Genomic DNA, 71,602 nt, shown 5'->3' with positions numbered 1-71,602 from the left:
CCATTCTACAAGACAGTCTTCCGTAAATTCCCTTGGACCCTTAATACCAAGCATGTCAAACTCAAAGGCTAACATGGGCCAAATAAACAAGGTTTAAGTTTATGTGGGCCCCCCAAAACCAAAAGCTTCAATTTTCATAGAAACATAGGAATATTTCGATAGAATACAAAGGGCTGAAATAAACAAGTAACTGTTAACATAAAATAATAGAACATTTTAATAAAAATTAATATGTATTTTTAAACATTAACTTACCAGACACTGAAAAACTGCACAAATTAGTAAGTGTAATGCAAATAAACCCATTTTTCTTGTTCCCCGAAAGCAAAATATTTCCTGTTGCGCACACCAAACAAGTCAGTCCAAGACTAGACGTGGCAATTGGTTGCTAAAATATTCGCTGCTAGTATTAGTGGAGAGAAATGGTGCGCCTGCATGTAAGACGTAAGGGAAATGAATGCAACACTATTATAGTAACCAGTCATTAGCAAACGTTGTAGTTCGTTATTAATAATTATGTATAACAGGATATTGTAAAAATTAAGTGACAAAATTTTTATTAAAATGTTTCTTATATACCATTATATTGGGTGGGCCACAAAAATATTTGTTGTGGGCTGCATGCGGCCCGTGGGCCACGAGTTTGACATGCTTGCTTTATACCGTAATGATTTGGAGTCTGAGAGGACAGCAACGTTATATTCCACAGAGGCCTAGCATAATCAACACAGAGATAACAGCATTTCCCATTAGAATCCCGGTAGTAATTCACCCACATAAATAAATGTTAAATATCTACAACTATAGTCCACATATCTAAATCCAAGAGTCACCACTTGTAAACAATGTTCAGCGAATGATTTGCTCACGATCGCACTGCATCGCACGTAGTAATTGTTCTGTTGTCGAGCGGTGTGACTTTCTGCAGCGGATGTAACAGCTGCCAGCTGATGCTCCGATGTGTGCTAAGCCACGCTCCAGCTGTGCACATTTGTTTACTGTCAGTGACTGGTGAATGTATGCATTTACTAGACCTATTCAGTATACGTTTAAAATTACAGTAATATATATAGAAACTTTTCTGTGAAACAACTTTTCATACATACTTAACTTTAATTACATAAACATGTCTAAATGAGTAAAAACGGGTAAATTAACTAATTTGTCAATTGTTTAACATACACATTCGGAAAACCTACTTTATTATATAACAAACTTTTGGCTTTAACGGACACCCCTTGCCTGAATGAGTCCATTATATCGAGCTTTTACTATAATTCAAATCATCGCAAAGGGCCTGACCTTAGACAGTGTTTGGTCTGATGTGTTCTGCACCACCAGCCGACGAGGGGTATTGGAAGCAACCAAGGAATTATCTTCAAGTTAATATTTTGTCTCTCCCCATGGGTTCCAATGAGCCCAAACCATCTGGGGGGAACTTGCCATACCCAAGGTACCCGTAGGTGACTGGTCCCTGGCCCTAGGTCGTGTGGAGCTGTCAGTAAGATGGCATTATGTGGCCTCAGTAGCAGAGTCCATTCAGCAGTTGAGCTCTCCAGCTGCATCCCCATCGCTGTCAGCGGTCTGCTGGTTGAGAGACGATGTGCACTACGCTTGTCTGGCGTAGCTGTTGAGCCCATCAGAGCTTCTTGCAACCTATGTGTCCACCCCTTAGAAGAGTGGGTTTCTCTTCACAGATCCTGTTTCAACAGTCCGTTCATCCACTTTATCAATCGAGCAGCTTTAGGGTTGTAGGGCAGATGGAAGTGCCACATTATAACGCTCTCATTGGCCCATTCTGCACCTGGTGACCCATGAAGTGAGTCTTCTGGTCACTGTTGATATCTGTGGGTTGTCTGTATGTAACACAGAGTTGCCGAAGTCTCTGTATGGTCCTTCTCGGTTGCTTTCTTAGTAGGATACGCTTGCAACAGCAGTATCACGCATGCCAATGCACAGCTGCAGTTTTGATACAGTGGCAAGGGTCTGATGTAGTCTACCTGCCACCTCATGGCTGGCGTTCCTGCCCTTGCTATCTGTCCAAGATGCCATGGCAGCTGTCTCTTGCATTCAAGAGAACAAAGAGTACACTCCTGGAATGCCTCCTTAATATGGGCATGGGTGAGGTTCATGCCCATTTGTTTGGCATTTTCCCAAAGCCTATGTACCCACTGTGCCCAGTCTTTCTATGTGGCCAGCAGGGTCACAGTTTGAGGGGCACTGCTTACCTCTGTGTGTTGGACCTGGGCCAGCTGATCTGCCTTCTGGTTCCCCAGAAGGGACGTACGTTGTGGGCCGGTGCACGGTACACTGTGACCTCAAGCTTCTTGTCCTTTCCCAGACCTCGTCCCACCTTTCAGGTCCCCATAGTGGGAGGGGCTGGCCTTCCTGGTTGTCTTTTTCTGTTGTCCTAGCCACAAAGTGAGGCCTAGCGATAGGACTTGGTTCACGCATCAGTATGATCCAAGCTGCTCACAACTCAGCCCATTGACTGCTGACTTCCTCCATCCAGCCATCTAGCGTCTGTATGTGGCTGTGTGGCCAATGCAGTCCAGCGGGGCGGGTTGTCCTTAGCATATCCATCGGTGTGCTAGGTCTAGTACCTAGCCAGGCACAGGGATTGGTGCCTGACCTTCTGTAATATGCGATTCTTATGGTGGGTGTGTCCACAAATCCATGGCAGTGCCTGCAGGCATTTCACTAATATACGTGACTAGGCATAGGATGGCATGCTGCTCAGCACTATGTGGACTAGCTGATGGAGCACATTGTTGATGCAGGTAGGCACACCATAGTGCACTGAGCCGTCCCCAATGGGGTTTGGCAAATTCCTTATCCATCCAGCGGTGGGGAATTGTGTCTTTGATGTCCCTGGCAGGGCTTTCATGATGCTCTCCACATGCCGTATACTAAGGTACGCTGCAGCAGTTGCTTCTCCACAGGACTATACTTTGTTCAGCTCCCTTCCGTAACCGGGACCAGAAACCTAGGGGTGCCTTCCACCCATCCTGCTTTTGCCATAAGCCCCGCCCAAAGCCCTCTGGGTAGACCGAAACATCTAATTCATAAAGGTTGGCTGCATCCACTACCCCTAATTCTTGAATTAGTTTTACTGCCACCTTTGCACTGGTAAAGGCATTAACACCCTCTGGTCTCCAATCCCAAACGGCTCCTTTCTTTACTAATCCATACAAGTGACATAACAGTTGAGCTATATGGGGAGTGAAAGATTTCCAATATCCAAGCAAGCCCAAGAACCTTTGCAGTTGTTCAACTGCTTCTGACATAGGATACTGTTGAATCTTATCCAGCACAGAAGCTGGGATGACTTTTGTCTTACCGGACCAGACAACTCCCAAGAACCTTATACCTTGTTGCGGTTTACGACCCATCCCCCTCCTTCTAGGTGCTCCAGCAGACTCTCCAACACCTTATCTAAAATAGCAAGGTCATTACCAGTTAGCATAATGCTATCAATATAATGATGCAATGCTACCCCCTCCCCACCTTTCCATATCGATAATATTTTGCTACTAAACCATAACAGGTTGAAGGGCTATGCAGATAGCCTTGTTGCAACAACCGAAGCATCCAGTGTTCTCATTCCAGTGGAGGCGAATCGATCCTTGCTTTGAGGGTCTATAAGAATACTAAAGAAGGCATCAGCAAGATCAGGTACAAACGAATATGTTCCCAGAGACCCACTGACTTTTCAGAAACCCAACATTTTTTTCTTTTGTGGATTGAAGCCCCTATGGGTCTGCATATAGTAATAATCAATGAAAACCAGCTGCTGCAATTGCACCAGTAAAAAGATATAGTTTAAAATAATAACTTCAATGAAAAATCACCTTCTTGGTGCTTAAAGTAAAAATAACACCTTGCTTGATATTTGGGAATTACAGCAGCATATTGTGTAATTATCCCAGGCAAACTGAAAAATCTAATTCCTTAGATGCCTGGCAGCAATTTAAAGAAAGAATTTGCTCCTTTTGCCTTTTAGCATAACCACTATTACCTGTCTCATTCTTGTTCTTACTTCTTTAATTTCAGTCTGCAGATGCAGAATAAAAATCTTAAAAGAATTGAAACTCTGCCAGCGACATATCAACCTCTATTAATAATTTAAAGACAGGGGAAATGTTGGAAACCAAGATCAACAGTAATTGGTATAAATGTGAGGAGAATGGCAGAAGGCTAGCCGGTACTCCTTTTGATATTCACAGGGTGAATATTTACATTTTATTACTTGCTGCTGACTCAATGGCCTAACGCAAACTCCCCCCAAACCTGGCAATCTTACTGTTTACTAAACATTGCCATTGATACGTCTGTTTGCATTCCTAAAGGCAATTGTGTATTCTAGTAAATAAAAGCAGCTGGGAACGGAGACTCAGAGAGAACTTGACTGCTATGGTCGAGTTTTCCTCTGGTTTCCCCCAGTATCAAAATTAATATTTCGCCTTGTGTGTCATTTGTGCGTCAGCTCTTCCTCCAAGCCTTTGAACCCCGAAAGCCACGCTGGCCGTGGACTTTCACACGAACCTTCTTTCCACAGTCAGACACTGTGCCTGTCCATACAGTAATCAGTATCCTCTAGCCCAGTGGTCGGCAAACTGATTAGTCAACACAGCCAGATATCAACAGTACAACGATTGAAATTTCTTTTGAGAGCCAAATTTTTAAAACTTAAACTCTATGGGTAGGTACATTGTTATTAACTTAAGTAGGGTACTCCTTTGCTAAAAACGTCCTCAATCTGACTGAGGTACGTACGCTGAGGTCGACCCCTTCCAACTCTCCCATCCACACTCGTCTTGTATACTTGTTTCGTCTATCTCCTTTCATTCATCCTCTCTATACGTCCAAACGATCTCACCATACCTTTCTCAATCCTCGACACTACATCTTCTTCCACTCCACAACGTTTCCTAAAATTAACTTAATAAACTTTACTTAAAGTTTTAAGTCTTAGTTAAACTATAGGTACGCTGAATAAAACTTGATATCATACTCAATAACGATATTACTTATTGATAAAATTAAATTCCATACAATTTACCTTACAATGTCCATAAAATTAAATCATGACAATGACTGACAAACACTAATGTGAACAATGGCCTTGCATCTCCTTGGAAAGTTTGGGTAAATCAGGTTTGTATGTTGTTGTTTTTAATTTTAGGCACGATTCCAGGTTCTCATCAATAAGACGACTTCTCAATTTACTCTTGATAAGGTTCATGCTTGAAAATGATTGTTTGCATAAACATGTAGAACCGAATAAGGAAAGAACAGCAAACGCTAGTTTTTTCACTTGATGATATGAGTCAGGAATACTATTCCAGTTGTTAAAAATCAACATATCTTCCTTCTCCAGGTCTTTCAAAGCAGACCACTTGTGCTGTGAACTAAGTTCACATTTGGTTTTCTCCAATATTTCTATATCAGCACGAAGATGTTCAAATTTCGAGCTCCACAGTTCTTTCTTTTTTAAATCCAGCAATTGCATTTCAAAGTTGCCAATGTCAATATTAAAGGGAGAACAATTTAATTCTGTTATAGTAGCATTGAGAGGGTTTTTAACAAAGGCTAACATTGCTTTGCTGTTTCTGAATTCCTGTTGAGAAAAGCTTCCCTCATATTTAAAAGTGTTGTTTTGAAATAGCAAATGTCAATATCAGAATTATTTTCTTGGCAATGTTTCAACAGGCTTGGAAAGTGAATCAAAGTTTCTCTTTCATAATCTTGAGCAAAAAGAGATAATTTGTTTTCGAATGAAACAACTTCTAACATAGAAAAAACTGTGTTTCATTTCCCCTGTAGTTTAGGATTAAGCTGATTTAGATGAGACGTAATGTCTACCATGAAATAAAATTTTTGGATCCACTGATGGTTTGTTAGTTCTGGATAGTGAACACCCTTCTCAAGGAGAAATGCTTTAATTTCTGTTAATAAGGAAGCGAAACATTTCAAAACGTTTCCTCTTGATAACCAACGTACCTTGTTATGCAGCAGAACATCTGCGTACTCACTCTCTATTTCAACTAAAATTTCTTTAAATTGGCGATGATTAAGAGCTTTAGCTACAGTGGAGTTGATAATCTTAATCACCAATTCCATAACTTTGCAAATTTCTTCTGGAAATGTCTGGGCACAAAGCACTTCTTGATGAATGATGCAATGGTAAGTAAGTATCTCGTGATTAATTTTTTCTTTCAAAATAGCAACAAACCCGTTTCTCACGCTGGTCATACTTTTCGACCCGTCTGTTGAAATTGAGACAATTTTATCGAGTGGAATATGATGTTTTTCAATGCACTCAGTTACAGCATTTGCTATATCCTCTCCACGTGTTTGACCTTTGAGTGGCAATAATCCTAAAAGTTCTTCTTTAGGAACTGTAGATGAAATAAATCATACAGAAAGTGAAACTTGCGCTGTATCATTTATGTCACGACTCGTCAACTGCTATTGATAAAGCTGAAACCAATTTAAGATCTTCGACTTGCTGGTTGGTTATATTCGAAGACATTTTGACTGTTCTATGTTTCACAGCTTTAGCAGACAATGGTAACTCTTTAATTTTTTTTAGAATATCTGCTTTGTTCTTAAAATCCCAAAATATCTCTTCGGATGCATTTATAACACAACTTTTTATGTATTCACCGTCTGTATATGGTTTTCCTCTCTTAGCAATCTCTTGACTAACCTCAAAACTTGCAATATTAACATTGTTGGAAGATTGCATCCAGTAATTAAATACAGAACTTGGAGACACAGCTGATTCTCACAGCCAATTGACCTGGAGGCCAATCCCTCCCAGTGTTACTTACAACAATTAAGGCTTAACTACAACAAGACTGTGCACAAAGACCACAAGGGGGAGCACCAAGAGTGTCCTCCTCAGGAAACTGGGGAGGCTGAACCACTGGGCCCCAGAGGACACTTAGCACAGAAAACCACTTTATCAACACAGGGAAGCATAAAAAATGCGGAGACAAAGAAACAAGACACAAATGACAGAAATGGGGGAAAGCAAACTGCTGGATATAGAGTTCAAAACCACACTTTTAAGGTTTTTCAAGAATTTTCTAGAAACCACCGATAAATGTAGTGAGATCCTCAAGAAATCTAGTGAGACCCTCGATGTTGTGATGAAGGACCAACTAAAATTAAGCACACACTGACTGAAATAAAGAATACTATACACACTCCCAACAGCAGACCAGAGGATCGCAAGAATCAAGTCAAAGATGTGAAATATGAAGAAGCAAAAAACACCCAACCGGAAAAGCAAAATGAAAAAAGAATCCAAAAATATGAAGATAGTGTAAGGAGCCTCTGGGACAGCTTCAAGCGTATCAACATCCGAATTATAGGGGTGCCAGAAGAAGAGAGACAGCAAGATATTGAAAACCTATTTGAAGAAATAATGACAGAAAACTTCCCCTACCTGGTGAAAGAAATAGACTTACAAGTCCAGGAAGCACAGAGACCCCCAAACAAAAGGAATCCAAAGAGGACCACACCAAGACACATCATAATTAAAATGCCAAGAGCAAAAGACAAAGAGAGACCCTTAAAAACAGCAAGAGAAAGAAAGTCAGTTACCTACAAGGGAGTACCCATTCGACTGTCAGCTGATTTCTCAACAGAAACTTTGCAGGCCAGGAGGGAGTGGCAAGAAATATTCAAAGTGATGAATACCAAGAACCTACAACCAAGATTACTTTATCCAGCAAAGCTATCATTCAGAATTGAAGGTCAGATAAAGAGCTTCACAGATAAGAAAAAGCTAAAGGAGTTCATCATCACCTAACTAGTACTATATGAAATGCTAAAAGGTATCCTTTAAGAAGAGGAAGAAGAAGAAAAAGGTAAAGATACAAATTATGAACAATAAATACACATCTATCAACAAGTGAATCTAAAAATCAAGTGAATAAATAATCTGATGAACAGAATGAACTGGTGATTATAATAGAATCAGGGGCATAGAAAGGGAATGGACTGACTATTCTTGGGGGGGAAAAGGGTGTGGGGGATGGGGGAAGAGACTGGACAAAAATCGAGCATCTATGAATGAGGACAGTGGGTGGGGAATGAGGGCGGAGGGTGGTGTGGGAACTGGGTGGAGGGGAGTTATGGGGGGAAAAAGAGGAACAAATGTAATAATCTTGTTGTGTCCAGATTTCAAGATTCCCAAGAACCCACAGGGAGCCAGCGAGTCCGATGCAAAAGCAAAGAGTCATTCATTTCAAACCTAGGTTTGGCTCCCCTGCCACACTCACCGATGCAACGGTAAGCTCCAGTGGCTGAGAGAGGGAAAACTCTGTGTGGAGAAAGGTTTTATAGGGGGTTGGGGTAAGGGGAGGAGAAAGGACTGTGGGCCCTGCCGATTGGCCAGGCGCGAGTTGGTGTCTCATTACACAGGATGTGGTCATAGTGATGGCGTGCACTTCCCTTGACTATCATTGGCCAATCCAGAGAAATCCTGGGCGTGGCCAGCAGCGGCTTGGCTTCCGGGAAGAAGCCTTGCTGAGCACATGGCCAAGGTAAGATGGAGGGCATAGCCCTTACCCTGGGGCAAGGTGGAGGACGTAGTCCTCGCCCTTTCAATCTGAACAATAAAGATGTAATTAAAAAAAAAAAAATACAGAACTTGGTTTTTCTTGACTCTTCTGAAGTTCCTCAACTGCTTTCTTCCTTGCATCACTGACAGGATATTTAGTACTAAATGACACGTGTTTAGTTGTAAAGTGTCTCTCCAAATTTGATTTCTAGTTATGCGCCAATTTTTCCTGACAAATAAGACAGGTAGGGAGGCCATTTAAGTTTTGAATAAACGCGAAAGTCTCGGTCCATTCAACTTTAAATTCACGGTTTTCATCTTCCATTTTTCTCTGCTTCTTCTTTGTAGCCATGTCAAACAGGGCACCTAAAAAAGTTTCATTTTATAATAATAAAGCCACCAACACAAAATAATTACAATTCTTAAATTGATGACAAAAATACCTGTAGGATTTGCTGCTGGTTAGAAAAATACAGGTAACTTTATGCTTCGAGTAGGTACTTTTGTCACCCGCGTGCGATTTGCAGACACGACTAGCAGTAACCACTGCACAATGAGACTGCTGACTGACTGGCTCACTCAACTCATGCATGAATTGCAAGCACCTCCCCCGCGCTGCGTATCCATGGCTGCCTGCGCCTCGTCACCTGTCACCTGACCAACCAACACCCCCCACTTCTTCTAACGCCACTTCTGCAAAATAGACTCGCCCAGGCCGAAAACCGACTTCTGCGCATGGGCCACGAAGTTTCAATCGCACTGTACGTGCGCGCCCGCACATGGTATTTTGTGGAAGAGCCACACTCAAGGGGCCAAAGAGCTGCATGTGGCTCGCGAGCCGCGGTTTGCTGACCACTGTCCCAGAGGAAGAATGGGAGACAGGATTCAGGAGGTTAATGGAGGGGGTGTTGGAAGCAATCAAGGCAGCACACAGCAAGGCAGCACATAGGAAGGGTCAGGTATGACTTGGGACAGATCCTACTGCAGCCTGACCATGGGGTTCTGGAGCACACACTGCAACCCAGAGTCATCTCACTTTGTGCCACTCCAGAGCCATGTGCCAGGCAGTCCCTGGCTGCTGGCTGCTCTCAGGAGTGGGTGTGGGGCAACCACCTGGGGAAAAGACACTGGCTCACTGAAGGAAACTATGCTGCAGAAGTATCTGTGGGGATGAATGAGCAGCTTGGCGTATAGGAGCTGCACAGGGAACCAAAAGCATTCACTATGTTGTGTAAGTACTTTAAAGACAACTATCAGGTACTTTGGGGCGTGAGGGGGGCGGGGAAATCAGCTACTTTGGAAATCAGAAGTGGCAGTGAGTGGTGATAAGGAAGGATAAGGTTCTGGGCAGAGGCGAGATGGGAGGTTGTGAGGGCACCAACGCATGATCAGGTTTAAAGGGAGTTAGTAAGAAAAAGGAATAACAGAGAGAAAAGAGAGAGAAAAGAGAGAAAAACATTGATGTGAGAGAGATACATTGACTGTTTGCCTCCCACACACATCAAAGCCCAGAGGGAAGTGTCTTTGATGGAATGTATCAAGAGCTCAGCGGAGGAGCCCTCTGGGCTGTGTGTGTGTATGTGATTGTGTGTGTGATTATGTTGGTGGCGAAATGGCACCATGTTTTAGATCAGTGGAGTCAGACCAAACCTTGGTACTTGAGTTCTGGCTAAGAAAGAATTCAGAGCCAAGACTCAAACTATAAGAGAACGTTTATTTAGAGAAAGTCACAGGTAGAAGTGATCCTGATCTGTAGAAGAAATGGGCTCAGAAAACAGGTGACAGAGGCAAAGAAGGGCCTGTGGGTGGAATTTAGGAGAAAGAGATGCAAGGGGAAAACGTGCCTGGGGGGAGCAGGGGAGGAGGAAAGGCGTGGGCATGCTCCCCATACAGAGAGCTGTGTTAGGTCCTCCCTTCTCAGGGTGTTTAAGGGAGGAGATTATAGGGGAGATCCCATGGGCGGATCTCAATAGAAAATTCATTAGCTTTTCAGGAGTGCCCTTTCATGGCCGTGGTCTCTACTGATTGGTCAGTGCCAGGGTCATTAGACAATGCACTGATCCTAATGCCTGCCATGGTATTGCTTGCCTGGTTTTGCTGCTTTTCTGGGCCTAGAGCTGAAACACAACTGAGGCCTAGATATATTTCATGTAAATCAGAACCTCATTGTCCTGGGGGCTTATTGCTTAAGGGCTCTTCTCTGGCTCCTTGTTCGTTCCCCTCTAGGGGGTCTACAGCCTGACCAGCAATATGGTAGGGGAGGAAAGGTTACCCTGGGGGCAAGATCGTTTTTTTCCCAGTTTTTCTTGTTGCCAGGCACCCAGGGATTTCTTCCCAGGTGACCTTCCATACCTGACCTATTGTCCTTGCTCTGCTCATGTCTAAGTGCCTACCACAATTATATGTATGTATGTGTAATTGTGAGTGTCTATATGTCTGTGTATATGTGTGTCGGTGTACACATGTGTATGTGTGTGATTATTTACATGTATGTGTAACTGTGTTTGTGCCTGAATATGTCTGTATATGTCAAATTACACGAAGGGACACAGGCACAAATTTCAGGGGCACAGGACCCGGCAGGTTGAGGAGTAGGGCTCATTGGACAGGCTGACAGGGGACAAGGGGACAGGGAATAAAGTGAAGAGGGAGATTCAATTGTAGCTGGGGCTAGAAATCCAGAGTGAGCAGGAATAGGGAAATGACATCAGGACTCTATGGAGAGGGAAGTTCTGAACTGAGGGTGTTGGTCAATTCAAAACAGGAAGGGAGTTGTGCGGAAACAAGGGTATTGTGCAGAAGTGCGTTGCTGAATCTTGGGGGAAGGGCAGCCAATAAGGTTGGGGTGAGCACAAGGAACGTCCCACACAGTTTCCAGAGCCAGAGAAGGGTTTCCATGTCCGGCTGCCACAAGACTGAGAGGTGCGCAGTTGATCTCAAAGCCAGGTACAGGTTGGGCAGTTGTGGCATCTCCGGTGTGTATAGGAAAGCGAATGTGAACCTCCAAGCTTCAAGATGTCCTTCAGCCCCGCTTTCAAGTTAGCAAGATGCCAAGATCTGTAAGTGAAACTAACTGAGGCCTGTATGGAGGCTGAAAAGGAGCCTGGAAGAGGTAAGGGGGCAGGGTGAGGGATGGAGGGTGGGAAGGCCTTGGAGTGTTCTGAAGGCAGAAGAATGTAGAAAACATTCAGAAGACGGGGTGTGGTGGAGGGGGATAGAGGACCAGGGAGACCTGGAGTGTGGGGAGCCCAGAAAAGTCTAGAAAATGGAGAGGTGGAAAGGGGGTGGTGTGGAGGCCCAAGATGGGCAGAGCCTAGAGGAATATAAAAAAGAGGGGGAGAGGACAAGAAGAAAGGAGGGAAGAGGATGAAGAAAGGGCCACCACTATGGAGAAGGGTGGTAAATCTCGAGCTGAGGAATTATCTTACCGGGGTTGGACTACTTGTCCACACTTTTATTTCTTAATACAAACAGAGGCCTCAACCATATCCCATGCTGTTTAAACTGTAGGACTAACAGGCTCCTTTAGATGGCATAGGGGTTTGTTCAAGTTCACACCCTTCCCCAACCAAGGTCTGTCTTTAAACGTCTGAGGGATCCTCTGCAGCATGGAGCTTCACCTTCCCTCTGTCTCTACCATAATTTGTCCCTGCCCTCCCTTTTTTTGTTAATTCTCACCTGAGGATATTTCTTCCATTACTTTTTCTGAGACAATGGAAAGGAAGGAGGGAGGGAGATAGATATATAGAGAGAAACATTGATGTGAGAGAGACACATTGACTATCTCCCTCACACCTAACCGGGGGCGGGAGTAAACCCTTGACTGGGAATCAAACCCACGACCCTTGGTGCACCGGCAGAGGCACTAACCACTGAGTAGGCCAGCAAGGCCTTGAAGACTTCCTGCCCCAAAGGCCGCTCGCTGGGGCTGATTCACTGCGTTGATTTCCTTTGGCTGCCATTTTGTTGAATCTTCCCCTCAAATCCGGAAATGCCCTCGATCAGCCCCTGTGATCTGTACTTACAGCGCCCTCTCCTGTTCTTCATGCTAAGGCAAGAAGTTTTCAAAGTCTCCTCCGGATTCCACTCCAGAATTTCAGCTCTAAAACCTCTCCATCCCCTAAACCAGTGGTTCTCAACCTTCCTAATGCCGCGACCCTTTAATATAGTTCGTCATGTTGTGGTGACCCTCAACCATATAATTATTTTCGTTGCTACTTCATATAACTGTAATTTTGCTACTGTGAACAATATGTAATTATATATGTGTTTTCCGATGGTCTTAGGCGATCCCTGTGAAAGGGTCATTTGACCCCCAAAGGGGTCGCGACCCACAGGTTGAGAACCGCTGCCCTAAACCCCCCTGCCCCATGGAGGTGTCCTCCCGGCTCCTCATAGTTTCCCTCTAAATGGGGACCCTTCCCCAGCTCAGAGCCCAGGCCAGAGACTCACCTCAAAATGAGAAGGAAGTCACCACAGAACCAGCCGGGAGACCACATTCTTGATGGGCAATCCTTTATCCTCTCAGCCTTAAGGTGGAGTTAATATGAAGATGAAAACATAGTCCAGAATGAAAATTTCACGTCAGTTGTTTTTGTAACTGCAGTTGAGGAATTGGTCCAGGCAGCCAAGACAGGAATCTGTTTGTCTTTCTAAGATGATTAGTGTAATGTATGGGAATTATATTTAGTAATGAAGCAGCAGTCTCCTCTGTTAATGCCGCACAAAAGCTCATAAAAAAATGCCAGCTTAACTTTTAAGAATTCACAAGGATTGTGTAGGCACAAGCAGGATTCATAAACAGAAATTAAGGCACAATTACTTTTTCTAGTTGGCGAAGTATTATCTTCTAAAGAAATATGATGTTTTCTAAAGATTTCACGATCTACAGGTTAAATGCAGCTGAGATTATCTTGCCAAGCACAAATCTCAGAATACTCTCAATTACACCTGGTGCCCATGGGTCTAAGATGTTCACGGCTTGCTCAGTTCCTCTTGCTATTAATTCAGCTCTTACCAGAGTCCATATGTGCCTAGAGAGAGCAGCAGGAGTAGTAGTAGCCACAGCTTCTTCTATGTGCCTGGCGAGAGCAGTAGCCGCAGTTTCCGCTATGCGCCTGGCGAGAGCAGTAGCCGCAGTTTCCGCTATGCGCCTAAGGAGAGTAGTAGCCACAGCTTCTATGCCCCTGGCGAGAGTAGGAGCCACAGTTCCCTCTACGCGCCTTAGGAGGGTAGTAGCCACAAATTCCAGTAGATGGTCCATGGCCTTGTCCTTGCGGATTCAATCCCAAATACGATTGCACTGACTTTTATATTCCTATTGCTCCTCCCGCCTTAAGGAAGCCTTGGCCAATGAGAACCCCTTGTGGTCCACAGTTCCGTGAAGAACGTACTAGGTCATTTCCGTCAAGTGGGTCCGGGCGCCATAATGGCTAGCATTGCAAGTGCCGGAGGGAGTGAGAGGCAATGAGAACCCCCAATGCAAACAATGCAGGGAGAGCATATAGCAGTTCAACTACAGGACCAGCATTGCTTATACAGGAAGACTGACCATTTGGAAGTTGTTTTAATGGTGGGTTAAATAAGGGTCCCCAAAGTGCCAACCTTCGTCCGCACAAGCGGAAGCCTGCTGAAGTTGCAGAGGCCGGGAAGGACAGCACTGAAGCAGCACTAACCACTAACACTGTTGTAATTCCATGTACACTTTCACTTCACTTTGAGGAACAGGATGGCACAGTCTGACAGCCTGTTTATTGTAACGATCCCTTAAAAAGCCATCAGCCATCACTCTCCGGTGCAGTAAGGATCCTGGCTGCTGTCAGCTGCCCCACGGCCTCACTGCAGGCTCACTCCCCATGTTCACCTGGGTTTCCACCTCTGGGCTGATATTTGTGTTCTCAAGTATGTGCTTTCTTAGTTTATTCACAAACTCAACGTGCCTATCTGAAACAGAGGGCAAAAACAGGACTCAGAAGAAGAGAAATAGCTTCTACCATATGGGCTGTCTTGCTTTTTGCTCATGATAGCTGGTGAACATTGGGTTGAATATCCTAGAGAATCTGCCCCAGAGATGGGTAGTTGAAACCTGAAATGGGCAGCAGGTAAAGGCATGGAGGGATGAGCTTCTATGCTGAACTGTAAAGCCTGGGAGAGGTGTGGGATGTTGGATAGATTTGGGATTAAGTGGATCAACTGGTGCCATGGAAGAGGGCTTTGGGGAGAGGGGCTTAAGGATAAAGATGAGGACCCTGAGTGGGGGATGGACGTATCATTTGAGGGGGTAGCAACTGAAATTGCTTTTTAAAAATTTTATTTCAGCCGAAACTGGATTGGCTCAGTGGATAGAGCGTCGGCCTGCGTACTGAAGGGTCCCGGGTTTGATTCCGGCCAAGGGCATGTGCCTGGGTTGCGGGCACATCCCCAGTGGGAGATGTGCAGGAGGCAGCTGATCGGTGTGTCTCTCTCATCGATGTTTCTGACTCTTTATCTCTCTCCCTTCCTCTCTGTAAAAGATCAATAAAATATATTTTTAAAAAAATTTATTTCAAGAAAAACGATTTTTATGAAAAATATATTTTTACTAGAGGCCCGGTGCACAAAAATTTGTGCACTGGGTGGGGGGGAAGGGAGGGGTCCCTCAGCCTGGCCTGTGCCCTCTCGCAGTCTGGGACCCCTCGGGAGATAACACCCTGCTTGCTTAGGCCTGCTCCCAGGTGGCAGAGAGCAGGCCCAATCCCTAGGTGCAGCCCCTGGTCTGGCTCAGAGCAGGGCTGATTGGGGAGTTGGGGCGCCACCCCCTGTCATGCACAGAGCAGGGTGGATTGGGAGGTTGTGATGCCACCCTCAGTCACACTCAGGGTAGGGCCGATTGGGGGGTTGGGGCACCGCTCCCTGTCACACTCAAGGCAGGGTCCCTGGGGAGGTTGCGGCGCCACCCCATGTCAAGCACAGAGCAGGGCCAATCAGGGGGTTGGGGCGCTGCCCCCTGTCACGCACAGAGTAGGGCCCATAGGGGAGTTGGGGCACCGCCCCCTGTCACACACAGAGCAGGGCGGATCAGGGGGTTGGGGTGCCGCCCTCTATCACCCACAGAGCAGGGCCGATCAGGGGGTTGGGGTGCCGCCCTCTATCACCCACAGAGCAGGGCCGATCAGGGGGTTGGGACGCCGCCACTCTCACACTCAGGGCAGGGCCGATGGGGAGGTTATGGCTCTACCCTGTCACACACAGAGCAGGGCCCTTGGGGGGGAGGTTGGGGCGCTGCAACCTGTCACACACAGAGCCGCAGGGCGATCAGGGGGTTGGGGAGCTCCCCCGTATCAGGCACAGAGCAGGGCTGATCAGGAGGTTGGGGCACCTTCCCCTGTCACGAACAGAGCAGGGCAGATTGGGAGGTTGTGGCCCCGTCCCCTGTCACACACAGAGCGCAGGGCGATCAGAGGGTTTGGGCGCTGCCCCCTGTCACGCTGATCCCGGTGCTGGGAGGCATATTACCCTTTTACTATATAGGATAGAGGCCTGGTGTACGTATCGGGGCCGGCTGGTTTGCCCTGAAGGGTGTCCTGGATCAGGGTGGGGGTCCCCACTGGGGTGCCTGGCCAGCCTGGGTGAGGGGATGATGGCTGTTTGCAGCTGGTCACACACGGTTCAGGGTGGGGGTCCCCACTGGGGTGCCTGGCCAGTCTGGGTGAGGGGCTGAGGGCTGTTTTCAGGCTGGCGGGTGACGGAAGCTCCCAACTGCTCCTTTTTTTCTTTCTTTTTTTTTTATTCTGGGCCAGCTTAAGCTCTGAGGCTCCAGCTCTGAGGCTTCCGCTGCTGAAAGCAGGTATCTGGTTTGTTTCGGTTCTATAATCGAAACAATGTATAACTCCAGCTCTGAGATCCTGACTCGCTGAAAGCAGGTTTCTGGGGTTTTGTTTAGCTTCTATATTTGTTACAATGTTTCTTAAACTGCAGGCTCAGAGGCCGGCAAGGCAGGTGGGGAACGCTGGAGTCCTCCATCACTGAAGCAAGCAAACCTCATGTTAGTTTCAAGCTGCCTGGCTGCCAGCCGCTATCTTGGCTGGCAGTTAATTTGCATATCTTGCTGATTAGCCAATGGGAAGGGTAGTGGTCGTACACTAATTACCATGTTTCTCTTTTATTAGATAGGATTGATTTCAGAGAGGAAGGGAGAGGGATAGAGAGATAGAAACATCAATGATGAGAATCATTGATTGGCTGCCTCCTGCACACCTCCTATTGAGGGGGATCAAGCCCACAATCCAGGCATGTGCCCTTGGTCAGAATCGAACCTGGGACCCTTTAGTCTGCAGGCCGACAATCTATCCACTGAGCCAAACCTGCTAGGGCAAGAAAAAGGATTTTTTTAAAAAAATATATTTTATTGATTTTTTACAGAGAGGAAGGGAGAGAGATAGAGAGTTAGAAACACCGATGAGAGAGAAACATCGATCAGCTGCCTCCTGCACATCTCCCACTGGGGATATGCCCGCAACCCAGGTACACGCCCTTGACCGGAATCGAACCTGGGACCTTTCAGTCCGCAGGCCGACGCTCTATCCACTGAGCCAAACCGGTTTTGGCAGAAAAAGGATTTTAAGCATTCACCCATTCTCTCTCCTAGCAGCCACAGGGGCCCAAGCACGGGCCTGGGTATGGCATGCATTGCTGGCCAGAGCACTGCTGGGAACAGACTAAGCTAGCCAGATGGGGACAGAGACTGGGCTGGACTAAGTTTTGGCATGGAATGAACCGAACTACACCCTGCCAGTGCCAGGCCAACAGCACAACATTTCTGGACTCCGGCCCTTCTTCTGGGCTTGGTGACGACAAGGCTGGACTTCTTGCGTAACAGGACAGAGTTGGAGAACCTGGCAGTGGATGAGTCACAGTCTCTGGGCACCTGGCAACAGTCCTTTGTGTTTGCTTCTGCTTCAATAAATCTTACCACTACCCCTCATCCTCCCTTGCTTTTATGTTGACTGTGTGGAAGAGTCCTATTTCCACTGGCAGCATAAAGAACAGTTGGAAAATCAGAACTAGCATTTGAATCCAGAGTTGATCCGAAAGTTTTGATTCTTAGTACAAAGGGAAGAATTAACTCAGCAACAATTCTGAAGTTCTTTTCCAGGTTGACTTGGATAACAGTGATACTTGCTATTAATTAAAATGTAGAAAAAATGCATAAATGAAGGATTAAAGCAGGTAAAAAGGGAAATAGGTAGGAAAATATGAAAAATCAGAAGAGCTAAGCCGAAGAAGGCCAAGTTAAAGACTAACCCACTACAAGCTGGGAGAGAAGGAAGTAAGACTAGAAGGTGAGGATCAGAGAGGGAGGAAGGGAAGAAAGGGTAGAGAGGAGCAAAATAGTAAAAGCAAGAGAGAAAGCAGTTGGTCAGCAAACATCCACAACAACACATTTATGTAGTTAATTTATTATAAAAAAGATCTCAAAAATAACTTTAATAAGAGTGTCTACCCCACATAGAGAATAACTACAGCACTGGATTGAGCAAGACTAAATCAAGGATATTTGGCTACACCAGTCCTGGAGAAATAGCATCCATTTCAGATTCTGGCAAGATAATAACTTACTAGTAGAAGTAGGAAGGTTCAGAAATAATGCCTTAAAATAGCCCCCCACCAGGCATTCCCCTCCTATAGTAAACATACCAAGGTCAATGGGGGTTTTCCCTAAAATAGCACAAATATTATTTTATTATGATTCTATTACTTTCTAGCTATATAGTTATAATGATTACAAAGCCAACAATGAAGTTCAATATTCTATTAGTAGAAAAAGAAAAAAAAAAGGATTTTAAGTATAATAGTGTTACATGCAATAAACATTAATGTTTCAAGAAAAATAGTTTTAAATATAATAATATTACATGCAATAAAAATTAATATTTCAAGAAGAAAAATATTTTTTGAAAAATATATTTTTATTGATTTCAGAGAGGAAGGGAGAGGGAGAGAGAGACAGAAACATCAATGATGAGAGAAAATCACCACACGCCCCCCACCAGGGATCGAGCCTGCAACCTGGGCATGTGCCCTTGACCAGAATTGAACCCGGGACCTTTCAGTCCACAGGCTGATGCTCTATCCACTGAGCAAAACTGGCTAGGGCAAGAAAAAAAGATTTTAAATATAACAATATTGCCAAAACTGTACTAACATAGTATAATATCACAAAATTTGTAGGATATATTAAAAATCTGCAAATAATAAGATTACTACTATTATATTCTAATTTTTTTTTCCTCTGGGTCATCAGTTTATGTTGTTCATTATATTCCACAAATGAGTGAGATCATGTGATATTTATCTTTCTCTGACATGCTTATTTCATTTAGCATAATACTCTCCAGGTCCATCCATGCCGTTGCAAATGGTAAGAGGTCTTTTTTTTTTCTTTCTTTTTTTTTTTTCAGCAGTGTAGTATTCCATTGTGTAGATGTACCAGTTTTCTAATTCACTCATCTGCTGATGGGCACTTAGGCTGTTTCCAAATCTTAGCTATTGTAAATTATGTTGCTATGACCATAGGGGTGCATATATCCTTTCTGATTGGTGTTTCTGATTTCTTGGGATATATTCCTAGAAGTGGGATTACTAGGTCAAATGGGAGCTCCATCTTTAACTTTTTGAGGGAACTCCATACTGTCTTTCACAGTGGCTGCACCAGTCTGCATTCCCACCAGCAGTGCAAGAGGATTCCTTTTTCTCTGCATCATCGCCAGCACTTGTCGTTTGTTGATTTGTTGATGATAGCCATTCTGAAAGGTGTGAGATGGTACCTCATTGTTGTTTTGATTTGCATCTCTCGGATGATTAGTGACTTTGAGCATGTTTTTAGATGTTTCTTGGCCGTCTGAATGTCCTCTTTCGGGAAGTGTCTATGTAGGTCCTTTGCCCATTTTTTGATTGGATCATGTATCTTCCTTTTGTTAAGTTGTATGAATTCCCTGTAAACTTTGGAGATTAAACCCTTATTGGAGATAGCATTGGCAAATATGTTCTCCCATGCAGTGGGCTTTCTGGTTGTTTTGTTGATGGTTTCTTTTGCTGTGCAGAAGCCTTTTATTTTGATGTAGTCCCATTTGTCTATTTTCTCCTTAGTTTCCATTGCCTTAGGAGCAGTATCAGTAAAGATATTGCTATGACATATGTCTGATATTTTGCTGCCTATGAATTCTTTAAGATTTTATGTTTTCCCATCTTATGTTTAATTCCTTTATCCATTTTGAGTTTATTTTTGTGTATGGTGGTCTAGTTTCATTTTTTTGCATGTATCTGTCCAATTTTCCCAACACCATTTATTGAAGAGACTATCTTGGCTCCATTGTATGCTCTTGCCTCCTTTGTCAAATATTAATTGAACAAAATGGCTTGGGTCAACTTCTGGGTTCTCTGTTCTGTTCCATTGGTCTATATGTCTGTTCTTGTGCCAGTACCAGGCAGTTTTGAGGACAGTGGCTTTGTAATACAGCTTGGTGTCTGGTATTGTGATCTCTCCAACATTGTTCTTCTTTCTCAGGATTGCTGCAGCTATTTGAGGTCTTTTTTTAATTTCATATGAATTTTTGGAAAATTTGTTTTAGGTCTGTGAAATATTCCGTTGGTAACTTTTTAAAAAAAATATATTTTATTGATTTTTTTACAGAGAGGAAGGGAGAGAGATAGAGAGTTAGAAACATCGATGAGAGAGAAACATCGATCAGCTGCCTCCTGCACATCTCCCACTGGGGATATGCCCGCAACCCAGGTACATGCCCTTGACCGGAATCGAACCTGGGACCTTTCAGTCCACAGGCTGACGCTCTATCCACTGAGCCAAACCGGTTTGGGCCCGTTGGTATCTTAATGGGGATTGCATTGAATCTATAAACTGCTTTGGGTAGAATGGACATTTTAATGATGTTGATTCTACCAATCCATGAACACGGAGTATTCTTCCATTTGTTTATGTTTTCCTCAATCTCTTTTTTCAGCGTTCTGTAATTTTCTGAGTACAGGTCCTTTACCTCCTTGGTTAAATTTATTCCTAGGCACCTTAATTTTTTCTTGCAATGGTAAATGGGATTGTTTTTTTAGTTTCTCTTTCTGTGAGTTCATTATTAGTGTATAAAAAAGCCATTGAGCCCTAGCTAGTTTGGCTCACTGGCTAGACTCAGCATTGACTTGGGGACTGAAGGGTCCCAGGTTCGATTCTGGTCAAGGGCATGTACCTTGGTTGCAGGCACATCCCCAGTGGGGAGTGTGAAGGAGGCAGCTGATCGATGCTTCTCTATCATCAATGTTTCTAACTCTCTATCCCTCTCCCTTCCTTCTTTAAAAAAAATCAATAAAATATATTTTTAAAAAGCAATAGATTTCTGTGTTAATTTTGTATCCGGCTACATTGCTGAGTTCATTTATTAAGTCTAGCAGTATTTTGATGGAGTCTTTGGGGTTTTCTATATACTATATCATGTCATCTGTGAATAAAGACAATTTTATGTCTTCTTTTCCTTCCAGCTTATTGGCATATAGTTGTTCATAGTATTTTCTTTTTCTTTTATTTTTTTAAAAATATATATTTTATTGATTTTTTTACAGAGAGGAAGGGAGAGGGATAGAGTTAGAACTGGTCAGGGCAGTATTTTCTTACAATCCTTTGTATTTCTGTGGTGTTGGTGGTTACTCTCCATTTTTGTTTCTGATTTTATTTATTTGGGTCCTCTCACTTTGTTTCTTGATGACTTTGGCTAACGGCTTATCAATTCTGTTTATCCTTTCAAAGAACCAGCTCTTGGTTTCGTTGATTTTTTGTATTATTATTACTATTTTTAATTGTTTTATTGCTTAAAGTATTACAAAGAGTATTACATATGTCTCCCTTTTTCCCTGCCCTTAACAATCCCCCGGGCTCCCCTACACCACAGTGTCTTATGTCCATTGGTTATGCTTATATGCATGCATACAAGTCCTTTGATTGATCTCTTATCCCCAGCCCCCCACACCCCTCAACCCTCCCCGGCTTTCCCGCTGTAGTTTGACAGTCTGTTCAAGGCAGCTCTGCCTCTGTATCTATTTTTGTTCATAAGTTTAAATGATCTTTATTATCCATGAGTGAGTGAGATCATGTGGTGTTTTTCCTTCATTGACTGGCTTATTTCACTTAGCATAATGCTCTCCAGTTCCATCCATGCCGTTGCAAATGGTAAGAGTTCCTTCTTTTTTACAGCAGCATAGTATTCCATTGTGTAGATGTACCATAGTTTTCTAATTCATTCATCTACTGATGGGCATTTAGGCTGTTTCCAGATCTTAGCTATGGTGAATTGTGCTGCTATGAACATATGGGTGCATATATCCTTTCTGATTGGTGTTTCTGGTTTCTTGGGATATAGTCCTAGAAGTGAGATCACAGGGTCAAATGGGAGTTCCATTTTTAGTTTCTTGAGGAAACTCCATACTGTCTACCATAGTGGGTGCACCAGTCTGCAATCCCACCAGCAGTGCACGAGTGTTCCTTTTTCTCCACATCCTATCCAGCACTTGTTGTTTGTTGATTTGTTGATGATAGCCAGTCTGACAGGTGTGAGATGGTACCTCATTGTTGTTTTGATTTGCATCTCTCGGATGATTAGTGACTTTGAGCATGTTTTCATATGTCTCTTGGCTTTCTGAATGTCCTCTTTTGAAAGGTGTCTATTTAGATCCTTTGCCCATTTTTTGATTGGATTGTTTATCTTCCTTTTGTTAAGTTGTATGAGTTCCCTATAAATTTTGGGGATTAGGCCCTTATCAGATATAACATTGGCAAATATGTTCTCCCACGCAGTGGGCTTTCTTGTTGTTTTGTTGATGGTTTCTTTTGCTGTGCAGAAGCTTTTTATTTTGATGTAGTCCCATTTGTTTATTTTCTCTTTAGTTTCCAATGCCCTAGGAGCTGTATCGGTGAAGAAATTGCTTCGGCATATGTCTGAGATTTTGTTGCCTTTGGATTCTTCTAGTATTTTTATGGTTTCCCGTCGTACATTTAAGTCCTTTATCCATTTTGAGTTTGTTTTTGTGTATGGTGTAAGTTGGTGGTCTAGCTTCATTTTCTTGCATGTATCCGTCCAATTTTCCCAACACCATTTATTGAAGAGACTATCTTGGCTCCATTGTATGTTCTTGCCTCCTTTGTCAAATATTAATTGAGCATATTGGTTCGGGTCGATTTCTGGGCTCTCTATTCTATTCCATTGATCTATATGTCTGTTCTTGTGCCAGTACCAGGCAGTTTTGAAAGCAGTGGCTTTGTAATACAGCTTGATATCTGGTATTGAGATCCCACCTACTTTGTTCTTTCTCAGGATCCCTGCAGCTATTTGGGGTCTTTTTTTTAATTCCAAATGAATTTTTGGAGAGTTCATTCTAGGCCTGTGAAATATGCCATTGGTATTTTAATGGGAAGTGCGTTGAATTTATAGATTGCTTTGGGTAGTATGGATATTTTAATGATGTTGATTCTACCAATCCAAGAACATGGTATGTTCTTCCATTTGTTTATGTCTTCCTCTATCTCTTTTTTTCAACGTCCTGTAGTTTTCTGAGTAGAGGTCTTTTACTTCTTTTTTTTTTTAAATATATTTTATTGATTTTTTACAGAGAGGAAGGGAGATAGATAGAGAGTTAGAAACATTGATGAGAGAGAAACATCGATCAGCTGCCTCCTGCACATCTCCTACTGGGGATGTGCCCACAACCCAGGTACATGCCCTTGACCGGAATCGAACCTGGGACCATTCAGTCCGCAGGCCGACACTCTATCCACTGAGCCAAACCGGTTTCGGCCTTTTACTTCTTTAGTTAGGTAGCTTAATTTTTTTGGTGCGATGGTAAATGGGATTGTTTTTTTAGTCTCTCTTAAGTTCATTATTGGTGTATAGAAATGCCATAGATTTCTTGGCTGACCATCTATTTTGAATGATATCCTTGCTGGATATAGTAATCTTGGTCTCAGATCCTTGCTTTCCATTACCTTGAGTAATTTATGCCATTCCCTTCTGGCCTGTAGAGTTTGTGGTGAGAAATCAGGTGTCAGCATTTATGGGAACTCCTTTGTAGGTAAAAGTTTTCTTTTTTCTTGTTGCTTTTAAGATTCTCTCTTTGTCTTTAATTTTTGGCATTTTAATTATGATGTGTCTGGGCTTGGGTCTGTTTGGGTTCTTCTTGTTTGAGGTTCTCTGTGCCTCTTGAACTTGTGTGACTTTTTCCTTTACCAGGTTAGGGAAGTTTTCTGCCATTATTTCTTCAAACACCTTCTCTATGCCTTTCTTCCTTTATGCCTCCTCTGGTACAAGTGCTATTCTAATATTGTTATGTTTCATGCTGTCCCACTGCTCCCTTAAGCTGTCCTCCTGTTTTTTAATTGTTCTTTTTTTCTTTTTGGTTTTCTGATTGAGTGATATTTTCAACTCTGTCTTCTAATTCACTGATCTGATCCTATCCTCAGCTTCCCCTAATCTGCTGTGTATTCCTTCCAATGTGTCTTTATTTGTATTATGTTATTCTTTATCTCATACTTATTTTTTCATAGTTACTATATCTTTTTTCATGCTGTTGAGCATCTTTTCCATCATTACTCTGAACTCTGTTTCAGATAATTTTTTTTAAATCTCTGCTTCATTTATCTCTTCTTCTGGAGAATTTTCTAGTTCTTTCATTTAGGGGTTGTTTCTTTGTCATTCTGGCTTTCTGCTTGGGTTTGTGACTATGTATTACACCTCTACACCTCTCAATCTCTAGTGCAGGACAGTGTTACAACCTATTTCTGACTAATTAGATCAGGCAGAGACTCAAAGCTTCCAGAAATAGCCTCTATCTACAGACTGATAGGATTTTGACTTAATTTCCCCCCAGGCAATCATCCTCAGGTGTGGTGAGAGTTTTTTTTTCAACATGGTGGGGCAGTTGCTACTGCATGGAGGCTAATGCTTATTTTTAATTTCTTAAGTGGCCTCAGGGCAAGGTGTTTTCCAATAGTGTGTGTCAACTGTCTTCCCCACAGGCAAGGTAGATGTCTATGTGGAAAGATGTCCTCTGCTGTGTAAGGGAATGACTCAGCCCTGGAAACTAGGGGTGTCTGCCTTCTGAGTTCTATCCCTCGAGTCCCCATTCCTGGCTTCTGCTCTCACAACTCCAGTCCACTTCACCCTCCCTCTGCCAGAGCACAAGGTGGGTGGCTCCACATGGAATTTTGTGAGTTGGCCCTTTAAGAGGGTGCCTGAATTTTCAGCTGTTACTCTCTGGCAGATAATGCCCCACTGCTTTTCACAGCCAGATGTTATGTGGGTACCCTCCTCAGTTTTGGTGCTCTCTGCTGGGGGGCCAGGCTTGGGATTAGAACCCAGAGTTCTTTTTTTTTTAAATTAAATCTTTATTGTTCAGATTATTACATTTGTTCCTCTTTTTTCCCCCTATAACTCCCCTCCTCCCAGTTCCCACCCCACCCTCCACCCTCACTCCCCACCCACTGTCCTCATCCATAGGTGCACGATTTTTGTCCAGTCTCTTCCCGCATCTCCCACACCCCTTTCCCCCCCAAGAATAGTCAGTCCATTCCCTTTCTATGTCCCTGATTCTATTATGATCACCAGATTATTTGTTCACTTGATTCTTAGATTCACTTGTTGATAGATGCATGTTTGTTGTTCATAATTTGTATCTTTACCTTTTTCTTCTTTTTCCTCTTCTTAAAGGATACCTTTCAGCATTTCATATAATGCTGGTTTGGTGGTGATGAACTCCTTTAGCTTTTCCTTATCTGTGAAGCTCTTTATCTGACCTTCCGTTCTGAATGATAGCTTTGCTGGATAAAGTAATCTTGGTTGTAGGTTCTTGGTATTCATCACTTTGAATATTTCTTGCCATTCCCTTCTGGCCTGCAAAGTTTCTGTTGAGAAATCAGCTGACAGTCGTATGGGTACTCCCTTGTAGGTAACTGAGTTTCTTTCTCTTGCTGCTTTTAGGATTTTCTCTTTGTCTTTTGCTCTTGGCATTTTAATTATGATGTGTCTTGGTGTGGTCCTCTTTGGATTCCTTTTGTTTGGGGTTCTCTGCACTTCCTGGACCTGTAAGTCTATTTCTTTCACCGGGTGGGGGAAGTTTTCTGTCATTATTTCTTCAAATAGGTTTTCAATATCTTGGTCTCTCTCATCTTCTGGCACCCCTATAATTCTGATGTTGGTACGCTTGAAGCTGTCCCAGAGGCTCCTTACACTATCTTCGTATTTTCGGATTCTTTTTTTTAATATATTTTTTTAATTGATTTTTTTACAGAGAGGAAGGGAGAGAGACAGAGAATCAGAAACATCGATGAGAGAGAAACATCAACCAGCCGCCTCCTGCACATCCCCCACCAGGGATATGCCCGCATCCCAGGTACATGCCCTTGACCGGAATCGAACCCGGGACCCTTGAGTCCGCAGGCCGACGCTCTATCCACTGAGCCAAACCGGTTTCGGCTCGGATTCTTTTTTCATTTTGCTTTTCCAGTTGGGTGTTTTTTGCTTCTTCGCATTTCAAATCTTTGACTTGATTCTTGCGCTCCTCTGGTCTGTTGTTGGGAGTCTGTATAGTATTCTTTATTTCAGTCAGTGTATGCTTAATTTCTAGTTGGTTCTTTATCATAACATCGAGGGTCTCATTAGATTTCTTGTAGATCTCATTAAGTTTATCGGCAGCTTCTAGACAGTTCTTGAGAGACCTTAAAAGTGTGGTTCTGAGCTCTATATCTTCCATTGACAATTTTGTCCTGTTTCTTTGTCTCCGCATTTTTTTTATGCTTTCTTGGTGCACCCCCTAGTGGTCTTTGTGCACAGTCTTGTTGTAGTTAAGCCTTGATTGTTGTAGTTAATTCTTGTGGGATTTGACCCTCAGGCCAACTGGCTATGAGAGTCCGCTGTGTCTGCAGTGGGAGAGCTTCTGTGCTGGATCTCTAGGGCGGTGCTAATCTAGCGTTTGCCTGAGGCTATCTGGCAAATGGCTCTGTGCAGGGCTTGGGCGGGGCGGGTCTCACGGGATCAAACAGGGCGGGCTGAGCGAGCAGTTATGGCTGCTCTCAGTTCCATCCCTAGGGGCTCTGCCTCACAGAGTCCCAGCAACCGCTGCAAACCTCGGAGAGAAAGCTGCCTTCGAGTTCCGACTGAAGCCAGACAGTCCCGCTTCTCCCGTTTGAGTCTGGGTCCCTAGAGACTCGCCCGGATCTGGAGCTCAGAGTCTGAAACTCCCTCCCAATTGAAAACAACAACCGCGCCCTCTGCCGCCTTCCCGCTCCGCGTGCGCACTCCGCACCTGAGTATTTCACTTCAGCTCTGCGCCTCCTCTGAGTCTGGGTATGATATTCTCTTTCCTCCTAGTTGTAGAATTTCCACTCAGCCAGCCTTCCTGTGGTTCTGGATGATGTCTGTTCCGTCTTTTAGGTGCACCCTTGAATTGGTTGTTTGAGGCAGCAATCTCCGGCGTTAACCTATGCCGCCATCTTGGTTTCTCCAGAGTTCTTAGTGGCAATCTCCCACAGCTGAGATACCTCTCTAGGACTCAAGGTGCTGTCTGTGGGTGCCCAGCCAGCCCTTTTGCACCTCTGCCCCTCATGCCAGTCTCTATGCGGTCTCCACTTTCTGTCCCCAGATGTCAGGGTTCTCTCCTGCAAGTTTTGTTGAGTATTCAGGAAGTTTTTCTGTATTTTAGTTGTAATACCAGTTTGTTTCTGGGAGCATGTCCTGCATTGCATCCACTTACACTGCCACCATTTTTAATCTCTCAAAATTGCTTTGATGAAGTCCAGAGTACTATTCTTCCAGACTGAGATGGGTTTAGGGTTGCAATATAGAGAATGAAGGAAAGGATAAGGACTTGAAAAGTCACATCAGTACCCTGACATTAGGGACAAGAGGGATCCCCCAATGTACAGGACAACAGGGGGCAAGGGAAAGAAGCCAAGTGGGAGAGGGAGATGAGTATCTAGTGGGGTATCTATGAGGCTGGAGCGCAATGAGGGATTGAAGGAATGAGGATACCATGAACACAGAAGACTTGAGCTGAGGGTGTTTGGTGACTTGAATCAGGAAGGGAGTTTGAGTGGGAGGTAGTCAGACTAGAAAAGAGATTAGGATAGCAGTCTGGGAGAAGGTGGTGAATGGAGAGCAAGGAACAAATATACAGCAAGCAGAGTGAGTGCCAAAGTTTTACAGTGTCTACCTGTGACCAGGTTGATGTGTGCAGCTTGCTTTAAAGTGTGGTCTGGAGTTAGAAATATCAGCATCTCTTTGGGTGCTCTATAGAAAAGCAAAATGTTGCCCTCTTTTCAAAGTCCTTCTTTATTCAAGTGAGCTGAGGATTTGTATGTGAGTGAATAAAGCTGAATAGCAATTTGGACAGGTCGGGGAATTGTACATATGCCAGGATTGAAGTAAAGAATCATTTGGAGTATGGGCCGCCTTTTCCTTCTTTGTTGACTCATCAGAGTGAACAAAAACGTGTGTCAGGTCACAGTGCTGGTGTCAGGTCACAGTGCTGGAGTAGTAGGTTTCAACTGTCTAGGACACCTGTCCTTGTCTAATACAAGTTGTAACACTTCTACTTGTTATGGATGCTGTTCTCCCCACCTGACCTTACTAGTATGTTGGTGGATGTGATAGGACGTGATGAGGAGTTCTGGATACCTGGACATGTTACATTCAGATACTTCATGTCTTCTGAAACCTAGAGGTAGGTCAGGAATGTTGTTCTATTGCTGTAGAACACATGGCCTTGCTCCAAACCCTAGGGGTCTGCATGTAATTTTCTTATGTCCCACCAGAAGCTTCAAAAGTCATTTTTCATCCTTCTAACATGAATTAGATGGAGGTACAAGTACAGTATCTTGACCTTTACTCCGAAAAGTACGTCCAGCACGGCCCAGACTATTGGAGCCATATAAGCCTCATAGATGTAGCAGATCCTTGAATGGACACAAATGTGGATGTCCCTATGTTACTGGTGAGATGACAAGACCTTGATTCTTGTTTTCTTGAAGGAAAGATTTCAATCAATAGACATAGTGTAGCAAAGCAGGCAAGATTTTATTGGCCACAGCAAAAACACACTTAGGACAGTGAAACAAGGAAGGGCATAGAAGAAGCAATAAGAGAGTCTAGGCTGGGCTGCTTTAGCTCACTGGAAAGTCAGAGAAAAGAGGGCCTTTGAGACATGTTCAGGGGGTTAGCATGGGAGGAGCTGCTGCTGCCCATTGCTCCTTCCCCTGGGTTGCAAGTCTCCTGGTGTCCCTTGGAGTTTAGAAGATACATGCATGTGGGGGTAGGAGAGGGGAAAGAAATGCATGGGCATTCTCCCTTGTGGGAGAGCACACCCTGGGTCCTTTCTGTTGAGGGTACTTATCTCTCTCTTGCGGGTGAAAATCCTATGGGAGATCTCAGGCAAGAGTCTCAATAGAATATTTATCAGCTTTCTAGGTCTTCTCATTCAGGATTATGGTCTCCACTGATTGGTTGGAGACAAGGCAGGGGGTCAATGCAGCTGGTCCTGGGGCAGCCATGGTGTCACTTGTCTGATTTTGCTGTTTTTCTGGTTTGTGGAGCTAAAATACAACTTAACGGCCAGGAGGTCTAAATTGCAGGACTAGCAATGGAAAGGTCAGGGATCCAAACTGCATGACCAGTGATATGCTAAGGGAGGAGAGGTTACCCTGGGTTGAGGTTCTTGTTTTCCCCCTTGCTAGGTACCTGGGGCTTTCTGCCCTGGTGAGATTCTGTACTTGGCCTATCATCCTTGCTGTACTCATGTCTGTCTCAGCGGTTCTCAACCTGTGGGTCGCGAACAATGAAAATACATCCTGCATATCAGATATTTACATTACGATTCATCACAGTAGCAAAATTACAGTTATGAAGTAGCAATGAAAATAATTTTATGGTTGGGGGTCACCACAACATGAAAAACTGTATTAAAGCAAGGTTGAGAACCACTGACTGCCTATTACATCTACAGCTCATGCAGCTCTCACACTTTGCTTAAATTGCTGATCAGTAGAGCTGTATCTGAGAGTGGCATTATTCTTTTATTTAAAAAAAATCTTTATTGTTTAGAGTATTACAGATGTCTCCTACTTTTTCCCCTACTGCCCCATTCCACCCAATTCCTGCCCCACTTCAGGCCTTCACCACCCTATTGTCTATGTCCATAGGAAATCGTATCTATATCCTATCTAATAAAAGAGAAACATGGTAATTAGTGTACGACCACTACCCTTCCCATTGGCTAATCAGCGAGATATGCAAATTAACTGCCATCCAAGATGGCGGCCGGCAGCCAGGCAGCTGGAAGCTAACATGAGGCTTGCTTGCTTCAGTGACGGAGGACTCCAATGTTCCCCGCCTGCCTTGCCGGCCTCTGAGCTTGCAGTTTGAAACATTGTAACAAATATAGAAGCTAAACAAAACCCCAGAAACCTGCTTTTCAGCGAGCCGGGATCTCAGAGCTGGAGTTATACATTATTTCAATTATAGAACCCAAACAAACCAGATACCTGCTTTCAGCAGCAGAGGCCTCAGAGCTGGAGCCAGAGCTGAAGCTGGCCCAGAATAAAAAAGAAAAGAAAAAAAGGAGCAGTTGGGAGCTTCAGTCACCCGCCAGCCTGAAAATAGCCCTCAGCCCCTCACCCAGACTGGCCAGGCACCCCAGTGGGGACCCCCACCCTGATCCAGGACACCCTTCAGGGCAAACCAGCTGGCCCCGATACGTACACCAGGCCTCTATCCTATATAGTAAAAGGGTAATATGCCTCCCAGCACCAGGATCAGCGGAGCCGAGAGGCCTCCCGGCACCGGGATCAGCGTGACAGGGGGCAGCTGCTCTGTGTGTGACAGGGGGTGGGGCCACAACCTCCCTATCCGCCCTGCTCTGTTCGTGACAGGGGAAGGCGCCCCAACCCCCTGATCAGCCCTGCTCTGTGCCTGATACAGGGGAGCTCCCCAACCCCCTGATCGCCCTGTAGCTCTGTGTGTGACAGGGTGCGGTGCCCCAACCCCCTGATCGGCCCTGCTCTGTGTGTGACAGGGTGTGGCGCCCCAACCCCCCACCCCCCCATGGGCCCTGCTCTGTGTATGACGGGGTAGAGCCATAACCTCCCCATCGGCCCTGCCCTGAGTGTGACAGTGGCGGCGCCCCAACCCCCTGATCCGCCCTGCTCTGTGTGTGACAGGGGGTGGCGCCCCAAGTCCCCAATCGGCCCTGCTCTGAGCCCGACCAGGGACTGCACCTAGGGATTGGGCCTGTCCTCTGCCACCCAGGAGCAGGCCTAAGCCAGCAGGGCGTTATCTCCGGAGGGGTCCCAGACTGCGAGAGGGAACAGGCTGGGCTGAGGGACCCCCTCTCCCCGCCAAGTGCACAAATTTTTGTGCACTGGGCCTCTAGTCTATATATAAAGAGGTAATATGCAAATTAGGCCGGGATGCTGTAACGGATTGCGACAGTGAAGCCCTGAGCAGAGTTGGAGACAGAGACAGGGGGGCCGGCCCAAGCCACCATGGCTAAGCCCAGGCTGGAAGAGGAGAGGTGAGGGAGAGCCTGCCAGCAGCCTCCCTGATCGCAGGCCCTGAGAGGAAAGGATGGGCCTGCCTGCAGCCTCGCTGACTGATTGGAGGCCCTGAGAGGAAAGGGCGGGTCTGCCTGCAGCCTCCCTGGCTGATTGGAGGCCCTGAGAGGAAAGGGCGGGTCTGCCTGCAGCCTCCCTGGCTGATTGCAGACCCTGAGAGGAAAGGGTGGGTCGGCCTGCAGCCTTGTGTCCTGACATAGGCCCTGACAGGAAAGGGTGGGTCGGCCTGCAGCCTTGTGTCCTGACATAGGCCCTGGCAGGAAAGAGCGGGTCTGCCTGCAGCCTTGTGTCCTGACATAGGCCCTGGCAGGAAAGGGCGGGTCTGCCTGCAGCCTTGTGTCCTGACATAGGCCCTGGCAGGAAAGGGTGGGTCAGCCTGCAGCTTTGTGTCCTGACATTGGCCCTGGCAGGAAAGGGTGGGTCGGCCTGCAGCTTTGTGTCCTGACATAGGCCCTGGCAGGAAAGGGTGGGTCTGCCTGCAGCCTTGTGTCCTGACATAGGCCCTGGCAGGAAAGGGTGGGTCTGCCTGCAGCCTTGTGTCCTGACATTGGCCCTGGCAGGAAAGGGCGGGTCGGCCTGCAGCCTTGTGTCCTGACATAGGCCCTGGCAGGAAAGGGCGGGTCTGCCTGCAGCCTTGTGTCCTGACATAGGCCCTGGCAGGAAAGGGCGGGTCTGCCTGCAGCCTTGTGTCCTGACATAGGCCCTGGCAGGAAAGGGTGGGTCTGCCTGCAGCCTTGTGTCCTGACATAGGCCCTGGCAGGAAAGGGCGGGTCTGCCTGCAGCCTTGTGTCCTGACATAGGCCCTGGCAGGAAAGGGTGGGTCGGCCTGCAGCTTTGTGTCCTGACATAGGCCCTGGCAGGAAAGGGTGGGTGGGCCTGCAGCCTTGTGTCCTGACATAGGCCCTGGCAGGAAAGGGTGGGTGGGCCTGCAGCCTTGTGTCCTAGCTTAGGCCCTGGCAGGAAAGGGTGGGTGGGCCTGCAGCCTTGTGTCCTAGCTTAGGCCCTGGCAGGAAAGGGTGGGTCGGCCTGAAGCTTTGTGTCCTGACATAGGCCCTGGCAGGAAAGGGTGGGTGGGCCTGCAGCTCTGTGTCCTGACATAGGCCCTGGCAGGAAAGGGTGGGTCAGCCTGCAGCCTTGTGTCCTGACATTGGCCCTGGCAGGAAAGGGTGGGTGGGCCTGCAGCTTTGTGTCCTGACATTGGCCCTGGCAGGAAAGGGTGGGTCGGCCTGCAGCTTTGTGTCCTGACATAGGCCCTGGCAGGAAAGGGTGGGTTGGCCTGCAGCTTTGTGTCCTGACATAGGCCCTGGCAGGAAAGGGTGGGTCAGCCTGCAGCTTTGTGTCCTGACATTGGCCCTGGCAGGAAAGAGTGGGTCGGCCTGCAGCTTTGTGTCCTGACATAGGCCCTGGCAGGAAAGGGTGGGTCTGCCTGCAGCCTTGTGTCCTGACATAGGCCCTGGCAGGAAAGGGTGGGTCTGCCTGCAGCCTTGTGTCCTGACATTGGCCCTGGCAGGAAAGGGTGGGTCGGCCTGCAGCCTTGTGTCCTGACATAGGCCCTGGCAGGAAAGGGCGGGTCTGCCTGCAGCCTTGTGTCCTGACATAGGCCCTGGCAGGAAAGGGTGGGTCTGCCTGCAGCCTTGTGTCCTGACATAGGCCCTGGCAGGAAAGGGTGGGTTGGCCTGCAGCTTTGTGTCCTGACATAGGCCCTGGCAGGAAAGGGTGGGTCAGCCTGCAGCTTTGTGTCCTGACATTGGCCCTGTCAGGAAAGGGTGGGTCGGCCTGCAGCTTTGTGTCCTGACATAGGCCCTGGCAGGAAAGGGTGGGTCTGCCTGCAGCCTTGTGTCCTGACATAGGCCCTGGCAGGAAAGGGTGGGTCGGCCTGCAGCCTTGTGTCCTGACATAGGCCCTGGCAGGAAAGGGCGGGTCTGCCTGCAGCCTTGTGTCCTGACATAGGCCCTGGCAGGAAAGGGTGGGTCTGCCTGCAGCCTTGTGTCCTGACATAGGCCCTGGCAGGAAAGGGTGGGTCTGCCTGCAGCCTTGTGTCCTGACATAGGCCCTGGCAGGAAAGGGCGGGTTGGCCTGCAGCCTTGTGTCCTAGCTTAGGCCCTGGCAGGAAAGGGTGGGTCGGCCTGAAGCTTTCTGTTCTGACATAGGCCCTGGCAGGAAAGGGTGGGTGGGCCTGCAGCCTTGTGTCCTGACATTGGCCCTGGCAGGAAAGGGTGGGTCGGCCTGCAGCTCTGTGTCCTGACATAGGCCCTGGCAGGAAAGGGTGGGTCGGCCTGCAGCCTTGTGTCCTGACATTGGCCCTGGCAGGAAAGGGTGGGTCGGCCTGCAGCTTTGTGTCCTGACATAGGCCCTGGCAGGAAAGGGTGGGTCAGCCTGCAGCCTTGTGTCCTGACATAGGCCCTGGCAGGAAAGGGTGGGTCTGCCTGCAGCCTTGTGTACTGACATTGGCCCTGGCAGGAAAGGGTGGGTCGGCCTGCAGCCTTGTGTCCTGACATAGGCCCTGGCAGGAAAGGGCGGGTCTGCCTGCAGCCTTGTGTCCTGACATAGGCCCTGGCAGGAAAGGGCGGGTCTGCCTGCAGCCTTGTGTCCTGACATAGGCCCTGGCAGGAAAGGGTGGGTTGGCCTGCAGCTTTGTGTCCTGACATAGGCCCTGGCAGGAAAGGGTGGGTCAGCCTGCAGCTTTGTGTCCTGACATAGGCCCTGGCAGGAAAGGGTGGGTGGGCCTGCAGCATTGTGTCCTAGCTTAGGCCCTGGCAGGAAAGGGTGGGTGGGCCTGCAGCTTTGTGTCCTGACATAGGCCCTGGCAGGAAAGGGTGGGTGGGCCTGCAGCCTTGTGTCCTAGCTTAGGCCCTGGCAGGAAAGGGTGGGTCGGCCTGAAGCTTTGTGTCCTGACATAGGCCCTGGCAGGAAAGGGTGGGTGGGCCTGCAGCTCTGTGTCCTGACATAGGCCCTGGCAGGAAAGGGTGGGTCAGCCTGCAGCCTTGTGTCCTGACATTGGCCCTGGCAGGAAAGGGTGGGTCGGCCTGCAGCTTTGTGTCCTGACATAGGCCCTGGCAGGAAAGGGTGGGTCTGCCTGCAGCCTTGTGTCCTGACATAGGCCCTGGCAGGAAAGGGTGGGTCTGCCTGCAGCCTTGTGTCCTGACATTGGCCCTGGCAGGAAAGGGTGGGTCGGCCTGCAGCCTTGTGTCCTGACATAGGCCCTGGCAGGAAAGGGCGGGTCTGCCTGCAGCCTTGTGTCCTGACATAGGCCCTGGCAGGAAAGGGTGGGTCTGCCTGCAGCCTTGTGTCCTGACATAGGCCCTGGCAGGAAAGGGTAGGTCTGCATGCAGCCTTGTGTCCTGACATAGGCCCTGGCAGGAAAGGGCGGGTTGGCCTGCAGCCTTGTGTCCTGACATAGGCCCTGGCAGGAAAGGGCGGGTCTGCCTGCAGCCTTGTGTCCTGACATAGGCCCTGGCAGGAAAGGGTGGGTCGGCCTGCAGCTTTGTGTCCTGACATAGGCCCTGGCAGGAAAGGGTGGGTGGGCCTGCAGCCTTGTGTCCTGACATAGGCCCTGGTAGGAAAGGGTGGGTGGGCCTGCAGCCTTGTGTCCTAGCTTAGGCCCTGGCAGGAAAGGGTGGGTCGGCCTGAAGCTTTGTGTCCTGACATAGGCCCTGGCACGAAAGGGTGGGTCTGCCTGCAGCCTTGTGTCCTGACATAGGCCCTGGCAGGAAAGGGTGGGTCTGCCTGCAGCCTTGTGTCCTGACATAGGCCCTGGCAGGAAAGGGCGGGTTGGCCTGCAGCCTTGTGTCCTGATATAGGCCCTGGCAGGAAAGGGCGGGTCTGCCTGCAGCCTTGTGTCCTGACATAGGCCCTGGCAGGAAAGGGTGGGTCGGCCTGCAGCTTTGTGTCCTGACATAGGCCCTGGCAGGAAAGGGTGGGTGGGCCTGCAGCCTTGTGTCCTGACATAGGCCCTGGTAGGAAAGGGTGGGTGGGCCTGCAGCCTTGTGTCCTTGCTTTGGCCCTGGCAGGAAAGGGTGGGTCGGCCTGAAGCTTTGTGTCCTGACATAGGCCCTGGCAGGAAAGGGTGGGTCGGCCTGCAGCCTTGTGTCCTGACATTGGCCCTGGCAGGAAAGGGTGGGTCGGCCTGCAGCCTTGTGTCCTGACATAGGCCCTGGCAGGAAAGGGTGCGTGGGCCTGCAGCCTTGTACCTGACATAGGCCCTGGCAGGAAAGAGTGGGTGGGCCTGCAGCCTTGTGTCCTAGCTTAGGCCCTGGCAGGAAAGGGTGGGTCGGCCTGCAGCCTTGTGTCCTGACATTGGCCCTGGCAGGAAAGGGCGGGTCTGCCTGCAGCCTTGTGTCCTGACATAGGCCCTGGCAGGAAAGGGCGGGTCTGCCTGCAGCCTTGTGTCCTGACATAGGCCCTGGCAGGAAAGGGTGGGTTGGCCTGCAGCTTTGTGTCCTGACATAGGCCCTGGCAGGAAAGGGTGGGTCAGCCTGCAGCTTTGTGTCCTGACATTGGCCCTGGCAGGAAAGGGTGGGTCGGCCTGCAGCTTTGTGTCCTGACATAGGCCCTGGCAGGAAAGGGTGGGTCTGCCTGCAGCCTTGTGTCCTGACATAGGCCCTGGCAGGAAAGGGTGGGTCTGCCTGCAGCCTTGTGTCCTGACATTGGCCCTGGCAGGAAAGGGCGGGTCGGCCTGCAGCCTTGTGTCCTGACATAGGCCCTGGCAGGAAAGGGCGGGTCTGCCTGCAGCCTTGTGTCCTGACATAGGCCCTGGCAGGAAAGGGCGGGTCTGCCTGCAGCCTTGTGTCCTGACATAGGCCCTGGCAGGAAAGGGTGGGTCTGCCTGCAGCCTTGTGTCCTGATATTGGCCCTGGCAGGAAAGGGTGGGTCGGCCTGCAGCCTTGTGTCCTGACATAGGCCCTGGCAGGAAAGGGCGGGTCTGCCTGCAGCCTTGTGTCCTGACATAGGCCCTGGCAGGAAAGGGCGGGTCTGCCTGCAGCCTTGTGTCCTGACATAGGCCCTGGCAGGAAAGGGCGGGTTGGCCTGCAGCTTTGTGTCCTGACATAGGCCCTGGCAGGAAAGGGTGGGTCAGCCTGCAGCCTTGTGTCCTGACATAGGCCCTGGCAGGAAAGGGCGGGTCTGCCTGCAGCCTTGTGTCCTGACATAGGCCCTGGCAGGAAAGGGCGGGTCTGCCTGCAGCCTTGTGTCCTGACATAGGCCCTGGCAGGAAAGGGTGGGTGGGCCTGCAGCCTTGTGTCCTGACATAGGCCCTGGCAGGAAAGGGTGGGTGGGCCTGCAGCCTTGTGTCCTAGCTTAGGCCCTGGCAGGAAAGGGTGGGTCGGCCTGAAGCTTTGTGTCCTGACATAGGCCCTGGTAGGAAAGGGTGGGTGGGCCTGCAGCCTTGTGTCCTAGCTTAGGCCCTGGCAGGAAAGGGTGGGTCTGCCTGCAGCCTTGTGTCCTGACATTGGCCCTGGCAGGAAAGGGTGGGTTGGCCTGCAGCTTTGTGTCCTGACATAGGCCCTGGCAGGAAAGGGTGGGTCAGCCTGCAGCTTTGTGTCCTGACATTGGCCCTGGCAGGAAAGGGTGGGTCGGCCTGCAGCTTTGTGTCCTGACATAGGCCCTGGCAGGAAAGGGTGGGTCTGCCTGCAGCCTTGTGTCCTGACATAGGCCCTGGCAGGAAAGGGCGGGTCTGCCTGCAGCCTTGTGTCCTGACATTGGCCCTGGCAGGAAAGGGTGGGTCGGCCTGCAGCCTTGTGTCCTGACATAGGCCCTGGCAGGAAAGGGCGGGTCTCCCTGCAGCCTTGTGTCCTGACATAGGCCCTGGCAGGAAAGGGCGGGTCTGCCTGCAGCCTTGTGTCCTGACATAGGCCCTGGCAGGAAAGGGTGGGTCTGCCTGCAGCCTTGTGTCCTGACATAGGCCCTGGCAGGAAAGGGCGGGTTGGCCTGCAGCCTTGTGTCCTGACATAGGCCCTGGCAGGAAAGGGCGGGTCTGCCTGCAGTCTTGTGTCCTGACATTGGCCCTGGCAGGAAAGGGTGGGTGGGCCTGCAGCCTTGTACCTGACATAGGCCCTGGCAGGAAAGAGTGGGTGGGCCTGCAGCCTTGTGTCCTAGCTTAGGCCCTGGCAGGAAAGGGTGGGTCGGCCTGCAGTCTTGTGTCCTGACATAGGCCCTGGCAGGAAAGGGCGGGTCTGCCTGCAGCCTTGTGTCCTGACATAGGCCCTGGCAGGAAAGGGTGGGTCGGCCTGCAGCCTTGTGTCCTGACATAGGCCCTGGCAGGAAAGGGCGGGTCGGCCTGCAGCCTTGTGTCCTGACATAGGCCCTGGCAGGAAAGGGCTGGTCTGCCTGCAGCCTTGTGTCCTGACATAGGCCCTGGCAGGAAAGGGCGGGTCTGCCTGCAGCCTTGTGTCCTGACATAGGCCCTGGCAGTAAAGGGTGGGTCTGCCTGCAGCCTTGTGTCCTGACATAGGCCCTGGCAGGAAAGGGTGGGTCTGCCTGCAGCCTTGTGTCCTGATATTGGCCCTGGCAGGAAAGGGTGGGTCGGCCTGCAGCCTCGTGTCCTGACATAGGCCCTGGCAGGAAAGGGCGGGTCTGCCTGCAGCCTTGTGTCCTGACATAGGCCCTGGCAGGAAAGGGTGGGTTGGCCTGCAGCTTTGTGTCCTGACATAGGCCCTGGCAGGAAAGGGTGGGTCAGCCTGCAGCCTTGTGTCCTGACATAGGCCCTGGCAGGAAAGGGCGGGTCTGCCTGCAGCCTTGTGTCCTGCCATAGGCCCTGGCAGGAAAGGGCGGGTCTGCCTGCAGCCTTGTGTCCTGACATAGGCCCTGGCAGGAAAGGGTGGGTCGGCCTGCAGCCTTGTGTCCTGACATAGGCCCTGGCAGGAAAGGGTGGGTGGGCCTGCAGCCTTGTGTCCTGACATAGGCCCTGGCAGGAAAGGGTGGGTGGGCCTGCAGCCTTGTGTCCTAGCTTAGGCCCTGGCAGGAAAGGGTGGGTCGGCCTGAAGCTTTGTGTCCTGACATAGGCCCTGGCAGGAAAGGGTGGGTGGGCCTGCAGCCTTGTGTCCTAGCTTAGGCCCTGGCAGGAAAGGGTGGGTCGGCCTGCAGCTTTGTGTCCTGACATTGGCCCTGGCAGGAAAGGGTGGGTCGGCCTGCAGCTTTGTGTCCTGACATAGGCCCTGGCAGGAAAGGGTGGGTCTGCCTGCAGCCTTGTGTCCTGACATAGGCCCTGGCAGGAAAGGGTGGGTCTGCCTGCAGCCTTGTGTCCTGACATTGGCCCTGGCAGGAAAGGGTGGGTCGGCCTGCAGCCTTGTGTCCTGACATAGGCCCTGGCAGGAAAGGGCGGGTCTGCCTGCAGCCTTGTGTCCTGACATAGGCCCTGGCAGGAAAGGGTGGGTCTGCCTGCAGCCTTTTGTCCTGACATAGGCCCTGGCAGGAAAGGGTGGGTCTGCCTGCAGCCTTGTGTCCTGACATAGGCCCTGGCAGGAAAGGGCGGGTTGGCCTGCAGCCTTGTGTCCTGACATAGGCCCTGGCAGGAAAGGGCGGGTCTGCCTGCAGCCTTGTGTCCTGACATATGCCCTGGCAGGAAAGGGTGGGTGGGCCTGCAGCCTTGTACCTGACATAGGCCCTGGCAGGAAAGAGTGGGTGGGCCTGCAGCCTTGTACCTGACATAGGCCCTGGCAGGAAAGAGTGGGTGGGCCTGCAGCCTTGTGTCCTAGCTTAGGCCCTGGCAGGAAAGGGTGGGTGGGCCTGCAGCCTTGTGTCCTGACATAGGCCCTGGCAGGAAAGGGTGGGTGGGCCTGCAGCCTTGTGTCCTAGCTTAGGCCCTGGCAGGAAAGGGTGGGTCGGCCTGAAGCTTTGTGTCCTGACATAGGCCCTGGCAGGAAAGGGTGGGTGGGCCTGCAGCCTTGTGTGCTAACTTAGGCCCTGGCAGGAAAGGGTGGGTCGGCCTGAAGCTTTGTGTCCTGACATAGGCCCTGGCAGGAAAGGGTGGGTGGGCCTGCAGCCTTGTGTCCTGACATTGGCCCTGGCAGGAAAGGGTGGGTCGGCCTGCAGCTCTGTGTCCTGACATAGGCCCTGGCAGGAAAGGGTGGGTCAGCCTGCAGCCTTGTGTCCTGACATTGGCCCTGGCAGGAAAGGGTGGGTCTGCCTGCAGCCTTGTGTCCTGACATAGGCCCTGGCAGGAAAGGGCGGGTCTGCCTGCAGCCTTGTGTCCTGACATAGGCCCTGGCAGGAAAGGGCGGGTCTGCCTGCAGCCTTGTGTCCTGACATAGGCCCTGGCAGGAAAGGGTGGGTTGGCCTGCAGCTTTGTGTCCTGACATAGGCCCTGGCAGGAAAGGGTGGGTCAACCTGCAGCCTTATGTCCTGACATAGGCCCTGGCAGGAAAGGGCGGGTCTGCCTGCAGCCTTGTGTCCTGACATAGGCCCTGGCAGGAAAGGGCGGGTCTGCCTGCAGCCTTGTGTCCTGACATAGGCCCTGGCAGGAAAGGGTGGGTCGGCCTGCAGCCTTGTGTCCTGACATAGGCCCTGGCAGGAAAGGGTGGGTGGGCCTGCAGCCTTGTGTCCTGACATAGGCCCTGGCAGGAAAGGGTGGGTGGGCCTGCAGCCTTGTGTCCTAGCTTAGGCCCTGGCAGGAAAGGGTGGGTCGGCCTGAAGCTTTGTGTCCTGACATAGGCCCTGGCAGGAAAGGGTGGGTGGGCCTGCAGCCTTGTGTCCTAGCTTAGGCCCTGGCAGGAAAGGGCGGGTCTGCCTGCAGCCTTGTGTCCTGACATAGGCCCTGGCAGGAAAGGGTGGGTTGGCCTGCAGCTTTGTGTCCTGACATAGGCCCTGGCAGGAAAGGGTGGGTCAGCCTGCAGCTTTGTGTCCTGACATAGGCCCTAGCAGGAAAGGGTGGGTCGGCCTGCAGCTTTGTGTCCTGACATAGGCCCTGGCAGGAAAGGGTGGGTGGGCCTGCAGCCTTGTGTCCTGACATTGGCCCTGGCGGGAAAGGGTGGGTGGGCCTGCAGCCTTGTGTCCTAGCTTAGGCCCTGGCAGGAAAGGGCGGGTCTGCCTGCAGCCTTGTGTCCTGACATAGGCCCTGGCAGGAAAGGGCGGGTCTGCCTGCAGCCTTGTGTCCTGACATAGGCCCTGGCAGGAAAGGGCGGGTCTGCCTGCAGCCTTGTGTCCTGACATAGGCCCTGGCAGGAAAGGGTGGGTCTGCCTGCAGCCTTGTGTCCTGACATAGGCCCTGGCAGGAAAGGGCGGGTTGGCCTGCAGCCTTGTGTCCTGACATAGGCCCTGGCAGGAAAGGTTGGGTCGGCCTGCAGCCTTGTGTCCTAGCTTAGGCCCTGGCAGGAAAGGGCGGGTCTGCCTGCAGCCTTGTGTCCTGACATAGGCCCTGGCAGGAAAGGGCGGGTCTGCCTGCAGCCTTGTGTCCTGACATAGGCCCTGGCAGGAAAGGGCGGGTCTGCCTGCAGCCTTGTGTCCTGACATAGGCCCTGGCAGGAAAGGGTGGGTCTGCCTGCAGCCTTGTGTCCTGACATAGGCCCTGGCAGGAAAAGGGCGGGTTGGCCGGCAGCCTTGTGTCCTGACATAGGCCCTGGCAGGAAAGGGTGGGTGGGCCTGCAGCCTTGTGTCCTGACATAGGCCCTGGCAGGAAAGGGTGGGCGACTGCAGCCTCATGGCCAATCACAGACCCTGAGAGTAAAGGGCGGGCCTGCCTGCAGCCTGGTGGCCTAGCACAGGCCCTGAGAAGAAAGGGCAGGTCTATCTGCAGCCTTCCAGGCCAATCACAGGCCCTGACAGGAAAGGGCAGTCGGCCTGCAGCCTCCCTGCCAATCACAGGCCCTGACAGGAAAGGGCAGGCCTGCCCACAGCCCTGGAGTAAAACGTTGACAGCATGTCCTTTCAGCATAATTTGGGCATCAGAGGCCCACAGAATGGTCATTTTCTTTTCTATGAAACACATAACTCTGACACACTATTTACAATTAAGTAAGTTCCATATATTTTGACATTTTACAGCCCTGGAAAGTTACATATAATGATCAGCAAAGTGAGAGATGAAAAGAATTTTTAGGCGTTTAAAAATGTAACTAATTTCTGTCTAGAAGACAAGCCAATTCAAAAAGTGATGGTTTTATTGTTCTATAGGACATTGGCCAGATTGTATCTCATTTAGCAGTTTTACTTCAGCTTTCATCTTTGGCAATCTCCTTTGAACAGCCTTATCATCCTGCCAGTCCCTTCACTGAGTTAAACAGAACTTTTGCATCTGCTATTATGTATTTGAATAAGAATTATGTATTTCACACATGCAAAATTTTGTTTTGACACAATAAAACAAAAGATCATTTGATTCTTCCCTGGAACACAGAAAAGCACAAACTTGAATCACTGGTGTGGCTTCAGCTAATTTTCCAAATATTGTTAATAAAACTCATGTAGGGATCTTCACAGAGCCAAGAATTCTCTCTTTCAGGCCTACATATTCAGCCTCTCCAAGGAGGAGGCCTGTTATTCTGTGCTTTGTTTTGTTTTTTAAATGCTCACCATAGGATATTTTTTCACTGCTTTTAAGAGAGAGTGGACCGGAGGGAGAGGGAGAGGAAGAGGGAAAAGGAGAAGGAAAGGGAGAGGGAGAGGGAGAGAGAGAGGGTCCACTTGCAGCTGAGGGCAGGCCCTCACCAGCAGTCCTGCCTCTGCAGGTGAGCTGCAGAGGAAACACCTTTTCTTACTGCTCACTGGCTAAGCTCCCTGTACGCTACTCGCAGTGTTCTTGGTAACTTGGGTAATAAGAATCCAAGAAGGTGATCTAGGGTTTTTCCACCTCACGCCGGGAGGAAAAAACGAATGTCCGCTGCTGGAGGGGCTAAGAAATGTCATATCCTGCCCTAGCCGGTTTGGCTCAGTGGCTAGAGCTTCAGCCTGCCAACCGCAGGGTCCGGGTTCGATTCTGATCAAGGGCATGTACCTAGGTTGCAGGCTCCTCCATGGCCGGGGCCCAGGTCAGTGATCATGCAGGAGGCAACTAATCACAGTGTCCCGCTCACATTGATGTTTCTCTCTGTCTTTTCCTTTCTCTTCCACACTCTCTAAAAATCAGTGGAAAAATATCCTCAGGTGAGGATAAAAAGAAGGAAAGAAAGAAATGTCATATCCTATGAAAGAGACATCTTGAAAATGTCTAAAGAAAGTTGTCATTTTTTTGTGGTGAAGGGACTGGAGTCCGTGTCGATGAAAACACCTTGCCAGCAGTGGCAGCCGCAGCGCTTTCCCCTGATCAGCCAGGTTGCCTCCTGCAGAGGGAGGCCTACTGATGCCTTAGGCCCACAGGGAGAGGGCTTTTCTTGTTGCCTTTAAGATATTCTCTTTGTCTTTAATTTTTGGTATTTTAATTATGCTGGGCATGGGCCTGTTTGGGTTTTCTTGCTTGGCACTCTCTGTGCCTCCTGAACTTGTGTGACTTTTTCCTTCACCAGGTTAGGGAAGTTTTCTGCCATTATTTCTTCAAACACGTTCTCTAATCCTTGTTCACTTTCTTCCCCACCTGGAACATCTATTATATGAATACTAGAGGCTCAGTGCATGAAATTCATGCACTCGAGGGGATCCCTCAGCCTGGCCTGCACCCTCTTGCAGTCCAGGAGCCCTCGGGGGATGTCTGACCAACAGCTTAGGCAGTCGGACATCCTTAGCACTGCCGAGGAGGTGGGAGAGGCTCCTGCCACCGCCGCTACATTCGCTCTGCGTTCACCAGCCGTGAGCCCAGCTTCTGGCTGAGTGGCACTCCCCTTGTGGGAGCACACTGACCACCAGGGGGCAGCTCCTGCATTGAGTGTCTACCCCCTGGTGGTCAGTGCACATCATAGCAACCGGTCGTTCTGCTGTTCGGTCAATTTGCATATTAGCCTTTTATTATATAGGATTGTTAAGTTTCATACCCCACAGCTTTCTTAAGCTGTTATACTGTTTTTTAATTGGTTTTTTTTCCTCTTTGGTTCTCCAATTGAGTTATTTTTTCTACCCTATCTTCTAATTAACTGATTCAATTCTCAGCTTCCCCTAATCCAGTGGCTCTCAACCTTCCGGCTTTTTAAATACAGTTCCTCATGTTGTGGTGACCCCCAACCATAAAATTATTTTCGTTGCTACTTCATAACTGTAATGTTGCTACTGTTATAAATCGTAATGTAAATATCTGATATGCAGGATGGTCTTAGGAGACCCCTGTGAAAGGGTCGTTTGACCGCCAAAGGGGTCGTGACCCACAGGTTGAGAACAACTGCCCTAATCTGTTGTGTATTCCTTCCACTGTGTTCTCTATTAGTGCTGAATCATTCTTCATAGTTACTATATCTTTTCTCATGCTGCTGAGCATTTTGCCATCATTATTCTGAACTCTCTGTCTGATAAATTTATTATCTCCATTTCATTTAGCTCTTCTTCTAGAGAATTCTCTTATTCTTTCTTTTTTTCTCTCTCCCCATTTTGGCTGCCTGTTTGGGTTTGTAACAATGTATTAGGTAGCTCTACATACCAGTGTCAAATGCTGTTTCTGATTAATTAGATCAGGCAAAGGCTCAAAGCCTCCAGAGCCCTGCCTCTGCCTGCAGACTGATTGGATCCTATCTTGAGTAGCTTCAGGTAATTGTCCATAGGTGGGGCAAGAGGTTTTCTAACAGGGAGGGGCAATTGCTTATGCCTGGAGGCTATTTGTTATTCTAAGTCTCCCAATGGGCGAGTGGGGGCTCCCCACAAAATATGTCCACATCCTAATTCCTGGAATTTATGAATGTGACCTTATTTGGGAATATGTTCTTTGCTGATGTAATTGTTTAAGTTAAAGATTTTGAGATGAGATTATGCTGGGTTATCTGCATGAGTTCTAAATCCAATAATATATTCCTTCTAAGAAACAGAAGATGAGATGACATGCCGGGAGAAGTCCACATGAAGATGGAGGCAAAGATGGGAGTGATGCAGCTACAAGCCAAGGAATGCCGGAAGCCACCAAAGATGTAGATAAAAGGAATGGAATCTTTCCTAGAGCCTGTGGAGAAAATGAGGGCTTGCCCATACTTTGATTTGGATTGCTGGCTTCCAGAATGTCAGAGAATAACTTTTTTATTTTAAGTTATTCAGGTTATGGAAATTTATTATGGCAGCCACAAGAAACTAATGCATTGTCTCCCTCAAGGAAAAGGAGATCATCTCCCAGTACAAATAGACAACTCTGTCTCCCAATGTTAACTTCATAGCCTCTTAGATCCTGTGGGAACCTGACTGGACACTTAAGCACTGGAGTGTGTCACATCCTCTGCTCCACTGCTGCATCCCCACCGTGTTCCTGACCTGAACCCATTGTGTGTTCTGGTGCACAAGGATAGTCACTGACTCTCTTGTCCTTCCTGCGTTCAGATGCAGGCACCTTCAGATGTGTCACTGGCAAATATGTTCTTCCACATAGTAGGTTCCTTTTCATTTTGATGGTTTCCTTTGCTGTGCAGAGGCTTTTTGGTTTGATGTAGTCCCATTTGTTTATTTTTTTTCTTTGTTTCCCTTGCCCTAGGAGATTTATTGGCAATAATAATGCTACGTGAGCTATCTGAATTTTACCGCCCATGTTTTCTTCTAGGATTTTTATGGCTTTGTGACTTACATTTAAGTCCTTTATTCATTTTGAGTTTATTCTTGTGTAAGGTATAAGTTGGTGGTCTAGTTTCATTTTTTTCATGTATTTGTCAAATTTTCCCAGCACCATTTATTGAAGAGGCTGTCTTTACCCCATTGTATGCTCTTGCCTCTTTTGTCAAATATTAATTGGCCATAGAGATGTGGGTTCATGGGACAGCCGTGGGCAAACTACGGCCCGCGGGCCGGATCCGGCCCGTTTGAAATGAATAAAACTAAAAAAAAAAAAAAAAAGACCGTACTCTTTTATGTAATGACTAGGGGCCCGGTGCACGAAATTCGTGCACTGGGTGTGTGTGTGTGTGTGTGTGTGTGTGTGTGTGTGTGTGTGTGTGTGTGAGGGGAGTGTCCCTCAGCCCAGCCTGCCCCCTCTCACATACTGGGAGCCCTCAGGCGTTGACCCCCATCACCCTCCAATCACAGGATCGGCCCCTTGCCCAGGCCTGACGCCTCCACCAGAGGTGTCAGGCTTGGACAGGGGACCCCCATTTCCCCCTGATCACTGGCTCTGGCCCCCGCCCAGGCCTGAGGCCTCTGGCCCAGGAATCATGCCTGGGCAGGGGACCCCCATCTCCCTCTGATCGCTGGCTCCACCCCCCGCCCAAGCCTGACGCCTCGGCCAGAGGAGTTGACCCTCATCACCCTCCGATCACCAATCACCGGATCTGCCCCTTGACCAGGCCTGATGCCTCTGACAGAGGTGTCAGGCCTGGGCAGGGGACCCCCAGCTCCCTGCGTTGCAGGCTCCACCCCTGCCCAGGCCTAACGCCTCTGGCTGAGGCGTCCGGCCCGGGCAGCGGGGACCTGCAGCTGCAGTGACCCCGCGATCGTGGGCTTCGCTTTAGGCCCAGGCAAGGGACCCCTAGCTCCCGGGACTGCCAGCTTCGACCGTGCCCAGCTCCCATCGCTGGCTCCACCCCTACTTCCTGCTATCACTGGCCAGGGCGGCAAAGGCACCTGATTCTCCGATCATGGCTGGGGCGCAGGGCCGCCTTTGCCCTGCCCCCCACCTCTTAGCTCCCCCTTGGGTTTCCGATCACTGTCAGTGGCAGGGGGCTTCTTCCTGCTTTCCCTTTCGCCTCCCTGCATTGTGCCTACATATGCAAATTAGCCGCCATCTTGTTGGCAGTTAACTGCCAATCTTAGTTGGCAGTTAATTTGCATATAGCCCTGATTAGCCAATGAAAAGGGTATCGTCGTACGCCAATTACCATTTTTCTCTTTTATTAGATAGGATGTTTACTTTGAATTTATATTAGTTCACACAAACACTCCATCCATGCTTTTGTTCCGGCCCTCCGGTCCAGTTTAAGAACCCATTGTGGCCCTCGAGTCAAAAAGTTTGCCCACCCCTGGACTATAACATTCCTCCCCAAGGCTCCAGGTCACATAAAGAATGTTCTCCAGTACTGATGTACTTCAGAGATGAAAATTTTTGACTCCACAATTCAAGAGGTTTTAAAAAATCACAGCTATTTGGATTAAATGTGAACAGCATAACATAGAAATAAAGTCCACACAAAATATTGGGTTTTAAAAAATTACTGGCAAGACAGGATGGGAAGAATGTGTGTGTGTTTTGGTGATGGGGAAGAACGCTAAGTCCTCGTCTTCTGAGAGGGACCATCTTGGATAATACCTAATATGAAAGAAAGGGAATATCTCACCTGTGAACAATTGCATGCTAGGAAGTGAGTAACATCTCTTCAGATCTCAAGCACTTTTTCTTCAGTAAAACTGAAAATCTATACCCATTAAAACAGTGACCTATTTTCTCCTCCCCCAAGTACCCCACAATGACCAATGTTCTTTGTTTCTGTAAATGTGAATACTTGAGATACCTCATATAAGTGGAACATACATTTTCTGTCTTCCTGTGACTGGCTTGTTTCACTTAGCATCATATTGAGAATTACTCCCGCCCCCCCAAGGCTGAATAATATTCTGTTGTATATGTATATACCACATTTTCTTTTTCCATTACTCTGTGTATGGATAATTGGGTTGCTTCTGCCTCTTGGGTATTATGAATAATGCTGCAATGAAAATGGATGTGCAAATATATCTTCAAAATCCTGATTTCCAATCTTTTTTTTTTTTTTAACATAAAAGCAGAAGTGAGATTGCTGGACCACATGATAAGTCTATTTCTTATACAGTACCTGTACCATTTTGCATTTCCACAAAAAGTGGGCCCAGGTTCCAATTTTTCCACATTGTGCCAAGGCAGGCTACTTTCTGTTTTTGTGATTGTTGTTTTCCGTTGAGGGGATATTTCATTGTTGTTTGAATTTTATTTCTTTTTTTAAAAAAATGTATTTTTATTGATTTCAGAGAGGAAGGGAGAGGGAAATGGAGATAGAAACATCAATGATTAGAGAGAATCATTGATTGGCTGCCTCCTGCACACCCCACACTGGGAGTCTGCAACCCAGCCATGTGCTCTGACCAGGAATCGAACTGTGACCTCCTGGTTCGTAGGTCGATGCTCAACCACTGAACCACACCAGCTGGGCAATATTTTCTATTTCTAAAAAATAGTCATTGGCTTTATAATATATTACATGGATCTGTAGATCACTTTGGATAGTATGACAGCTTAACAATATCAAATCTCCCAATCTATGTTTTTTTTGCTAATGAGGATGGATTTTCAAAGAAGCAGTTGCTCTTGTTCCCTTCCCTGTGATCTCTCTGTACTCAGCCCTCTGAGGGGGTTCATGCAGCCCTCGCACACCACTCGGTGACTCCCTGGGGTGAGACAGGCAGCGGTCCCAAGGCTTCAGATCCAGGGGCTGTGTGAGGAGATTAAACAAGCTGGACTCTCTCCCTGCCCCTTCCATGTTTTTCTCTTTGGTTTAACTATCTGTTAGCCTCATAGGTAACTATTCGATAGTCCATCCTCACCCTTCTGTCAACTCTACCTCAACTGGAACCATTTTGTTCAGTACAGATAAGAACTTTATTCAATAGAAAACTTCTGGAGGAGGGAAAAGAGATTTTGCTTGGGGCAATGGGACACAGATGTCGTGTGTAGACGATGTTTTATTCAGCTGTACACTTAACCTATATGGTTTTATGAACCAATGTCACTCTAATAAATTCAAATGAATGAATGAATGAATAAATAAATAAATAGAAGTAGACAACTTCTGATGTAAGAAGGTTGGTGACGGGTTCATTGGACACATCATTAATGTGTCAGAAGTATTTAAAATTCATTCATAAGAAATGTAGTCAAATTGTCCATTAGACATTCTAAAGCTTTGTCTTTCATAAATGAAGTAACTGAATCTTTGGAAGACATCATGAGCATGTCTGTGCCCTTCCGTCCCAGGAATGATTTCAGACCTGGAAGGCTGGCTTCTTACAGAGTCACAGATCTGACATGAGCAAACTCCACAGCCTTAGGGATTGCTCCAGGCCAAGGAGCCTGTGCACCAGTGCAGAGCCGCATTTCCATTCCAATGGAACCAGATTGTCTGGAAGGATGTCTGACAACACAAATGTCCAAGGGGGTGGGAAGCCATGGTACCCTCCTCTAGAGCTGGGACCATGAAGAGCTTCAACTGTGGAGACAACACTTACCCCATTCAAGAACACAGGGATGAAATAGGTAGTTTTAAAAAGCTTTTTATAATATGAAGAAAAGACATTTTGAAGTTCTTTGAATACTGTGGTAGGGACAATCACTGTACCCCTAAAGATATCCAGAGTTTTATCCCTGGAACCTGTGACTATTATATTCCCTGCACAATACACTTTGCACATGTGATGAAGTCATAGGTGGTGAGATGGAAAAACTACTCTAGATTTTTCAGGTGGTCCCTCCATGTAATCTCAAGTGTCCTTATGAGGGAAAGATTGAGTCAGAGGGAGATCAAACAATAGAAGGAAAAGAGCAGATGTGACTATGGGGGCAGGGAGGGAAAATGCGTGTGATGGGGGGACATGAGCCAAGAATGAGAACAGACTCCAGAAGCTGGAAAAGGCAAAAACAGATTACTCCAGAGAGTCTGTGGATGGAGCAGGGTCCTGCAGACACACGTCAGGATTCCAGCACAGTGATGCCCATTTCAGGCTCCTGGTCTCCAGCACTGTGAGAGATTGTGTAAACAGGCTGGATGTCTTATCCACGCAGTTGTGCTTTGGAGACACCCAGGTGACCACCTGCTCACTCCTTAGTTTCTTGTCTAAAATGTTTTTCACAGCCTCGATAGGATCACAAATCAGAACAAAGGTAATATTTAAGGTCTCTGAAAGGACAAAGCAGAAACACACTCTCCTCCCTTTCAAGGACAAAGCAGAAACATACTCTCCTTCCTCTCCTCTATCTTGTCCTGTAGGGCTGGGCCCTCAGCCCAAGCCTCCTCCTTTTCTGAGAGTGACCACCAGAATGCCCGTATTGTCCTAACTCCTCCAACCACCACCTGAGTGGACCAATGAAGCTCCAGGAATGCAGCTAAGGTCCTAATAAGGCTATAGTGGGGGATAGCTCAAGCCTCAGAATGTGCTGGTCACTTCCTGACCTTTGTGCTGTAAGACCCTGTTGAAAAACCCTGACCTAAATGACCAATCTCTGTAACCCACGTCACCCCCTAAGCCCACCCAAATAACTAGCCCTATATAACCTTTGTTCTCCTGGGACATGCGCTCTCCGCTGCGTCGGAAGGAGGCTGGGAGCCAAACCCTGGGTTTGAATAAAGACCCTTTGCTTTTGCATCGGAAAAGGCTCCCTGGTGGTGGATTATTGGGGACCCCGAACTCTGGGCATAACAGTCTCCTCACTAACATTGCCAAGAACATTGAGAAAATTACATGTGTGGTAAATGACCCACTATTGGCTAGAGAGCTGGAAGGACCCTAACCACCAACATTGTTCCAATTCCACATACATTTTCTTACCTCCATGTAAGAAAGCAGAAGCACACATCTTTCAAAGATATTTTGTCATAGAATCTTGATGGTGTGTGGAGTATAAGGACTCCTTAAAGAGGCAGCAGGTTAGAGGCCTCTACTAGACAAACACATGTCCACTGGGCCTGTGCCCGGAATCCCATCATTGCCCTGTGATCGCTGCCACCCAGGGGTGCATCAACAACACAGAAGACATTCTTGGCTTTCGATGTCATTTTCAACAACTTCCTATGCCTGTTTTGAAGAAAGTCCACAAGCAAGATACAAAGTACTGGAAAATAGACCCTATCCTTGAATTTCTGTTGGGATTCGTTGGCTCTCGTTAACGTCTGAGAATAGAGCAAATCCTAGAGGGACCTGCAGGCCAGATGACTGTTAGAAACCAGGGTGCTTCAAGAAGGGCAGAATTACATTAAAAATGGTAATCATTAGAGAGGAAGAGAGGAAAGGAAGGGCATAGTTTGTTACTTTGGTTTAGGATGAAGAGAATGTGGAAGGAATAGGGAGGGGAGCAAGTGTTCAGGAGAAGGTGAGGGCTCCAAGTTGGGGATGGGGTGGGGGTGAGGTAGACAGAGTCCCTGGAGCTGGAGGACAGGCTTGGGAGGAAGAGGAAGCCACTCTCCAGACCTCCGTGTGGTCTTAAGAGGCAGAATGGCTTTTTGAAAGAAAGAACAAGATTCTTGAAGATCTTGATCCTGGGACCAAACTGTGGATTTGGGGAGTCCCTGGTAGGGTGTGTCCTTTAGATGGGGTGAAAACACAGGAAAACATTTAAAGAAAATAGAATACGGGGTTGGAGTGGCAGACCTGGGGGGCGGGGGCGGAGAGAGAATGCGACCCTAAAAACAGGATGGGGAACCTTCTGACGCTGCTGGAAAAGTTCTATGTCATACATGTTTTTCTGGATGGGGGGTCAGGGGGGTAAGGCGCCATTTTGTGAGCTGACAAAGACGAGGTTGTGTCCTTTTATTAATTTTTAGAGAAGACTTTCAGCATTTGTATTTGCCCTTGGTAAACACTTTTTATGGACATGGGGGAGGTGGTGCTCCTTAGGTAAGGGAAGATTTTAGTCAATCTTTTAAAAAAGCCCTTTCCCCCATTTTCCCTTTGGTTGTTTAGCCTCAGGGACTATGGGCTGTGTTTTCATCCCTGTTATCTGTAGGAAGGCCTTACACATTGCTGAGAAGGCTGCTAAAACCTTATTAGACTTTTACTTTTGCCAAACTTCTGATCCTAAACTTATTAAATTCTTTCAAATATCTTGTCAACTTTCAGGCAGAACAAACAGCAAGACATTTTTAAGCACCCGCTCAAATGCTAAAAGTTCTTTTAGAGAAAATACTTCGTTTTTTTAGAAGCTTCTGCTTATCAACCAACAAATGCCGGGAGCCGGTCCATCCTTGCTGTTTCAAGGGACCTGGCGTATATAGCATACCGTTCTTAATATGTTTGCTCCCCTTAGCGCTATGTGTTTTAACCAAGGTCACCTCTCCGAGAAAGGTTGTTTCCCCAGGTAGGGATTTTCCCCTGAAGTTAGGGAGGGAATAAAACCCCTTAACTAAGTGCCAGGCAGGTAATTAATCACTTTAACTACGAACGACCATGCTTAAGCTACATAATCTTTACTCCCTGGAATGGAGATAAGAAACGCCCTAACCTTTGGAATAGAGATTGATAGGATTGGAATCAACTGGTATAAATGCAGATGTAACAACAGGACACAGAACCTAGACACAGAACCTACACAGAACCTAGAGACAGAAGAACTTCACTGGAGAGAACATGGCAAAAGACCCTGGACAGAAACTGGCAACAGAACCTAGAGACAGAACCTAGCGAGAGAACCTGGCTGAAGAACCTAGAGACAGAACCTGGCTACAGAACCTGGATAGAACATGGCAAGAGAACCTGACTAGAACCTGGTGACTGAACCTGGCTGGAGAACCTGGACAGAACCTGGCTGGAGAACCTAGCGAGGGAACATGGCTACAGAACCTGGCTGGAGAACCTAGCAAGAGAACATGGACACAGAACCTGGCTGGAGAACCTGAACAGAACTTGGCTGGAGATCCTGGCTAGAGATCCTGGCTAGGCTGCTGATCAACTGAACGCTGCCTCTGTGTCATTCCTTCTTTGCCGACTCCGTCCACAACTTTGGGGACCCCTGGACCTGCTGGGGTTGGACCCCAGCAAACAAACGTATTCCATTGTCCAGGAGAGGTTTGGATTCCCCTTCTTACGAAATCTCTTTCTTAGGACAAACAACATAACAGACACGGACAAGAAATGGAAACAAAACAACACACAACCAAATAAATACTCACCCATCAGGAACCCCTGTGAGCTGCTACGGGGCACTTGGTAAAAGTGTGAGAGCTGTGACCAATCCCTCCTGAGACAGAAAAGATTCTTTTCCCTGTGGTACAAGCTCCTGCGGACCCCACCCCATGCCACCACCTGGACCACCATCCCCCTGAGGGACACCCCTCCCAGCCTCAAATAGAGACACTTGACCTCACCCAGGAAAGCAGGGAGACCCAGCCTAGGAGGGATGCACAGTCAGAGCGACAGCAGCCCATGGAAGCGTGAGCACAGAAGGGGCTCCACAGGTACCACAGCCCGTTCCAAGGATGCTGGCCCCTGACAGTGAGGCCACTTTAGGTCCTGGTTCCTGAGCCACATACTAGTATGTTAAACTAAAAATGAAAGGCCAACGTGCGGGACAACAAGCATTTATTTGAAATTAAACATGAGAATAGCTGCTTAAAAAGCACTGATTCAGGCAGAAGCACAGAGTGTTTATTTATAAGAAAGGGAAGGGAACGCTAATATCAACAGAGGGACGGCCTTTCTGTTGGTGCCAATAAGCGAACATAGTGATGCTCATTCTAAGAATGTTTTTAATTTTCAGTTCGGCAATTACCTGTCTGGTAGTCATAATATTTGCTTTCTTGTCATCTTCATAAACAGATTTTTGGTCACAATGTTGCGTTAGACCCAGTTCAAAGGATACTTCACCCTGTTTTAGCATCCCAATATTTTAAGGCATAAGATGTGCAAGGCAGTTTATCTAGAATGGCAGCTCGGGCCCCATTAAAAATGGCTCCATGTGTGTATATATTTTACAGTTTCCTTTGCTGTGCAAGAGCCTTTTAGTTTGGCGTAGCTTCACTTGTTTATTTTTACTTTTATTACCTTTCCTTTGGTGTCAAAGCACATATACTATGGGGGTAATTAAACCACAACCACAATGGCCAGTTTAGGAAACAACTTATTCTTTTGGAAACCATACAAGCTATTTATGAAAGATTTATCCACAATCAGATTGTGTACAACCGGAGCAAGACCACCCAGGGTGAAAATAAGGGTCATCTTCAACAGAAACGTGCACATCTTTTGAAACATCACATGGACAGCCAGTGGTTCTCCAGAGATTTCATGATCTGTTCTGGGCGATACATGCTTATCTTACCCAGCCATGCCTGCCACCACCAATTCCATGACATTGTCTTTTATAAGAAACTTGATTTAATCCTGGGAGAACATAGAACCATGCCAGGCTGGGGTCCTCTCAGGATAATGACTGCAGGCCTGGAGGTCCTGCGGTTACAGCCACGGGAATGAGTCATTCATCACCCTGCCCCCATTACACAGAGGAAGGACTTCTGACTCTTGAGCTTGTTTCCCTTGTTGCACTGCTTATATTACAATCAAAGGTGTGCCCAAACTAGGGTTGTCTCAACCTGTCACTGCCAGTGAGCCCTTGGCATATTAGTAATGCATTTTTTTTGGGGGGGGGGGTGAATAGACTTTTAAACTTTTATTTATTTTTACTTATTTATATATTTTTATTGATTTCAGGGAGGAAGGGAGAAGGAGAGATAGAAACATCAGTGGTGAGAGAGAATCATTGATCAGCTCCCTCTTGATCCCTTCTAGGGATCAAGCCCACAACCCGGGCATGTGGCCTAACCAGGCATGTGCCTTGACCAGAAATGCTCAACCACCGAGCCACACTGGCTGGGAAACGTTCTCTCTTTTTCCTTTTTTAAACTTTATTGTTGAAAGCATTAGAAATGTCCCCTCTCCCCTCCCCCACTGATCTGCTCCACCCTGCTCCCACCCCCTCCTTAGACCTTCCCTATATAATTTCTTTGTTTAATCTCTTCCCACCCCCCCTCTGAAATATGTCAGTCTGTTGCATGTTTCAACGTCTCTGTATCTACAGTGGGGCCTTGACTTACGAGTGTCCCGACTCACGAGTTTTTTCCGAGATACCAACCGTCTCTCGGCTGATTTTTTGCTTTGAGTTGCGAGCTAAAATTCGGGTTACGTAAGAGCCAGCTTCAGATACCCCACCGTTCGTTGGTGCAGCAAATGTCACAGTGATTTGACATACGAGTAATTTGAGTTACGAGCTCCGTCACGGAACGAATTAAACTCGTAAGTCAAGGCCCCACTGTATTTTGTTAGTCAGTTTATTTTGTTCATTAGATTCCACATATATGTGAGATCATGTGATACTTGTCTTTCTCTGACTGACTTATTTCACTTAGCATGATATTCTCCACGTGCCTCTATGCTGCTTCAAAAGGTAAGAGGTCCTTCTTTTTATAGCTGCACAGTATTGCATTGTATAAATGTACCACAATTTTTTTTTTTTACCACAATTTTTTAATCCATTCATTTGCTGATGGGCACTTGGGCTGTTCCAGATCATAGCTATTATAAATAATACTGCTATGAACATAGGTGTGCATATATTCTTTCTGAATGGTGTTTCACAATGTTCTCTTTTTAAACTTTTGAATTCTCTGAGAGAGTTTGTTGAGGATGATCTTTAGCTTGAAGATCTGTTAGAACTCACCCATGAAGACTCCAGGGCCTGGCATTGTTGTGTTGGCAGAGGGACAGTACTAGCTCTCCCTTTAATTTCTTTAATAGTTAATGCTGTATTCATATTATCCATTTTTTTCTTGATTCAGTTTTAGTGATGGACATTTATGTAGATAACTATTCATTTAACCTAAAATTTAAACAATATTGGCATAGCTTTCGTGGTTGTTTCTGATAAATTATAAACTCTCTCTTTTTATCATCCTGATATGTCCTTTATAAAGTTATATTAATATATCAATTCATGCCTTTCTCTCTCTCTCAAAACCATGGTTTGGAGGTGAATGGTACAGGATGGAGGGAAACACAGAACAGAGATCCTCTCTTTGACCAGACTTATTCAGGATCCTCTGAGCCCTCTGCTAGACTAGGCCTGACCTTGAGTTTCCATCTTCATTCTTGTAGAGTCCAGATTTGCAAGAATCCCCTAAGTGAGTTTAGCCAGAATCCCCTGCACTTGAACTGACCTCACCATTCCAGGTAATACCTGGTCAGGCTGGCCTGCCTCTGGTAAGAACCCTGTTAGGTCCGTTTAGCAAGAATTACTCCACCTTCCTGGTAATTTTCCGTCCACTGATGGCCCATCCTACTCCTTGGCTACAAATTCCCACTTTTCTTTGTTGATTTGGTATTGAGCCCAAACTCTGTCCCCTGCTGCAATCCCAGTGCAGTAGTCACTCTGGATAGAGTGTGCCTTACTGTCTTTCACAAGTGAGAGAATAATTTTTTAACTCATGTGAACAAATAATGATAAAATGTTTTATGAGTGCTACAGGAAAGTTTATAGAAGGGGCCCTGGGTTACACAGAAATTAATTGTATGGTAGGGTTTGTGGAGGTCTAAGTTTTGGAAACTATTGAGAACGGTGGTAATACCCAGGTTTGGTGGGGAGTTGGGCTCAGGCAGTGCTAAGCACTGTTAAGGCCAAACTAATGCAAGGTATTTGGGGCAGTTCAATAGCGCTCAGTTACACGTGTGCATATCCTAAGAGGGAGCAAGAACACTTCTAGACACTCCCGCACAGGCATGCACAAGCGCTTTGCATCAAATACCCATGGAGTTGACTGCAGCCGTATCTGAATGGTCATTGAATCAGTGACACCTGAGTCCCAGATACAGCGAACAGCAACTGAGCATTTGCTGCTGCACAACAAGGCACCCCATTCTCCAGCCTGTGGTGGAGGTGTGGCTGCGAACCCCAAACTTAAGCCTTTGCACATTTTAGGGTTCTGTCCTGAGGATGAATTTCTGGGTCAGTTAGCACCTACATTTGTTTACAAATAGCAAATCCAGCACAAGCTGAGTTAAGCGGCAAAAGGGCTTGTGTCAGCTCGTGGAATTGGCAGTCTGGCTACATGCTGGGCTTGGGCATGTGGATGTGGTCTAAGCAAGTCTCCAACAATCTCACTGCCTCTCCTGACAGTAGGGAAGGTAATGGTTTAAAAAAAAAAAAAAAAAGAGTGGTGGGAATGGGCAGTGTGGAGTGAAGGACAGGAAGAGGCTGTAAGTTTTGCCCTTGGACTCTCCAAACTGTTTCTCGTCCCTCCTCTAGTCTCAGTGCTGCGTGCACTTTATCTTGTGACATGGTGTTGATGATGGATGTGTGAGGCATGTGACTGAAATTTTAGGGACCAGTGGTCTTCAAGGACATGACCCTGGTTGTGGCTCCCGGACCCTCTCCGAGAGGCCTATACAGAGACATGAGGCTGGAGAACTGCAGGCACCTGCTCTGAGCAGCTGAGCCCTTCCTTTCCACATCCTCACACAGCCCCTTGTGTGGGGTCTCTATCTCCTCAGGTGTCAGGGCTGTGGGAGGCTTGAAGGGCCCATAAAGGTCACAAGGTACCAAGCTCATAACTTTGGGTCTAAAATTCAGGGACTAGGATGTCTAAAACCTTAACAAATAGAGAAAGAGACATTCTTTTTCACACCTGGACAAATATTTTTCTTTGTAAAGGGCTGTTTCACTGGGTTGCTTCTGAAGCCTTATCTTACCTGTCTTTTAGAGATTTCAAAGATCATGTGTGGCTAGTACTACATTTGTGGTAAGTTGTCTTCTGCATGTTTACCCAGGCCCTCATTCTCAGGGAATCTACTTTTTTTTTTTTGCATTTAATAAAAGAAAACATCAAATTTAATTTAAATTTTAAAAAAAGAAAATTTCAGGAAAAAACATTGGAGCAAATAAACTAAAAAAGAGGGCTGCGTTTTGGAGATCATATTTATTGGAAGGGTTGGAGAAAGAAAAATGCCATTTAGCTTAAGAATTTGTGAGTTATGTGCAAATAAACTCATTTCAGGAGCAGAAGAACCCTTGGTCATTTCTAAATATCAAAATTTACACAGGTTTCTCTTCTGCATATCTTCTACCTTTAAAGACGCAACCATATAAAGTCTTCTAATTGCCACACAGGATATATTCTTTGTTTCAACCAACTCTCAATGGAGGGGCAACTAGCACAACACCATCTCCCCGGACAAAAAGCATTGGAATATTCCGTTTTGTTGACTTATATATCTCTTCATATGTTTCTTCATCAATTTCTATAGTGGTCACAGTTTCTCCCACATCTCCCAATAGCATATTTAAATGTTGATCATAAGCATATAATCTTCCTCAAAGCTCTCAATTTCTCATTTTCACATAAATTCGCTCATCCAGGTTGAGGCTGATAAGATCCAGTGTTGGTAATTTGTTGCCGGTCCACGTCGTCTCCCATGTTTCAAACCCTGCCGGAATCTACTCTTTCCAGCAGACTTTGCATCCCAACTGGTCCCAGAAGAACAGCTTTGCATGTTGGAGTGAGAAGCCTCCCAAGAAGCATGACCTGGTGGGAACCTTGGGCTGAGAGTCTGGCAGGTAACACTCAGGTCAGCCTGTCCCGGGGAGGAGTCACTCCCTACATGTGGTTGCTGAGCCCTTGAAACAGGGGGTTCAGAGCTGACAATAGTATTCTTATCTCCTGAGTGTCCAGGTACCTCTACACAGCTGGTTACATATTCGCTTGGATATTGTGGTTTTGTCTTACGGATTAGGATGAGGAGGACTTACTTGTAAAACTCCTGTAATCCATAACACGGCAACATCTATCCTACTAGTGGAACCTGTAACTTATACCATTTAGGGAAATGTTTCTCAAATTTGCTGCGTCCCTGAGAATTTCCTGAGGTGCTTTTTGTTATGGAGATCCCTGGACTCCATGTTCTTTTGGCCAAGCCTGGGACAAACAGGGCTGGGGTGGGGATATGCTATCCTGTGGTGGGAAGAGCTGCAAGGCGCAGGTAAAGGGGTGGGTGTGTCATTCTACCATGGGAAGGCAGGACGTTAAGAAGAGTAATTCATCTACAACATGAACCTTTGTTAATTGGATGTGGAAGACCTAACCATGAATTCTTGTGGAAGACTTAACCATGAATTCTTGCATTTAAAATAAATAGTTGTCGCCGAAACAGGTTTGGCTCAGTGGATAGAGCGTCGGCCTGCGGACTGAGGGGTCCCAGGTTCGATTCTGGTCAAGGGCATGTACCTGGGTTGCGGGCACATCCCCAGTAGGAGATGTGCAGGAGGCAGCTGATCGATGTTTCTCTCTCATCGATGTTTCTAGCTCTCTATCTCACTCTCCCTTCCTCTCTGTAAAAAATCAATAAAATATATTTAAAAAAAATAAAAAAATAAAATAAATAGTTGTTAAATGGCTCTCAAATACCCTTACCTCGAGATTCACATGTGTACAGGCCCATCACGCACCCACATGCACACACACGTATAACCCTCAGGGAACCTTCGTGGTCATGGACAGCACCAGGCAGCCAACAGGAGCAGAGCAAAGAGAGCGAATGGCCCACAGGATGTCCCTGGGGCAGTCAGCTCAGAATCTGCCCTGAGGGCTGAGATGGGGATGGAGACGGGGGAGGACCTGCAGGAAGGGGGGAGGGCACCAGGGGGCTGGGTACTGCTGTCCAGGAAGGAGCACTATTCCCAGCAGAGAACACATCTGTCTGCAGAGGGGCCCCCGGACTGGCTGTCCCTGCCTCATCCCAAGACCAACCCTGAACCAGCGTGCTGAATTTGCAGTCTGTGTCCCACGTGGGTAGGACTAACAATGACCGTGGCAACCAAGGGAAACCTGTAATTCCAAACTCAAAAGCCTGTCCTCCAAAATAAGAAAACATCCATGCATTTTCTATTAAGTTCCCAACACGTACACTCCTGACATCTAAATTAGCAGGAAGTCCCGTCATTTCCTGGGTTCCTGCCCCACAGGTCCACTTGCAGACACACAGGGTGATAACAATTGTCCCTGCATCTCTCCTTGTTCAGCTGCTGCCACCTCCTGGCAGGTGATGGTAATCAGGACATGGAGCCTGAGAGCCTGGTGCCACAGCTGACCAGGGAGGCAGGACTGGGCCTCCGCACTGGTGGGGTCAGGGGCAGCAATGACCATTCTGCAGCCCTGGGGGGACGGGGCAGTTGGGCAGACAGAGCTGCCCGAGGGTGAGGGGGACAAAGAGCTGATGCAGGACTGAGGGGGGAAGCACTGAGGCCTGAGCTGGAAGTGCGGTAAGCAGTTAGACAGACAGCAGAGCAAGGACGATGGGGCAGGTAGAGGAGGTCACCAGGGCAGAAAGCTCTACCAAAGGACAATCATCGTGTGGGTCCGTGTCCCCAGGGTGACTTTTCCTCCCTTAGTCTATCGCTGGTCATGCTACTTGGACCCCCTGACCTTTCCTTCCTGGAGATGACATCTGGGCTTCCGTTGTATTTCAGCTCCAGGCCCAGAGAAGCAGCAAAACCAAACAAGCAATGTCATGACCAAGGCTGACCTCAGGACCAGCTGCATTGAATAATGACTGCCTTGGCACGGACCAATCCATCAGCGGAGACCACAGCTCTGAGAGGACACACCTGGAGAGCTGCTGAATATTCTACTGAGACCTTCCCCTGGGACCTCCCCTAAAATCCCCACCCTTAAAACCCTGAGGACAGAGAATCCAGAACACGCTACCTCCTGGGAGCATGCCTGCGCTTCCCTTCCTCCTTCCTCCCTCCATCCCCCAGGCATGCCACCCTTACCCTCCTCACTTCTAAGCTTCAAGGGCCCTTCCTTTACCTCTTTAACTTGTTTCCTAAACCCGTTTCTTCTACAAATGACTTCGTCTACTTCTGTTATTTTCCAAATAATTGTTTTCTTATAGTTCGAGTCTTGGCTCTGAATTCTTTCCTAGTCAGAACTCAAGTACCAAAGTTGTTGAACCCAGGTCCGTTGAGAACCCATGAGTCTAGCCCAGGGGTGGGCCAACTTTTTGACTCGAGGGCCACGATGGATTCTTAAACTGGACCGGAGGGCCGGAACAAAAGCATGGATGGAGTGTTTGTGTGAACTAATATAAATTCAAAGTAAACATCATTACATAAAAGGGTACGGTCTTTTTTTTTTTAGTTTTATTCATTTCAAACGGGCTGGATCCGGCCCGCGGGCCGTAGTTTGCCCACGGCTGGACTCTAACACCTGGTGCTCTTCCCACTGCTCACATTATGGTGCCGTGACTGTGTGGCAGAGAAGCCACCCAAGACCACCTTGCAGATCTGGACCAGTGCTGGGTACCAGCAGGGACCCAATGTGCCCCACAAGCTCCTTGCTTTGCGGTGGGTGAACTTGGGTGAGTTTCTTGGAACTCCGAACCTCTTTGTTTTAAGCTAGAGGCCAACTTTTTTTGAGCTGGTTTTTTTTTTTCTTTTTTTTTTCCAACCCTTGAGGTAGAGCTAAAGGCTAAAGGTTAGGAGAACCGAGGCTAAAGAGACGAATTGAGATAACTAAAGACGGGAGGGGGGAAAAGGATGACTGCTCTGTAACTTTGGCTTTTCAATTAGAATTGCTTTCTGAGAGTCTGCACGAACTTTTGCTGGATAAATGAGAGCCTAAACTCATTCAGCTTCAAAGATAAGGGGCACCAGGCAGTTTCTTATCTTCCTAGAGAAGGCCGACAGGATTCGTCCTCAGGGCCCGAGGTGCTGCCTCTGTCTGTCTGGCCCAGCTAACATACATAGGTCACCAGGAGTCTTCTTGGATCCCTTGCAGGTTCCTTGTCTTTTAAAACATCTTTTCTGTGTGCTCCTTAAGGTTCCTGAAACCAGGGAATGGGACCACCCTGAACTCCTTCAACACTCTTTTAACCATCTTTTCTTTATTTCCAACTTCTATGAAAGCCTCAGGGATAACTTAACAGGGACTATCCCTTCCCTTCGAAGGGTGGCTGCTCTGCCTCTCCTAGGCCTCCTGCAGGAGCAGGGCTTTTTCAAACATTATAGGCAGGGCAATAGCTCGACAACTGGAGACGAGCATTTGTAGGGTGATTTTTCCGTTGGAGGCCACCGAGATATTAGCACCCCTTGTATGGACAGACACGTTAGGGGAGACCTCTAAGTCCAGAGGCAGACCAGACACCTTGCTTGGGATTGGCTATGTTTTGAGTGCAGTTCAGCTGTCTGAGTGGAGGAAGTCCATTGTTACAGTGCCCAGCCATCACTGTGACCCCTGGTAAGCCTGCCCTCAGGGCATGGGGTGACACTACACCTGGGTGGCACCTGGATGCCGGGATATCCCTGAGGAGTGGAGTCCGCCTGTGTGAGTGGAGTAAGTCCACCCTCCCCATGATGGCTTTTGGCTTTTCAATTAGAATTGCTTTCTGAGAGTCTGCATGAACTTTTGCTGGATAAATGAGAGCCTGAATCATTCAGCTTCAAAGATAAGCGGCACCAGGCAGTTTTTTTTATCTTCCTAGAGAAGGCTGACAGGATTCGTCCTCAGGGCCCGAGGTAATGGGGGTCATTGGTAAGTCTGCCCTCAGAGCACAGGGTATGCCCTCCACACCCCAGGTAGTTTCCGGCCGATAGGGAACCTGCCCCCACTGCGGTTCTCAGACCACAGGACAGCCCAGTACATCCCAGAAACTAGCAGGGATGCCTCTAACTCTCAGCTTGGAATTTATTTGTCTTTCCATGGACGGGGAACCGGTCCACAGTGCCTCTCGATACCCCCTTGGGAAAAATTTGACCCCGAATCCCTCAAGCTTCTTTTGCAGCATAGCCTGGCCCCACTATAAAGTGGGCAATGGAGAGGTTTGGGCAGTTAATGGCACCATTAAGTTCGATATTATCCTGCAGCTAACCTGTTTTCTCATTCCCAAGGAACTGAATGGAGGATGAGGCTTCATCAGATCGATGTGTCTTTTCCATGCGTGCAAGCTGTTATGGCTCTCAGAAATGACCCTCGGCTATGTGCTACCTGTAAACTAGATCTCTCTATAATTGCTGCAGATCCCCCCCCCCCCCCCCAAATATACCCAGATGAAAAATAACATTTCAAAAATGGATGAATGAGTTTGTTAGTCATTTGCCAACATTTGCCAATCCTTGAGGTATTAAAAATGACTGTCCTTGTTTCACTTGACGCTGACTTTTCCTGGGTCTGCCCCTCGGAGTGACCCTGGGTTGGAAAAAATGGCTTGACCTTATTGGGAGGTGTAATTTGTAATATAACCACCAGAGGGCGGCACCACAGCAATGTAACCTGGAGGGACTGTGAAGGAATGTGGAGTTTTTGGCGTTTTCTACTCTATTTTTGTCATTACAAGTATCTAATGGGCAAAACCACCCCATCTCCACTTCGGTGGCTCACAGAAGGAAGCTTCTCCATCTCTGATGTGCTTCAGTGATTTAAATTTTAAAAAAATCACAGTTAGTGGGCTCACATGTGAATAGCATTAAACAGACGCAATGCAGACTACACTAAATAATGGTCTTTAGAAAAATCCTGGAGAGACTGGATGAGAAGAGTGTGTGTGTGTGTGTGTGTGTGTGTGTGTGTGTGTGTGTGTTGTGATATGAAAGAAAGCTGCTGAGTCCTATCTTCCAAGAGGGAAGACCTTGGATTAGATAACAACTGAAAGTGATAAATCAGTAAGTAGTTTCAAAGCATGTTGCTGAGACCTCTCTAAATAACCCCCAGGAAGCTGTCATTGTCTGGGGCCGATGTCCTCAGCGTGGCCCAGAGAGAGAAGCCAGAACCTTCCCGTGATCACTTTGAACAGCACACAGAGACACAGGGCTTATCACAGCAACGTCTAGTGCTGTCACAAATACAAGAAGGAACATCCAGCAGTGTGAACATCAGACACAGAATAATAATTTCATGTTCCAGCCACAATGGGAGTTAAAACCCGTTTGAGGCTGTAAGGGATCACGTCAAAACAATATGCCCTCTTTGGACTTTATACACTGATTAAGATTTATCTGAGAAGCCCAAACTTTTTGGCTCTTTGTCCAAATGACATTGGCTGGGCACTGACATATTCTTTGTGTTTGTTTTGTTTTTGATATCAGGAACATTGAATTTAAACATTTTAATCCTCAGTTCATTAACCAGCCCACAATTGCTCTGCTTTCCTTTTGTAGAAAAGTACTCCTTGTTTAACTTTATTTTTATGTGTTTGGAAGCAGACTGAAGTTGTAGCTTCCAATGATAGCCAAGGCCAGAAATGGGGATGTGCCTCACTAAGGAAGTGGCTGCTAATTCCTGGATGAAAACACTGGGAAATGGACACACGGCATTGGTCTCAGGCCACAGCCCCTCTGCAGCCTCTATAGTGACAGTCTAGGACCCACAAGCCCCATGGCCCTGAGTGCTGAGAGAGGTACAACAGGCACCTCACAAAACCATTTCCCTCTTCCAGACTCGCACTGAATCTGCTGTCAGAGATTCTGGAATTGCTATCTTCAGCTTCCCGGTTTTCTGTGTGTTTTCCAAGGGGTTTAGGGGAGCATGAGTTAAGCCAATCTGGGGCATCTCTCCTACACAGCATTGGGGCACCTCTATTGTAACATGTGCACAACCAAGATCTTTATTCTCCCCACCTCCCAACCTGATGCATCCAGAGCCTTCCTCTTCTCAGTCAAGGTCAACACCATCCTTCCAGGTGCTCAGGTTGGGAATCTTGGCATGATACTTTCTGTCTCTCTTGCTCTGGCGGTAATCTCTAATCCATCAGCACACCCCCAAAGATAGAACCCAAACACTCAGGTCCAAGCCACCATCACTACTACATGGGGTTAGCATACAGTCTCCTAACTGGTCTTCCTGCTGCCTCCTTAACCCACCTTACAGCAATCTCCCCAGAGCAGGATCTGTGAATTCTTAGAGATGAATTCTTTAAAAACCCAAGTCAGGTCATCCTTTTTCTTCTCAAAGCCTGTCTGTCACGTCACTCACACCTCAATCACACCAAAATCCAAAGTCTACACCACAAGCCACAGGTCCCACATTAGCGCTGCTCAAAGGGCTGGTCTGCACAAGACAGGGAGTTTCTACCAGAAGGTCAAGCAACTCAGTGCTTTGGTTGAGAAAGTCTTGCAATGAAGACCATGCCAGCAGAAATAAACAGGGCACTGAGCGATGTGGTTGGTCTACTTTCTGTCCCAGGCTCTTTAGCTCCTTTCAGATCACCCTTTGATAACAGAGCCCTAAAAAGTCTGGTCCCTGTCTACACTTCTTTTTTTTTAAAATATAATTTTATTTATTTATTTATTATTATTATTTTTTTAAAATATATTTTATTGATTTTTTACAGAGAGGAAGGGAGAGAGATAGAGAGTTAGAAACATCGATGAGAGAGAAACATTGATCAGCTGCCTCCTGCACATCTCCTACTGGGGATGTGCCCGCAACCCAGGTACATGCCCCTGACCGGAATCGAACCCGGGACCTTTCAGTCCGCAGGCTGATGCTCTATCCACTGAGCCAAACCGGTTTCGGCATGTCTACACTTCTTATGTCATTCTCCTCACCTGGCCACAGTGGCACCCTGACCTTTGAACATGGCGAGCATCCTCCTGCCCAGGTTTTTGCCCTAGCTGTTTCATCTCTCTAAATAATTTTTCTTTAGAGACCTCCATGACCCCTTTCTCCCTTCTAGGTCTTGCTCAAATGTCACATAGTCATGGAGAGTTTCCCTGACCATCTTATATGAGAAAGTAAACCCCAACCCACCCATTCCCTCTCTCCTTCACCCCACTTTATTATACTTCAGAGGACTTACCGCCATTTGAAATACTGCTAGTTTATTTCTTGACTAGAGGCCCACTGCATGAATTGGTGCATGGGTGGGGGCCGGGCCGGCCAGGGGGGAAGGGATGTGGCAGGTTGGCCTTGTCCCCAATTGGGGTGGGGCCGGCCAGGGGGAGGGGCCGTGGGAGGTTGGCCGGCTGGCCTCACCCCCGAATGAGCGGTTGGTGGGCTGCTGTGTGCATCATAGTGACTGATCATTCTGGTTGTTCCAGTCGCTTGGCTTTTATATATATAGATTGCCTTTTCCTCTTCAATAGAATATCAGCTCCATGAGGCCAGTTCAAAAGTGAACTGGCAGGTTCATTTTTGTGTCCTTACAACCACCCTAAGCCTGTGCAGAATGTGTGCCCATTGTTCGAAAACGGAATTAACTCACCTGTGAATAACTGCATGCTGGGAAATGAGTAACATCCCTTCAGTTTCACGGTCTGTATAATGTGAATAATTCCAGCTCCATCAACATGTAGCAATCATGTAACAATAAGCCTCCTTCCTGATATCTATTGCTATGTAACAAAAGACCCCAAACTTAAAATCGCTGCATGTCTGACATGATGAGGGACCTGGGATGACAAACTCAAATCATGGTGATAAATGGTCAATTTTTGCACAAGGTACTAAAGATACAAAATCTTGGGTGAAGCTCCCTGGAGAAGGGACACTGGGGTCCTTTTGGAGGGTCAGCCCTCCTGGCTTTTCATGCCTCTCTTCACTCCATCTCTGGAATGACCCTAAGGCCCTGGTCGGCAAACTGTGGCTCACGAGCCACATGCGGCTCTTTGGCCCCTTGAGTGTGGCTCTTCCACAAAATACCATGTGTGGGCGCGCATACAGTGCGATTGAAACTTCGTGGCCCATGCGCAGAAGTCGGTTTTTGGCCTGGGCGAGTCTATTTTGAAGAAGTACTGTTGATATTTGGCTCTGTTGACTAATGAGTTTGCCGACCACTGCCCTAAGGGATATGCACTGTCCTCACACTGGGTTTCAGAGAGAAAACAGGCTTGTACTGGGGTTGTCACTTCACAAGGCACAGGGCTCAGTGGGACTATTCTGTCATCCTCTGTACTTACCGACATACACTACGTAGGTCAGACACATGGATCAGAGCTGCTTCTTCTCTGAGATACATCCCAGTTGGCATGTGTGGTCTTTTTCCTCTCGTTGCCATCATTACAAGATTTTTACACTTTCCCAGGAAAAGGACACATTTATTAAAGGCAAGATCACTAACTGATTATGGGACATGATCTGGATATATATTTTAAAATTTTTATTGTTGAGAGTATTACAGATGTCCCCTCTTCCCCCATTAACCTCCTCTACCTGGTTCCTGGCCCGCCCCAGACTTTCACCACCCTATTTTCTGTGTCCATGGGTAATGCATATATGCATCTAAGTTCTTTGGTTAATCTCTCCCCACGCCCTTTCCCTCTGAGATTGGTCAGTCTGTTCCATGCCTCTGGTGCTATTTTATTAATCAGTTTATTTTGTTCATTAGATTCTTTGTTCATTTATTTTGATTTTTAGATTCAATTGTTGATAGATATGTATTTATTGCCATTTTATTGTTCATATTTTGGATCTTTATCACCACTTCTTCTTCTTAAAGAAAACCCTCCAACATTTCCTGTAATACTGGTTTGATGGTGATGAATTTCATTTGTGTTTTCTTGTCCATGAAGCTCTTTATCTGACCTTCAATTGTAAATGATAGCTTTGCTAGGTAGAGTAATCTTGGTTGTAGGTTCTTGCTATTTATCACTTTGAATATTCCTTGCCACTCCCTTCTGGCCTGCAAAGTTTCTGTTGAGAAATCAGCTGATAGTCCAATGGATACTCCCTTATAGGTAACCAACTGCTTTTCTCTTGCTGCTTTTAAGATTCTCTCTTTGTCTTTAGCCTTTGACATTTTAATTACAATGTGTCTTGGTGTGGGCCTCTTTGGGTTCCTCTTGTCTGGGACTCTCTACACTTCCTGAACTAGTAAGTCTATTTCTTTCGCTAGGTGGGGCAATTTTTCTGTCATTATTGCTTCAAATAGGTTTTCAATTTCTTGCTCCCTCTCTTCTCCTCTGGTACCCCCATGATACAAATGTTAGCATGCTTAAAGTTCTCCCAGAGTCTCCTTACACTACTTTATATGTTTGGATTCTTTTTCTTTTTGCTCCTCTGATTGGGTGTTTTTTGCTTCCTCATATTTCAAATTGCTGATTTGATTCTGGTGTTTTCTACTCTACAGTTGATTCACTGTAAATTATTTTTTATTTCAGTTAGTGTATCCTTCATTTCTGATGGGCCCTTTTTTTATGTTGTTGATGTTCTCACCAATTTCCTTGAAATTCTCACCAAGTTCCCTGAGCATCCTTATAACCACTGTTTTGAACTTTGTATTTAGTAGTTTGCTTACTTCCATTTCACTTAGTTCTTTTTCTCGAGATTTTGTCTGTTCTTTCATTTGTAACATATTTCTTTGTCTCTGCATTTTGGCTGCTTTCCTGTGTTTGTTTCTTTTTTTAAAAAATATTTTTATTGATTTCAGAGAGGAAGGGAGAGAGAGAGAAACATCAATGATGAGAGAGAATCATTGATTGGCTGCCTCCTGCATGCCCCCCACTGCGTATCAAGCCTGCAACCCAGGATGTGCCCTTGACTGGAATCAAACCCAGGACCCTTCAGTCCACAGGCCAACACTCTATCCACTGAGCCAAATCAGCCAGGGCTGTTTCTGTGTATTAGGTAGAGAGGCTATATCTCATGGAATTGGTAGAGTGGCCTTGTGTAGTAGGTGTCTTGTAGGGCCTAGTAGCTCAGCCTTCCCAGTCACCTGAGCTGGGTTTCCTAGGTGGACTCCTGTGTGAGCTATATGCACTGTCCTGTTGTAGTAGAGCCTTGATTGCTGCTGGTGTCACTGGGAAGAATTGATCCCTAGGCCAATTAGCTGTGGGGACCAGCTGCGACTATAGTGAAAGAGCTGCTGTGCAGGAGGCACCCCTATGGAGCAGGACTTGCTTCAGTGGGGCTTTGGTGCTTACTGAGTCCACTCCTTGAGTGTGTTATTCATGAATGTGGTAGAGTTGTAATTTGCCATGGTCAAAAGCTATGCACTGGGTGAACTGGCTCTGGGGCCTCCTGTCACTAGCTACAGAGTGATCTGCAGATGGCTGCTATTTGTATTGGGCTTGGAGGTGCCTAGGAGAGGCCAAGCTATGAATCTTGGCAAGCTGCTGCTGGTGCTGGGCTTGAGACCACTTATTGAGAGGTATGGTGCACTCTGTGAGTCCAGCTACTACTTGTATGAGAAATTTTTGGAAAGTCTGAAGCCTGAGCCAGGACAGGCCATTCATATGGAAAAGCCACTGCAAACAGCTTGGGCTACAAATTGAGTGGGGTGGGATCTCAGGGAATCACCAAGATAGGGTGAACAGAGTGGGCCAGGTTGATGGAGACTTGGATATGGTGCCTGCCAGGCAGCTCTGGGTAGAGGGGAGATCTCAGCAGAGGAACAATGACCTTTGCCAGCACTTTTGTCTAGGAGAAAGCTACCACCCAGTTCTTGCCCTGATGCCAGATAATTTAGTTCCTCCGTGAATGTCCCTGGATCCTTTTAAGCTACTGCCCTAGTGCTGGAGTGCAGAGGGAGTGAGGCTGGCCCTTTAAGAGGAACTGCCTGGGTCTCCAGCAGCCTTTGTGTCACTCAGTCACCATCCCCCCTGGTTTTTACAGCCCGAAGTTATGGGGAATTCTATTCAGAGCACTACAACCCTGAGATGAGGGTTCTGGTGTGGGGCTGGAACCTCTTGGTCCTCATAGGAGGCCTCTTCAGCCAAGCTATCCCTCCTGATTAAAACATGCCACACCTGGGTGTTGGACCAGCCCATTCTACACCTCCATCGCTCCTACCAATATCAATGTACTTTCTTCTTTACGTCTCTAGCTGTAGGACTTGTATTCAGCCAGATTTTAGGTGGTTCTGAATGATGGTTGTTCTGTATTTTAGTAGTAATTTTAATGTGGTTGTGGAAGGCAGCGAGTACCACATTTACCTACACTGTCATCTTGACATCATCTCTAATCTGAATATTTTGAAAGGCCAAGGTCATTACATGTTTAAAAGCATATGACACTTTTCAAAGGGCAATGTCTTTCCAATTAATAAAGAGACATGACCATTTCATTTTCCACAAGAACAAGTTCCTTACTTTTAAAAAACTGAGTATTGCACTTTTATTTTATTTATTTATTTTTTAAATATATTTTATTGATTTTTTACAGAAAGAAAGAGAGAGTGATAGAGAGTTAGAAACATCAATCAGCTGCCTCCTGCACATCCCCTACTTGGGAAGTGCCCGCAACCAAGGTACATGTCCTTGACTGAAATCTAACCAAGGACCCTTCAGTCCATAGGCCAACACTCTATCCACTGAGCCAATCCAGTTTGGGCAAGTATTGCACTTCTAAATAGACATAACTATATTATTATTTGACAAAACCATTTACTCTTATTTTAATAGATGGCTTTATTAATTATAAAGGGCAAAAGTGTCATTTATCAGAAACGGGTCATTATAGCCCTAGCTTGTTTGGCTCAGTGGATAGAGTGTCAGCCTGTGGACTAAAGGGTCCTGGGTTTGATTCTGGTCAAAGGCACATGCCCAGGTTTCGCACTTGATCCCCAGTAGGGGGTGTGCAGGAGGCAGCCGATCAATGATTCTCTCTCATCATTGATGTTTCTATCTCTCTCTCCCTCTTCCTTCCTCTCTGAAAAAAAAAAAATGGGTCACTATCTACACTAATAAAAGACAAAGATACTAATTGACCATAACTTCACTACGCCCAAGCCACACCCACCAGCAAAACAGAGAGACTATATGCAAATTAACACAACCAAGATGGCGGTCGGCAGCCACAGAGCTGGAGCAAGCAGGAGGCTTGGTTGCCCCAGCGATGGAGGAAGCCAAGCTTCCCGCCTGCTATGGCTGGCTGAGGGCTCCACAAAAGGCAACAAAGTTTCAATTGTAGAAGCGAAATAAATCCCAGATACCTGCTTCCAGCCAGCCTCAACTGGAGCTTGGGTGGCTGGCGGCTGTGGCCAGCCTGCAAACAGCCATCAGCCCCTCACCCAGGATGGCCACACCCTCATGGGGGTCTTGACAAGCCTGCAAACAGCCATCAGCCCCTCACCCATGCTGGCCAGACACCCCAGCGGGGACCCCCACCCTGAAGAGGCTGTGGCCAGTCTGAAAACGGCCCTCAGCCCTTCACCCAGGCTGGCCAGGCACCCCAGCAGGACTCCCACCCTGATCCAGGACACCCTTCAGGGCAAACCAGCCGGCCCCCAACCATGCATCAAACCTCTATCCTATCTAACAATAGAGAAACATGGTAATTAGCTGTACTTCCGCTACACTTCCCATTGGCTAATCAGGGCGATATGCAAATTAACTGCCAACCAAGATGGTGGCTGGAAGCCAGGCAGCTTGAAGCGAACAGGAGGCTTGCTTGCTTCAGTGACGGAGGAACCCAAGGTTCCCCGCCTGCCTTGCTGGCCTCTGAGCTTGCAGTTTAAGAAACATTGTTACAAATATAGAAGCTAAACAAAACCCCAGAAACCTGCCTTCAGCCATCCGGGCTTCAGCCAGCAGGACTGCAACATTGTTTCAATTATAGAACAAACTCAGATCCCTGCTTTCAGCAAGCCGGGATCTCAGAGGTGGAGTGAGCAGGACTGCAACAGTGTTACAATTATAGAACCCAAACAAACCAGATACCTGCTTTCAGCAGCCAAGGCCTCAGAGCTGGAGCCAAGCCTCAGAGCTAAAGCTGGCCAGGCACCCCAGTGGGGACCCCCACCCTGATCCAGGACACCCTTCACGGCAAACCAGCCGGCCCCCACCGGTGCACCAGGCCTCTATCCTATATAGTAAAAGGGTAATATGCCACCCAGCACCGGGATCAGCAAAGCAGCGAGGCCTCCTGGCCCCTGGAGCAGCGTGACAGGGGGCAACGACCAAACCCCCTGATCGCCCTGCAGCTCTGTGTGTGACAGGGGGCGGGGCCACAACTTCCGTATCTTTCCTGCTCTGTTTGTGACAGGGGAAGGTGCCCCAACCCCCTGATCGGCCCTGCTCTGTGCCTGATGGGGGGAGATCCCCAACCCCCTGATCGGCCCTGCTCTGTGTGTGACAGGGTGCAGCGCCCCAACCCGCCCCCCCCCCCACAGGCCCTACCCTGAGTGTGACAGTGGCGGTGCCCCAACCCCCTGATCGGCCCTGCTCTGTGGGTGATAGAGGGTGGCGCCCCAACCCCCTGATCCGCCCTGCTCTGTGTGTGACAGGGGACGGTGCCCCAACTCCCCTATCGGCCCTACTCTGTGAGTGACAGGGGGAAGCCCCCCAACCCCCTGATCGGCCCTGCTCTGTGTGTGACAGGGGGGAGCTTGTCAACCCCCTGATCGGTCCTGCTCTGTGTGTGACAGGGTACAGAGCCCCAACCCCCCTGATGGGCCCTGCTCTGTGCGTGACGGGGCAGCGCCCCAACCCACTGATCAGCCCTGCTCTGTGAGTGACAGGGGGCAGCACCCCAATCCCCCGATCGGTCCTACCCTGAGCGTGACTAGGGGTAGCATCACAACCTCCCGATCCGCCCTGCTCTGTGCATGACAGGGGCTGGCGCCCCAACTCCCCAATCGGCCCTGCTCTGAGCCTGACCAGGGACTGCACCTAGGGATTGGGCCTGCCCTCTGCCACCCAGAAGCAGGCCTAAGCCAGCAGGTCGTTATCTCCTGAGGGGTCCCAGACTGCGAGAGGGCACAGG

At 47.7% G+C, this 71,602-nt stretch overlaps 1 long non-coding RNA gene and 1 pseudogene across 1 annotated transcript; one reads left to right on the top strand and one right to left on the bottom strand.

The window, feature by feature from the left end:
• Positions 1-11,386: 11,386 nt before the first annotated feature.
• LOC132216855 (uncharacterized) lies at positions 11,387-59,884 on the top strand. The gene is made up of 3 exons (XR_009448808.1): positions 11,387-11,687; positions 44,075-44,179; positions 59,434-59,884. It is a non-coding gene; the product is annotated as an uncharacterized LOC132216855 (long non-coding RNA).
• LOC132216853 (U6 snRNA-associated Sm-like protein LSm3) lies at positions 57,080-57,385 on the bottom strand (annotated as a pseudogene).
• Positions 59,885-71,602: the final 11,718 nt, after the last annotated feature.

The sequence above is a fragment of the Myotis daubentonii genome, chromosome 15 (genome assembly GCF_963259705.1).
Source record: "Myotis daubentonii chromosome 15, mMyoDau2.1, whole genome shotgun sequence".
In the NCBI taxonomy this organism is placed as follows: Eukaryota; Metazoa; Chordata; class Mammalia; order Chiroptera; family Vespertilionidae; genus Myotis; species Myotis daubentonii.
This window is presented reverse-complemented; position numbering and strand designations above follow the sequence as displayed.